General features: G+C 37.0%; 1 protein-coding gene across 1 annotated transcript; it reads left to right on the forward strand.

The window, feature by feature from the left end:
• Nucleotides 1-4,708: 4,708 nt before the first annotated feature.
• GABRA1 (gamma-aminobutyric acid type A receptor subunit alpha1) lies at nt 4,709-44,680 on the forward strand (the record flags this gene model as incomplete). The annotated part of the gene is made up of 10 exons (XM_084268923.1): nt 4,709-4,766; nt 7,273-7,360; nt 11,129-11,241; nt 20,997-21,064; nt 26,698-26,918; nt 28,571-28,653; nt 33,220-33,363; nt 38,046-38,198; nt 40,728-40,930; nt 44,372-44,680. 10 exons carry the CDS (start codon nt 4,709-4,711, stop codon nt 44,678-44,680), a joined length of 1,440 nt encoding a protein of 479 aa, XP_084125049.1.
• Nucleotides 44,681-65,200: the final 20,520 nt, after the last annotated feature.

The raw sequence follows: 65,200 nt of genomic DNA on the forward strand, positions 1-65,200 counted from the left end.
TGCCATCAGGCAAGAAATCCCATTATTATCTCAGAGAGAATCCTCCATTTCTGCTTGGCTTTATGGATTGAATTTCATGGTGATGTATGGCAACAGTATGGCCAGGCATACTAAATTATTGTCTCCGTGGATTAGAAAGTCCAAGAAAGTTGTAACTAATTTGGGTTTCTGTTAGAAATATTGTATTTGGAGACTTTAAAATTCAAGAGACAATCATCATCTTTCAGTTTCTAGGCATCAGCTATTTTACATCTTTATTCCATTTTTAATAGACAATGGGTTCAAAGAAGTGCCACTTCCAGTTTTCAACACAGGTCTAGGAAGAGCATTCTGTGTCTTCAGTGGGCAGATTGATTCTTTGTAAACAGTGAAACTTGTTTTCATGAAGATTCTCATTTGCATTTCCCTGGCAGTTTTCTTTCTACTGTTTTTTTGACGAGGAAGGATGCAATGGATAGAACTTTACAGTAAAATAAAAGAGGCACAATAAGAGTGAACTTTTTACCTATACTATCCCTTGCCTTTTATAAAAACACTAGCTGACAATTATATGTCCTGTTTTCTGAATTTGGCTTTACATTGAAGGGGCGGGGGGAAGTTAAGCCACTGGGTTTTGTTATGTCTGCCAAAGTGTCAATAGCTATTCTTCAATATACTTTTGAAACACATCAAATTAAAAATCAAATTCGTATCATATATTTAACAAAATATTTCCATTTAATCACACAAGCAGGACTTGTAAATAACAGAATTCAAAGCTTTCGAGCAGATGGTCTTTCTGCTTTAATTCTTTATCTGATCTGCTGTATGCCAGTAAATCGCTGAGTTTCATTTGCTTTATTCAAATCCCTTGGCTATTCAGGACACATTGTGTCAAAGCATTCTGCTGTGGAATTTCAGTTGGTTTATATATATGCTCCTAAACTAAAAGAAAACATTTGTATGTTTTGTACACACAAAACCCAACAGGAAAACCACAACACTGGGAAAAAAAAGCAATCTTCCTGGTGACTTCTGTAAGTACTCTGCATATGTGTAAGGTATGTGTATACAGAGAGGATCCAGGCACTTTAGGGTAGATTTCAAAAAGTGTTTACTACAAATTAAAATGCAAAAATAGTTCTAACCACTTTAAATACCTTTATGTCATTTTTAATCCATCCTTTAATAAATTTATTTTACCAAAATAGGATTTAATTGGTTTAACTTCACTGCTACTAATCACTTGCACTAGCAGGAAGGTTCAAAGCATTGCACATAGTAGCTGTGCCAAGTTTGTTTTGGCTGACTGTTTAGATTTAATAATATTCTTTTTAAAGGATTTAGCTCTCCACTACCTTGTAACACGAATGACATAACCTCTTTTTGGAAACTTTATGGAGACATAAAGCTGGCTGGAAAAAAAACTTAGGTCTTCTTGACATCTTCATTTTGCAGTGAGATGCACGTCACCTAATGTCAAGTTACTTGGAGTCATTAAGTTCAAATGCAGCTTCCTTTTCTCATTGAAACCATTCATTTAAGAATGAAATCATATGACCCTAAGACTCTCTGGTGATATACGCATTCCTATATATAGCTTGAGATTTTCAAAGATATCCTCTTAAGTGAGGTGCCTGAAACCCACAGATGGATTTATTTGATAAATGCATTACCCTTAGTGGTATTTGGATTAGGGCAGTGAAATTTCCATGGGGAAGGGAAAAAGTAAGAATCACAGGACACGTGTCCGCCCCTTGTCACTTGTACTTTGAAAGAACCTTCCTGTTGGTAACAAGAAATTATATTTGTCTTTAAAGGACTGGGTGTTTTATAGTTTTGTGTGTGTTTGGTTTTTTCATTAAAAGAGTTATTTTGCTACCACAACCCATCACAAAACAGCCTATTTGTTTGGTTACATCCAAATATTTTTAGTGTTTACTATGGAATGACATGATACCAGTACTAGCAGCCCTTGAAAAGAAAAGGGAAAAATCTGGGTTACGTGTGAGCCCTGATGGACAGGAATCTCAGCCATGGAGGAAAAATAGTTTTGTCCTACTTTCCGAGCAGATGAGAATTAGAGAGAGAATGAGCAACTTCCAATTTTAGGTCAATATTTTCACCCAGGGAGAACTCAGAAAAATGTATCATCTGTTGGCACACGACAATTGTGTCCATGGAGGCAAAGACCATCCTGTGTAACCCTTGACACTTCACTAAAATAGGAATAGTTACCACTGTTTATATACTGATTAAAATAAGCGAAGAAGAAAAATAGGATGTAACGTTAAGCTGGCTCTGAAGCCACTTCAGCTGCCCACTTGCTCAGTTTTTAGTGCACAGAGGAACATGAACTTCTAGCCATTCAATAATTCACTTTTCAGCCCATCTGTCTGTCTAGCTACCTATCACACACACACAGAGCAAATGTAATTTCTTTGTTCATGAGAAATAAGGGAAGAAAATACTGGAACTATGGTGAACATGGATTTATTCTTGCAAACTTATCTTACTCATCTAGAAAGAATAGTTTAAGGCCATTATAGATAACAATTAAATCCCTAGTGATAGGGCAAGGAATCTCAGTGGGTTTACAGCCACAAAATGTCCACAGTCTTTAATAAAAATCCCTTGTGCTCTTTTTGTAAACTCAGCTGAGGACTTCAACTTGTTGCTTAAGCAAAACTCCCTCATTCTTCAGTGCAAGAATAAAAACATTGCAAATTACCTTCACTGAGAGCACATGAAGGTGGAAACATTGCGTATTTGGAAAAATACCTCTAGCCACTAAGAGTGCATCTGTGTGCTAGTGATGTGAAAAGTCACTACTTATAATTCCCTTGGGAAGTCAGTAGGTTTTTCTGTTCCCTTCTGCACTTTTCTGTGCACTTCTAACAACCTTGGATCAAAATGAGATGAACTACATTGGAAATGTCAGGAAACTAAGCAAAAACTCCACTGTAAGTCTTTAAAATAACATGTGGCTATTTAATGCCCATCATAATGACTGTGTGAACTGGGGGACTTTGATAAATACAGTTTCTATTTTCCTTGTGCTTAGGGAAATCATTTCAGCTTTAAGAGTCTTGCAAGTCAGGCACTTCTCCAAAATGACTGCCACCTTGGAAGATATTGCCAGCCTTAGCTATGAATGTCATTGGCTTGTTGGGTCACATCAAATCCTTCTCACGCTGTTACAAAGACAAGCAAATCATGTATATCATGAGAGTGTGTAGAATGTATAATATTTGATTTTAAAAATCTGGATAAAGCTTTCAAAGTATAGTTTCCCAGTAACATACTATACCAGGTCAGGTTATCTTTCACAACATAGGTGGATTTTGACCTCCTTTGAAAGAGCATCATAGGAAGGAACAGAAATTGGATCGGCGATGGCATTGAGAGGAGAAAAAGGGAAGTTGACAGCATTTGAAATCCAGTAGGTTTGTGTAATATAGGGATTTTTTCCACCCCACGGATGCTGGTAGCGCTCTGTAAGTAACAGATACTGGTGGCTGAGGAGTTTGGTTTATCTTTGCACTAAACAGAGCTAAGACAGATGACCATGCTGTGCCTGTGGCAGCTCGCAGTGTCTGACATTTCTGCAGCAGGCTTAAGGCTGATGAAAGGTGCCTTGAGCTGAAGCCGCGATAACCTGTGGCGGGCAGGTGAGTGGCTGCGTGTCGCTCTCCCGGCATACCCGGCACCTCTCCCGACCTGATGCATCAACTTTCGCCTTGTTTCTCCGCAGAAGTATCAGCGCCCGCCGAGCTCGCCCACTTTGCTCACACCTGAGGAGAGGACGGTCGCTGGGGGTGGCTTTAACTTGACGTTAACCTCAAGCAGAACTGTGCCCCTCGGTGACCACAGGTGGGCCAGGGCCGGGCCACCACGCACGTCCCGGGGGGGGGGGGGCCGCCGGCAGCGCTTCGCCCGCCGCGGGCATCGAGCCGGGCGCGGCCGCCGCGGACTCCGGCCGGGCGCGGGGGCTGTCCCTGCTTTAAGTCCGCTGGGGGCTCCGAGGGGGGCAGGGGGGCCGGGGGACAGTACCAGGGCTAGGTGTCCGCTGGCCCGGTGGGAGTGCGGGGCAGGGGGGCTGGGAGCCCCCGAGCGCAGCGCTCGGCTGAGCCCTGCGGCCGCGCCGGGCAAACGTGGCACCTACCGACAAAAAGCGCGTGAAAGTGTGTGTGTGGGGGGGGAGCCGCCGGGTCCCGGAGCCGCTTTCCTACGGGTCTCGCCCAAAACGCATGTTACCTGCGTTTAATTAGGATTTCATCGCATTTCTGTCTCCGTCTGGCTACATCCATAGGCTACCGCCTGGTCTCTATAGGTGTGTTCCTATAGGCACACACGCGTGTCATGCTGCATCCTCTACATTTCTAGCTAGCCTTCATTCATATTTACGCCACGGTTAAATATTTGCTCAAAAAGGTTGAACGTTAATGCAGATCGGTTGTATTTTTTTCTGTACGACCCTTAAAATAGCCCGTTTTGTAAACTGCAAGTGTCTAAAGATCCCCAGCGCAGCCTCCCCCAGCCGTGCAGCCTCCCCCCCAGATAATAATAATGCTGCAGATTGTAGAAGGATTTGAGTCTGCAGCCAGAGAGAAAGGGATTAGGGCGAGAGCACTGGAAGTTAAATTGTGCTGCATATAAAAAATGGGCGGATTGGTCTCTAGATGAGAGCTTGGTACCACCTTCCTTTCTAAAATAAAATCTCTCTGGCATGAAGTCACAGCCTATTTCACATCCGGTTTACCCTGGGACGTATTACTACTGTCTTGGTAAAGAGAAAGCTTTTGTTGTATAGCGGCGATCGGAATATTGGGAAGAGAAATTTGGGTGCTAAAGCCGGAGGAGCGGAGCAGCGGCGGCGCCGGCGATGGCCGAGGCGGAGTGAGCGGCGGAGCCCGAGCCGCGCAGCCTCCGCGCCGCGCGGGCGGGAGGGCATCCCCGGCAGAGCCGGTCAGCGGCGCCGCGGACCCGCGCCCGAGGGGCTCCCGGTAAGGGCGGCTGTTCGCTCGCACACCCGCACACACCCGCGCACACACACACACACACATACACACAAACACACCCGCACCCCTCCGGGCGCTCCCGGCTGCGGGCACCGCGTCCAGGCGCGCAGGCGGCTCCTCTCCCCTCTCCGCAGGTACCGCCGGGTCGGGGTGATTTTTTCCCTATCCCTTCGACTTGAAAATCCGCAGCGCTCGATGGGCATTTTAATTGATCTTATGTATTTCTTTTTCAGCGGGGACTGATTTCCACCGGTCGCTCGGAAAAGGGGTTTTTGTTTTGGGGCTTTTTTTCCCCCCCTCCGAGGGAGGCGGTGGGAGGGGTGGCTTTCTCCGGGTGAGGGGGAAATACAAAGTTGAAATGCCGGGAGGAAAACAAGTCGCGATTTGCTCCTCAGAGATGGGCAAATCTCTCACCGGGGGACAAAATTGCATCAAAATGCCCTCTTCCCCCCACCCCCCTTTTTTTTTTTTGTTAATTTATTTATTTTTATCCCTCTCCTTCCAGCGGGAGCTGCTGAAATTCTCCCAGGAGCGTGGCTTTTTCTCCCATTTTGAATGGGAAACCAGAGCTGGTTTCCCAGGCGGTGAGGGCTGGGGGAGGCCAGGGGCTGGGGGCTGCTGGTGTTTAACGCTCCCTCAAAGTCTTTGTTAACATTTGCTTTTTCCAGCTGCGAGAAACTTTCCTTCTCCTGGATTTGCGGTGCCTGTACGGGTTTATTGAAGCCGGGAGGGGGGTGGGGGGAGGTGGGGGGTGGCGGGGGGGTTGGGGGGGGGAGGCGGGCGTGGAGCTCAACAGATCAAGATAGTTCAGAATAATTCACTTTCCCTTCTTTATCCCGAGGAACCTTTTGCAAAGGCAGAAGTTGGCAGGACCGGGAGAAGGCGATTTTTTGAAGCCACAGATGTTGCCTTTTCCTTTGTAAGGGGGCTGATCACAGGGCAAGTTAAGATGCAGTCTCGTCCCTGAAGATCTTTATCCACGCTCTCACCCCAGCTCCAGCTCCCTCCTGTCCAGTTAGATTAGCTCAGCCCCACGCAATGCTTATCTGCCGATCATTTGCCTATAAACGTATTAATTATATCTCATTGCTTACATACCGCTTTGTAATGGTATTTTATTGATTTAAATTGTCCCTGAGAGCGTGCACTGAATTGGGGTAGCTTTATTTAAAGGCACAACAACATTTCCGTGTGCAATGCTTAATTTTCTCAGGTATTTAAAACAACTCCAATTAACTACTGGGGGAAAATATTGGCTTCATGTTTTGTCCTTATTTAATGTAATGAATGCTAAAAATCGACTGGATTCCAGCACACAGTATATAGATATGTACAGGGACCTGCAGCATCTCTTGGGCAATTCTGGTATCTGGAACACCGATTACACAAATATCAGCTAACTTTGTATCTTATGATTTATTAGAAAGCCAAATCAACCTTCTGAGTTGTGTTACGTTTTTACTCAAAGGGCAACTAAGAGTAACTCGGTGCAGTCTTGAGACAGGAGAGGAGACATTTGGAGAGGAGGGGAAGGCTGCTAATGTAAAAACATTTCCTAGCAGCATTCAGGCTGGTAGAGATTTAGGAGATGATAGTGTGTAGGTTGTCAGCACATGGTTTGATTCTGAATTGTGCCCTTTAGCCCAACAAAAATATTGGTGTGCATATGTAGCAGCAGATCACTGAGCTGGAACCTGATCATTTCACTCCTTTTCTGATGCTAGTGTTTCCGGGGAGAGAGGAATAGCCATATTTGTAGAAAAAAGTTGTTTCCATCACATGGAAGCAAAGCAGTGGCTGTGGGGGAAGCACCCCTCTCCTCAGACTCACTACTGCACGCTGACACCTTCCAAAAGGTTTTGAAGGACTCAGGCTGGTTCAAGTCTAACAGAAAACAGTTACACTTGCTTAACTGGAAATGTAATGGAGGAGACTTGTCATGTTTTCAGTGCCAGAGGAAACTGTGTAAGAGTTGCTACAGAGTTTGGGGACAGCAGCTTTCACTCAAAACTGATTTTCTTATAGTTCAAGAGTAATGCAAACAAAAATACACCTTGACCAAAAACCCAATCCCACTCTAAGTCTCCATGATTAAAACCAGAAGGCAAACAGGAGAACAGCCAAGGCCAGGCTACCTTGTTGAGAATGGCATGCGCTGTAGTATTGTGAGGTCACTGCCTGAAATAACGTTATTCTGCAAAAGTTTCCAACATCAGACATGTTTTTGCACAGTACCTGTGTAGGGGACGGTGTTGATTATTTTTCCTTCTAGTTTCAGAGCCCACCATGAAGAGACTTCTGGTGCTTTGTGACTGCCTCTGGGCCTGGAGCCTGCTTCTGAACACGCTGACTGAAAGAAGGTGGGGAGATATTTTATAATGAACCAACATATTTTAGAATCCTTCAATTTAATACAGCAGCAAAAGACAAATACTGCATGGGCTGCACTACTACTAAGTGTATTGGGGGAAGTTAATCCGTGTTCAAATCCCAGCTAAATCTATCTAAGGGAAGACTGAAAGAAAACTACAATTTGTTTGCATAACAGCTTTTTTTTTTTTTTAATACTGTGAAGAAAAAAATCCCAAAAGCTTTGTGAAACAAATTGAAACCAAACTACCTCTTCAACACCTGTGTAATCCTTTCTACTCCTATATAATGATTTTTCAGAAATACAAGTTTCTTTAGAAGAAAAAAAGGTGTAATTAAGTTTTTTTAAAATCTCATTTAAGTACTATTTAGTAATTTTACTGTCTCTGCAAGCAGAGGCAAAACTTTCAGGATTGTGCCCTAACTAACTTAGTAGCTGGTTTTGTAAATCGGAAGAAGACTTTCCTGAAGGGAGACTGCTTGGATGAAGGAAAATTTGTAAGCTCATACCCTGTAAGAGTTTATGTTTGAAAGACCATGCTACGCTGAATGCTTATGGAATATATTTTGAAATCATAATCTAAAAGTGGTATTAGTATTAAGAAGAGTTTATAATTATACAACACCTGGTCTAACAACTACTAGGTTAACTAAAGACCGTAAAGCAGTTTGGAGTATACTTGAAGTACCCTCTGCAATTCAAATTTCAGTAAAGGTGTTCAAGAAGACTCAGAAATAGTTCTGTGTTTTAAAACTATGAATGCCTTGCCAGCAATGCTACCTAATGCCCCAAAAGCAGTAGAAATTTTGTATTGTCAATAGGGATCCTTAAAAGATCTATTTGTGCCTTGACCTCCAGAGTGTCTCCTTATGCATTCGCAGCTCTAGATAAACTTATCTTCTGGCTGCCTTGAAGATTTTATAGAATGAAGTGAGCAAAGGGGCAAAGGTTCATCCACACAAGTGTTTTCTCTGATTAAAAAACCAGCAGGTGAATCATGTAGCAATTGTTGTATTGAATAAATGTGCCATTTTAGAAGAAATACCTTAATTTTGATAATATATTAAGAAAGGTGAGATTTGAAGTGTTCATGAAGTACTTCATCTAGCCTAACTAGAGCATTTTATGAAAACATGTTTCTTATATAGATATGTGTACATATATATGTGCCCATATTTATTATATCTATAATGTATGCATGTGCACTCTTAAAGTGATAATTAAGATACATTGGAGTAGTGTTTAAAATTATATGGTGTGTCACTATTATAATGACCTGTAGATGGAGTTAGTGCACAGTTTTTTATTATGCTGTGGTTTAATGTGAAAACACAATTGCATACAGCCACTTTTTCCTCAAAATGTACACACCTTACATGAAATATATCTGTTTCTAAAGTCATTTTGTCATAGTGACTTTGTTTGCCTTTTCTGGAGGGCTATTAATTCTTGATAAAAATTGATGAATTGGGTAAAGTGTCAGTGATGTAGCAAGGCACAGTCTTGCCATATCATTCTTCTTGTCGTAAAAACCCCAGCATTAGGGCTACTTTAATACGTGTATTGTGAATGAAAAATCACAATCCCTCTGGAGTTACAGGATACTTCATATGCGAACAAATGTTTGCATTCCTCTTGCTGTGACCGTATGTCAGTTACAACCAGCCCTAATGGTGCTTTTTACCTCTGATAAAATGGTGGGAAGAACAGGTAAGGGTACTGACAAATGCGACACCCAGACTGGAAGCGGTGCACTGTATCGCACCCTTTCTGACTGCACTGCCCCTAGTCCATCTTCCTGACGTTTCTTCTGCAAACGTACTCATTTATTTACCACTAACATTTCTGAAGTGTTTTTATATCCTTCTGCCACCTTAATCCCAATGACCTTCTGCTATCCTTGAGATATGTATGTACAGCAGCTTGTTTACTGACAATGGCTGTTAATATAAAATTTAATCCAGAGAAAAATCCCGTGTTGGAATTCTACAAAAGGCGTGTGAGGAATGATCCTTTGAAAGATAACTGGAGACAGCAGGAGGACTTGTCATTTGGTAACATATAGGAAGCATAAAAGAAAAAAAATATTAACATCTGTGACTTAAAATGCAACTATAGGCTTGAAAAAGAAATATAAATCAAACTATTTTTTATTACGTGAAATTACATGATATGGATAGAGGAAATTCATAGTATTTTTAAAAACTGTTAGAGTTTTTCTGTTCTTCATTACAAAAAGCAATTTATATGCATTAAAAAGCCATGACAATTGTTCTCTACGAAGTCACATCCTGCCGAAATAAAACAAAAGTTTGTAAAACTGTTAGGAGTGTCAGTTCTGAAACTCATGTAAATGTGTAGCGTTGCTTATTCAAACCTGTACTGCAAAATAACTTAGAAGTATTTCCAGAGTACCTGTATTCAGGGTATCTGTCCTCCTTCTCTCTGTATTTGATTCAAGTGCAACATACATATGGGGTGCATAAAAGATGTTCCACTGATACAGCTTATAGAAAATAATTTCCCAGGTATTTGAATAGCAGCAGGTCATTCCATGTGACAGTATATTCCTCATAAGACAGTCTTTGCTTGTTAGAACAGGAGCACTGGCGGAGCACTGAGACCCGCATACTGCTGTAGCCGTTTGGGTAACAAGCTGCCCAATGGAAGAATCACTTCTGAGACTAGACCTGGTCCTAACAAAAATTTTTGGCCCTGCACTGTTTATCCAGTTCAGCAGCTTTGTGTGTGACAAAATGATGTTTTGGGAAGCTGTGTTTTTGCTTTTACTCATGATGACTACACGTGTTTATAGTGGAAGCCTTCCCAGCAACAAATGAAAAAATGATACGGAGTTTGGCTGTAAGACAACTGTAATCTATGATTAAGGGAATCATCTATGGCAGGGTATTGGGTAAAGGTTTCAGAGTTAAGAATAAGGTTGATTCTGATGTCAACTGCAGCAGACAGAACCCACTAAGCCCAAGGATTTCATTCTGATTTGTATCGATGGAAGTAAGGTTTTGGTAGCCGAGTTCAAAAGCTTAGTTTTACTCTTGCTCAAGCCAAATTTCAGGACTTTGGCTGAGTTGGAGATATACGTTAGGGATCTGTGAGTGAATATTTATAGACATGAGAGATTTCCATATCAACAGAAAGTTTAATCACACATTTGTAAGGAAAACTTGGAAGTATCCATCCAATTCTAATTGCTCAAGGAAAATAGGAAATAAAATGAAACAAAATTATATATTGACCTGTAAAGATGCACTCTCACTTGATTTACTTCTATATTCATAAAAAAAGACATCTATTTCTTGTTTTACCTTTGTTTTAACGTTTATTTTCGGTACTTAAGTGTCAGTACTCTAAATTATTGTATCTTTCTTTGCATGCAAACCCTTTATAACTAGTCCGAATTAAAAACATTATCTTTTGCTGACAAATGAGCTTTTTGCTGAGGAACAGAAATTAGAATATTATAACCTTTAATGAATAAAGAGATAAACATTAAGGAACTGACATTCTATTTGCTTATCATTTATAGAGAGGCACTGGTTTTCTATGATTTTACAAAAAATGTATAATTTAAGAAGTGTTGAAATGAAAGAATCCTATAAAGCACTACAATCTTGTTTTAGGGAGGAGGTTTTGTGACCATAAACCAGTGCAAGGAAAATTAAGATTTTTGGAGTTACTGTTTTCTAAGGTTATTGGTGGGTTGCTGTTTCTCAGTGTTGACTGTTCTGTATTTCAGCTACGGACAAACCTCATCACAGGATGAACTGAAAGACAACACCACAGTATTTACCAGAATACTGGATCGTCTGCTGGATGGTTATGATAACCGCCTGAGACCAGGACTGGGAGGTGTGTTGCATTATCATTTCCAAGGTTACATGTCAGATAAAAATCAGTTAAAACAATGTTATTTTTTCATTATATATTTGTTTTAGTTCTGTTCTTATATACATATAAAATAATGCTGATATGTAATACCCATTGTTTTCAGAAATGCCATGCCTTCTCTGTCTTTCATATACTCAGTTTTCTCACACTCTTAACCAAAAGAAGAAGAAACTGCTTCACAATTTAAGACGATCTCTGAATACATATTTAAACTTCAAATGTATGTAGACTAGAAGATAATAAAATATGACCTGTGACCTGAAAAATGACAAGTTTATGAATCAGGCCTAAACAGCACATCTGTCTATGACTATCTTCATAAGAGGCTGTGGTTTTAAAAGTGAAAGCATCAATCAACCTTAGTTGTAAAAGTCTCAGAGAAGTATACAAGATTCTTTTCTACTTAAGCATGTCAGGTTTTGTTTCTGTAACATTTTGTCTTCACAGCCTGGCAAAATGTCTTTTCTCTTTTGCTCTTGGTGCTGGATCCATGCAAAGGTAGAAAACCACACAGTGATTACATATTTATAAAAATATTGTTACATTGCCAACTTCTCTCAGCATTTCTGCATTCACCCTTTCATTTGTTCTACTGTGACACAACCTCAAAATTGCATCTTAGAAGTTCATTGTTCACAAATGTTAAAGTTCAAAACAGAGAAACACAAATCTGTTCTTTCCAGTGCACGGGAAGGTTGGGTTTGCTGGTTTGTTTTTGGTTTTTTGGGCTGGTTTTTTTTTCCCTTCTTTTGGACTCTTTAGGTAAAGTAAAGCAAAGCAACCTACCCCACAAACTATAGTTCAACTTGTTTTCAATATATAATAGCTCTCAGAGGGACTGTATTATAGGAAGAACAGGTTATTACATTAGGAATTCTTACACTGTTTCCTACACATGAAACGTAAGGTAATTAAGAGTAAGCTTATTCTGTGGTGTGAGGCTACCATGTTGCAGCAGTTCTTGAATTGTGAGCCAACTTCTTCAGTGGTGTAACTTCATTGACTTCAAGGAATGGCTAAAGATAAAATTATCTTATAAAGAATTGACACATTTAAAAATGGGTTTGTCTGTAAAGTTTTGTGATGCAATTTCAGATAATACACTACAAAACATGAATCCCATTTTACTTTTTTCTACCAGTATTTTTGCCTGCTTGCTTGTAAATCTTTGGACTAGTGTAGAAATAAATGCTGCTTAATCTGTGATTGATGTGACTATAAACTCAGTCAGCTACTATATCACAGTAAATAAACATAGAAGAGAAGGTAATAAATGAAACACTGTAAACTGTGTAGTCTGGTACATGTCTGCAAGAAAAATTTGAGTAGATCATGATTTCTTATATGAGTATTTTAGTTGTTCTTATTTGTTTAATGGTTACTAGAAAAGCAAACAAAGGGAAACACAGAGATGGGATTTTCTTTCATTCTCTGGATTGCAATTTAGAGAACTCAGCACATCAGCATCGAGTCTTATTGTGTGTGTATTTACAGAAGCGTTTCTGAAAGCAGACTTCAGGGGTGTACTGGGAAAAGAGGTCTGCATATCCAGTCCAGTTAAAATTTACTCCTGACAGAAGGATCATTTAATGTAACTGCTTATATAGAAGGAAATGACTCTCTTTACAAACCTTCATAGCAATTTGCATCACTATCAGTTAAAAGCAAAAATGAATGGAGAATGGGAAATATGGGGTTGAGAGAAAGCAAGATTGGAGTAGTTTCGCTAACCAAAGATTGGAGAAGTTTAAATAACTGTTGTATCCCTCTGCTTTTGAAATGTGTTGCATGCTCCTGCCTGTAGCTGAGAACCTCGAATATCACAATTTCCATGTTGCTCAGTATGTTACAGTTTCAAGGTGTCAGCTCAGCAGAGTCAATTTATCTGTTATATTTGTCAGGTTTGAATACTAGAATGAAGAGTACAGAGACTTCTAAAAAGACTCCACATCTAATGAAATTGTGTGCAGTAAATGAAAGTTTAGATTCAAATGTAGTTAGAAGCAGCTTTGGTCTACTGACCATTTAATAATGCTTCAAGTCATCAATAACAGATTTCAAAAAGCTAAGGACAAACATCTAGCCCAATGTTTTCAATTCCAGCACAAATTTATAACAAAGTGTTTGGTCAGGCTTGCTGAAACTCACCTCTGCACAACCTAATTGCTAAGATATCTATGCAGACACTAAGAACCTCAAGATGACTCAGTTTTGACACATTTGATGTAGACACTCTGTTTAATGGGAAAATGTGGTTTGAAATACATGAAAATATCCAACGAGAAATCTAAATCAATATATCAATCAATAGATTAGATATGGAGATGGAAGCTCAACAGCCTTCCATTATTGCATGATCTGTTGCTGGAAATTTTAAAAGGTACATAGAAAAGCAGTGGCTTAATTTTTCTTGCCAACATCAGTGATGGCTTCTTGTGAAATATATCAATCAGAACACGATTTTTATATGCTCTAAAGAAAACGTTAAGAAAGCTACCAATATAATAGCAGTTTCAGATATACAGAATTAGGTGTAAACCCCATTCATTCCATATTAGATGGGATGTACCTATCAGAGAACTTGAGGCAAAGGACCTTATATATTTATATATGTTATGCTGACAAATTTTACGCTGTTAGGCACAATGTAAATCTGTGTACCAGTGATTACACCATAGCACTCCTTCAGTTGACCACCTTGTTCTTTCTGTGCCTTCTGAGAAAGAGCAGATGAAGTAAAACATTGCGTGGTACACTTACTTTCTTCAACAGAAAGGGGCATATTTCAGAAAACTCTGCTTATCCCTGAACGACCTCTCCTTCTGTAGTGCAGTGTTTCAAATATGCACACCTACAGAAAATTCTGTGCGTGGATGGAAACAGAAAAGAGGTCCTTTTGCTCTCTTTCTCACCTATGGAAGAAAAGCTAGATGATAGAGTTTCTTCAGTTAGTATACTTGTTTATCTTTCTTTGTGGGTTTTTTTGTGTATGCATAAAGAATTCAGTGATAAACAGGTATGCTTACTGAAAAACTGGAATGAATTGTTAAATGGTTATGACTTTGATCTTGCTCTACTCACTTCAAGATGTAATTTCCTCCTTTTTGAAATAAACACCATAATATTTCTCTATCCCAATTTTGCAAACTTCCAAACAGTTGTATTGTTTGGTAGAAATATCCTGGTGAGGCAGGTGAGGTATCTTGAAACCAGGAACAAGTTTCTGGAGAGATCTCAGCACAAAGACACATTTTTGGAGCTATGTTCCTAATTAATTGGAATGCCAGGTTAAAAGTTGGAACATTGGAATAATGAAAAATTTTGAATCACTTTTTCAGCACGTGTGGAGCTAGTGCTAGATTAATGTTAAGTCCTCCTTTTCCTTTTCTAGATCTTCTTTTGAGGTATCACTTCAAAAAGAAAACTAAATGCTCCATAAAGAGCATGGGAATGAAAAATACTATTCATCAGAAAACCCAATAAGACCATATCTGAAATTAAGCGAGCAGCTTGGAGTATTTTGTCATTAAACAAAAGAAAAAATAGAATAGGTGACCCACAGGGAAACATTAGTGTGATTGAGTATGTTCAGTATTCAAAAAATGGTATTGTGGCTAAAATTAATCTGATTTTTCTGTAAAAGAAACATGCAGCACTATGTTATACATTGGCACATTTGCACCTCTTATCAATAATTATTGATATAAATTATGTTATTTAGATGTTTGCCGCCTTCATATGTGGGCATAGTCACTTAGTCAGAAATTGCTAGGAAATAGCATCTGCTGTATCCATCCATAAACATGGACAAATAACTACATTTACAGTTATTTATGCCTGGAAAATAGAACTTTGAAAATGAATGTAAAAATGTTCTGAATCATACTAGAGAACACCTATTAACTCTATGAGAGGATAATGATTTACAAAAAGCCAGGAGGAGAAATTGCAGAGACTAATATATTGAAGCAGAAAAAGAGGAAATGATGTTACACATTGAAGGAAAAAAATAAACAGTGAAGTAATTTAGGTAATAGAATTCTATTCTCTGTGGGAACTATCTGGATCCTAGAACTATAGGTGATCAAAAATAAGCAAAATACTAAAGATGTTATTCTCTCCTCAAATACACAATCCTGAACAAAATAAAGGATCAGATAGTGGTGGAAAGGAGTTAAATAAAGAGTAAAACTCACATTACTGTTTGGTGACCTCTCACAGTAAATCACTATATCTAGAGCAGGAATTTAAAAGAATTGAAATGCAATGAAAACATATGGAAAGAAACGTGTTCCCTAGTGAAATGGATGTGCCATTGCCTCTTGGTCTGGGTTGTCTTGATGCAGTGGATAGAGATGAGCTCTGGAATGCCACCGTAGTAGATCTGGCATGTCAGAGTGGAGAGTGGGGAGGCTTGCACAGAGCAGGTTGGTTGTACCTGGTGCTGAGATTCATTAACATGAAATGAGGTGCAGCTATAAATTTTTAAGACTATCACCTTTGCAATGCACACATCTCCTCTCTAAAACCAATGGACATCATGGGGTCAGTGACCTTTTAACTTAAAGTAAATGTAAATGTTGTTTATCTATTTGGAAGGGATTTTGTAGTAGGAAGGTTGTTTAATAGAGAACTAAGGACAAGAGGAGTGAGTTTGATTAGGCAGACCAGAATCTTCTGAAATGAAATTTGCTTTTCCAGTTGGGTTGAATGCCCATTAGATCATCCCAAGTAAATTATGAACATTACTTCAGTATTGAACAGAATTATACTGATTTTATGCTATCAGTAAAAGCTATTTGTTGATCTCTCCTGTGTGATGTTTATCAAAATTGAGTGTGACTGTCCTTAAGTGGGATGTCGGCCCATCTCAGGCAATTCATTACTTCCACAGAGTGCTTATATTTAAAGTGATGGAAAATAAACCTGACAGTATTATGTTAATTAGGTTTTAAAATTCAGTTTTATGAGAACATTATCTATAAATATATGATAAACGGACCTCTTGGTGATTGAGGTCCCAGTGGAAATTGTTGGATTTGAACTCGTATCTGAGCTAACTTAAAGTTTAGCAAAAATATGCTTTTGGTCTGTATGTGTAATAAAAAATCAGTTAAACCTAAATGTTTCTACGCTAAACAAAAGAAGAGTCTTATACTGAACCCCTACACATAATTCTGTTAAGTGAAGAAGGACTAGACGCTACATTTAATGCTGTACAAACTGAAATGGCTGACTTTGGTCTTTTTTTCCACACTGTAGACATCCCATTGATGCAAAAACAACTTAAAAAGCCATAGAAGACCCTATGAAATTGATTTAATACAACAGTAGAGAAGTAGGGAGAATATGAGCAGCTTTGAGCTATTAATTGGCATAGGCAGAGCTGCCATGACACCGCACAGTTCTTTCTGAACCCTTCGTTGTAGCACAGACTATAGCTGGGTAATCACAGGACAGCTCACTCACTGTTGTCTCTTTTGGTCTCTACTTTTACTAAAGCAGCAGCATCACAAAGTTCTTAGGAGTGTATTTGTTGTGGTTCTTCAATCAAAATACTCCATAGGATGCAGCCAGGGTGATTAGTCTACATGAGTTTTTAAAGTAATAATGTATGCTGTAGAGGCATCTAAATTCCTTTCAGTCAAAACCATAGGAAGTCTTCTCTATTTTAATAATTATAATACACACACAAGACACGCAAGAGGAACAGATGCATTACCAAAAAAGAAGGAATCATCTTAAACCATCAAAATATGCAATTCAAATAAGCCTTGTGCTCAAATATCAGCAGGTCAGAAAGGGAAATAGGTAATGTATAGTTTCCTATGATAAATAGGCTTATTTCCTGCTGTTTAAATAAATCTGTATTTTCTTATTTTGTTCTCAATTTGTAATCCAATCACAATTCCAGCAATAACGAGTTCCCTAGGACTTTAAATCAAAATATTTATTGTTATTAATTTTGAGAGTATATGCTAGTCTGTCATCATTAGGAAAACACAGTAGTTGTAAACAGTAAAATTAGGTTGTTCACATTGAGTGCTGCTTTCACAGCTGTATGTGGATCAGTCGCCTGTGGCTCTGCTCCAGTGTCTTGCTATTTTGGTGATCAGTAACAACTTAGACCCTATGGTTGCCTTACAGTAAAACTAGTAAGTAATTAATGATTTTTTTGCTGGAGTGGGTACATATTTCTCAGATATCCCTATATTGCTTAGTCTTTGTTGATGAGATAAATGTTACAGTCAAGAGACAGAGTTAACATGTCTTCCAACCGATGGATTTATCTTCAGCAGCCTGATCAGCTCATTTTGCCAAATTACTTCGCATTTTCCCTAGTTCTTAGGGGCACTGTGAAAGTTTTGCATTCTGAACAATGCATTCTGAAAATCTGAAGCACAGTTTAAGCCTTCCCATGGTAATCAAGCTGCAAACTGAACATGGATAACCTTGATTCTAAATATATATCCCAACTGTATGAGTAAACACATGCCCTGTGCAGGAGTGACTCACAACTTCTGAAGCTCTTAACAAAGCACAGTTGAATCATCTAATTAGTAAAACAGTAAACAAAAATTTCAAAACTTCCATATGGCTTTGGAAGTCACACAGTCTTTTCCTGTGTGTTCGTACACACTTTTTCATTGCTCTTGAAAATGAGGTACATATCAAAGAAAGCAGATGTCATTTCATGGTGTGTACAGTGGCTTTGCCTGGATTTGAAGAGACCTGAGATTAGATGCTCTGCAAATGTGTAATCAGTATGAAGATAACACAATCTCTTGTCAGTTCACAATCTGAATTTTCCTACTTATGACTTACATGACACTTAAATGATCTTCAGCATAAGACAGAAACGAAAGGCATCACTCATTTTTCCACTCCCTCAGACTTCCTTACTGCCAAAGACTTTAGTTTCCATTTTGTGTCCTCAAAGTCACTTTCTTAAGCCTCAAGCTCTCTACTATGACCGTACATCTCTCAAAACTAGAATTCAGGATACCACTACACGATATGTCGCTGATTCAAAGAGCATATTCTGTGTTTGTGCCAGGTAAATCAGTTAGTTGTATTATATTAAATAGAGGCTCACTCAGAGATGGAACTCTGACTTTACACCATTAAGGGATAAATGCATTGTGCCTGAAAAGCTTCTAGCATCGTCAGTCTCCTAATGACAGCAGTAGAAGTGCTTCAGTGGAAAGGAGATGGAGATGTGGAGTCAGGCTGAAAGATCTTTAAGAGTCATTTGAGATTCACTTTTCAATATGTAAAAGGTTGATAGGTTTCATGATAATATTAGTTTTTTAGTCTTAAGGTGATTCAGTGGCTGGAACTTAAAAGAATCCATTCACCCATGTTTTAGTGCACCTTGTAAAATGTACAGCATGTTTTCCTGCCAGCTGTTTCCTACAAGACCACAGACTCTTGAACTTTTGTGAAAGTGGTGAGGGAAGAATACTTTTTTTTTTTTTTTGCAGGTCAGGTGATTTCTGGACAATGCTATGCTTCTTCTATGCTTCTTCCAGTAACAGGATGTTAAATTCTCACTGTGAACTTCTTTAAGTACAGAGCTGATTAGATGTCAAGGGAACACTTACATTTCCTTAAGTCAGCTGAAAGGCTTGCAAACAATGAAAAGGTCACACATTAATTTCACCAGACAGCAAAGGAGGAAATTTCACCTATCCAAGGCTTTTGCCAGTAGCACCGTAGTTTTTGTGCATCTCAGTCACAGATGTAAAGAATGAAAAGAATATTATTAGGCAATTCAGCCCCATCATAATATTTTACTTTCTGTGATTATGAATAATACATCGGAAATTTCATCCCTTAACTTTTTTAATGAGTCCTGGAGATTACTTTTGCTACCACCTAATTTTTGCTTTAGTAGAATGACAGTGTAATCAGATCTAATATTACATCTGGATTATTGCTCTCTCACAAAAGGAGTTATTTTATTGTATATATACATTAAATATTTATATTAAAATGCTTACTTTTATATATATTTAGAAGTTGTAGACTTTTTTTTGAGTGAAGATGAAAAGCCTGTGTGTGCATAGCAGAACACTAATTCTCATTAGAAGTTCTGCATCATATACAGAAACATATATTGTTACCGGATGCTTAAACTTCATTTTTCATTTCACTTCTCTTCTGTCAGCACACTCTCGACAGATGGAACAAGTCATATTTAAACAGTTCAAAGTCTTTTGAAATCAGAGGATTGTATTAAATTAGGTTAATTGATTTTTTTTTTTACAATAGTTAAATAACATACAGATAACTACGTACATGCATTTCTTAATATTGTGAAGTTTTTTGTAAGACTTCTGCTTACATGCACTTTTCTGTTAACCTCTTTTCTTTAGGATTACTTTTAATATTCCAAATTTCTCAGTTTATTTATTTTCTGAAAGTTTTATCACTCCTTCCACATTTGAAACTTCTACCAAAAACCCCACGTTGGCTTGTATAGCACTATAGCAAATGTATACAAACTTACAGCACTGTAAATTCAGAAGCTGAAGGGATCAGCTCTAGTAAACACTGTTTGGATGTGTGCCTCCAGGTGGTGTTACTCCCTGCAGCTATATTTAAATCTATGGAGTTATTTTGATATATGCCATCCTGGGTGAATATTTTGTGATGTGTGGCCTAGAAAATACCACTATGTTCAGAAGCGACTGAAACTGGTGGGGTGTGTGTAAAGGGGGAAGAGGGGAAGAGGGGAGGTTAAGCTTGTGACTTCTAGCAGTAGGTCTACAGAAGCCAGATGTTTGGCTCTTTCTGGAGACCGGCACCATTTTAGACTCAGCAATCATGACCACTAAAATGATAGATTCTTCTGAAGTGTTCAAAGGCAACTATGCCACAGAGAAAACACAGTTCCTTGAAAACACATATAGCACACACATATAATGTGTGTTAAGCACATAGATGTTAACACTGTGTTAAGCTAAAGATTTCCAAATTTTTATACTTACTAAATTACTATTTACACTATTGTTGAGGCATATAAATATAATTTGGTAGTTTATCTACTGAAATCTAAAACCTAAAATTGGTGTCTGTATCAATTTGAAATCTAAAATATTTACAAACTATAATGCTTATACATAAGTCAAAAATTGTAATAGAGAAATTTAGTTGATTTTTTTTAACTCCTTTTTGTTTAGTGTAGTTAAGGGTGATGCAGTCATTTCTAACTGCCAATAAAATAGCTTTATGATGTTATTCACTGTAATGTATTTCTCTGTATTTTTCTTCTATGTTCCTGAGTCTCAATCAAAATACATAATTCAAAAGCTCAGGGTTAATTATTAGAGAGCTTCACTCAGCTTGCCCAGCAACACTTACTACCCAATGAGACTTCTGAGTACTATGTAAAATATTTAGCACTGTTTATATAGTCAGACAAGAAGACTCATTAGCCAGAGTGGTAAGATTTACACAACGGCGAGAGTATGGCTGTCGTATGGGGTATCACAAGCCATGGCTCAAAAAGTTCGGTGGAAACACTGTTGCTGACAATATTGACTGTGAAATTAGATCTAGAAGCAATAAATTATCAGGACCGTATTGTAGACCAATTTTAGAATGGCTAATCAAGGCCAATAATTTTTCTATTTATCGTGAGAACCGGTCATGGTTAGACCTAATGAAGACTGTTGATAGACACTCACTGTCCTAATTTCCTGCTTCATCAGAGCGTGTAACCGAAGTGAAGACTGACATCTTCGTCACCAGTTTTGGGCCTGTTTCAGACCATGATATGGTAAGTGATGGCCTATATTTTCACAGCATTTGTTTTCTCTTGTCTTTTTAATTTGGGAGATGAAAGATCTATGCAATAACTTATTTAGTCCTTTTAAAGCTGGGCTTTGTAAAAACCCTTGATTCCAAATTGCCGACAGCTTTAACGTGCAACCATTCCTTCTAGCTGTGACTGCATTTAAGTGCCCTGAAATTAGCAGCCTCAATGACTTTAATAATGTGTTTTAACAGATCTTATATTTGCTACATAATATATAATGAAATGCATTAGGGGTTGGATCTGTATTCCTCTGAGAATGACTGCTCAGGTCCTTGCTGGTACATCACTGATCCAAATTGCTGAGAAAGATCATCATCTCAAAATGCAATTAACACTTTTGCCTACAATTTAACCTGTATTTTTATATTAAAAGCTACTGGTCAATGGGAAGTGACTTTCCTAGATCTTGGCTGCTGAAAGAAAAGAGAAGATTAATGGGGGAATTAGTGTCACTTTCTTATGGAATGAAAATTAAGATCAAACTGTTAGATAACCACAGAAAACTGAATGGAGATGTTGTGAGTCCTGGTCTTAAAAGATATTAAAAATTGGGCAAAACTGTCCATAAGGTACTTTTATTTTGCATATAAATGAGGTTTTCACAAGTAGGTTTACACCTTCACTAGCAGGTCTGCAGCTAGTAGTATATGCTGGATCTTGGGTTAGTATGAATACTGGAAGCATCCTCATTAATTTAAATGAAGAAAAGAAAGCAGTTCAACCTTGTAGCTGGCTACATTTAGCTAGAGACATTCACCAAAAGCATAATGAGAAAAAGAGAAACATTGATCTCAGGAAACGAAACAAGTTCAATTTCTTACCAAAAAACATTGTCAGTTGTGTAATTTGAACTAAAATTGTAGACATACCTTAAATGAGACAACTCAAAAAAGTGTTAAAGGATGGACTTAACAGAGAAAGGAACTTTCAGAAGATATTTTATTTTCCTAAATGAACTTTATGCAGGGACACCATTTCCTTGATTGCTTGGTAAACAGCATTTCTAAAACTGCAGTCAAATATATAATTGCATCTGATATCATGATATTTAAATGTGAAAGGATTGTTTGAGTAGCACAGACTTTTTGATCAGTCATTCCACTGAGAAGACCTACAACGGAAGGGTAATCCAAAGAAATAACTAGACTGGTGACTTGTCTTCTCAGCACGTATGTACAATATATGTGCAGATATATATTGTGAAGAAAAAATTTAACAAATAATTAAATGACTTCTGGCTTTGTTTTATTCTGTGATAATCTTGTGAAATTACATTGTCTACTTATTACTCTAAATTACACATTAAGAGAGGGAAAAATTCCTTGTATTAAAGATTAGTAGAAACCACTGACATCTGCTATTTGTGGTCTGGTAATTTCTCCAAGAAAACATTTCATCTTTCTTTCTCATTTCTTTCTCAAAATAGGTAACCAATCACTGCTGGACAAACTGAAAACTTTGAACTCAGTCATGTGACTATATATGTATTTTAAAATGAAATAGTCTTTGAATTAAAACTGTAGTAACTGTAGTTTGTAATTGATCTAAGGTTGCTCCATTTTTGCAGACACCTGCCTTCTTGGGACAGGTCTCTTGTACTTTTCCTAAAAATTAATATAATTTAAAATATTGGACATAGATGCTTGTGGGAGCTGAATAAAAAAGTGATAGATTTATGCAAGTGAATGTATGCTTCATATTAATATTAGAGCTGTTTTCTGTAAGTCAGCTAGCTAAGTTATTGATTTCTCTGTCATCAGATTTAGTAGAAAACTCCAATAGTTAATAGCAACCTTAAAAACAAATGGACATGGATGCTTTCCTACATGTAGATGGAAGTTTAGAGGAACTCTGATAGGCCTGCTGAATTACTTAGGACTACATAATATTTGGACCTCAGCACCTACTTACACTTTGCAGTTTAGGTGACTTAATTGTTAAGTAGAAGGTAAAGCTAATTTGACAGTCCTAAGACAAATTGTTATTTATATGAGATTTGGGTTTTAAGGGACGAGAAAATACAGAAGCCCCAAAATAATCTACTTTCATATTGAGCAATAGGTATATATGAAAACAGTATTGATTTCAGCTATAATTCAGTACAGCTGAGTGACTACAGCATAAGCAATCAGTATCTACAGAAAATCTTAAAAATAATTAAAAATACATACCACATTGGCTCCTGATTTTCACTTAAATAGGAGAAAGAATTCATCAGTCTCTATTACCTGTGTGACCAAGAAACACACAGGCAGGGGTTCATATGTTTAGAAAAATAAGGACTTACAGAAAAGTATTTAGTGGAAAACTCCTACTCATCTCCCCTGAAAAGTTATGTGTGTGCAGCCTACTCATGCTAACTCTTCTACTTAAAGAAGTACGTGTGAAATCAGAGACAGAAAGAGAAAGACAAAATGAAGAGTTTACCAGAATATAAAATTTATGCTAAGTGCAATGTACATGTAGTGTAAAGTCCTCTATGCATACTGCAGGTTGCTTGTAGACACTGTCGTTTGAGGGCTACACCAGAATTGCTCCAGTGAGCAGATTTACAGTAACTGTAGACTGGATTGTAGGATTTGGTCACAGGGAGGCCTCACAAGCAGCTGTATTGACACACTGAGGGAATGATGCGCTGATGTCTGAGCCCAGGACTGACGGCTGGGAACTGGCAATGAGCTATTCCAGCTGACGCCATATGTTATGAAACTACAGCCACAGTGAGACATCAGCATACATAGACCATCTGTTAGCAGGAATCCAATGAGGCAGTTATATAGATAGTAGGCTGATATATCAGGGAGTACATGGTGTTCCTACCCACTCTCAATACACTCTTTTAAGAGCAGCATAGACATAACCTGTTATTCTATAAAGAGAATGTCTTGGTTTGTTCTTAAACTTGTGAATAAAGTTAAACAGGAGAAAAGCACTTTTTAAAACAAAATATCTTTTCTTGGAAAAACTTTTCAGGTTTTTGGGCATGCTTTCTCAGAGAGAGGACTGAACTTGTTGACACAACTGGCTATTCTCACATGATTTATTTTTGAGGCATATTATCTGCAATGAGAAGTATTTTTAAATCTACTTTTTTGTCATAAAGGCAGATCTATTTATTTTTTTCCTAGTAAACATGCATTCCCACTGCTTCTGTACTGCAAGCTCTTCAGGAATTAATTTCTTTCTTACCACCTTCTTGTACAGCACCTCATCTGATCTAGACCTCAGTGTGGTCTACCCAGTGAATAAACAGTCTCCAGGGAGAGAGATCAGATGAGTAAATTAGAAAACCTTTCAGTCAAAATGTCATAAATATTCAATACCATACAACTTCTTGCCAAGGTGCAGAGAGGAATATTCTTTCTTTACCTGCACACTAAGTAATGAAGTCTCCACGGTGGAGAATTTATTCTGAATTTCATCTCTAATGCATGGTTTGGAGAAAATAATTCTGTTCCCTTGTTCTGTACAGCACCCTCCTGTAGAAGAAAGCCCTAATCAGAGTATCTGATGACTTGATCTTAAAGATCATCTGTCTGTCAAGGTTCATTTGAGAAGAATTATTGTACATGTTACAGTGGGTAGAGAAAGATAAGGGGCTGAGAAATCTCAGCCAGAATGAATTCATCCTGCATGGTGCAACGGCTTAAGTCTGGGCCAGGCATGACTTTTTAATTGAGTTTTGTCTTATGCTGTCAGGTTCCTTATCAAATCTCTCAGACTCCTTTTTCCAACATAAGAACCTTGTGTTCGTATAAAATGAAGAACCAGACTCCCTTCTTTCAACCTGTACCACCTCCTACTCACCTCCTTCTTCGCAGTTGAAAAAGATAAAAAAGGGAATGGCTTACATGCACACTGAAATGATGTCACCTTCTGGGCACGTCTTTTACCTTTCCCATATGTGTAGGAGGAAATTTTCTTTGGAGCTAGTAAAACATGAAGGAAATCCAGTATTTTAATGCCATCAACTACTTTTTAAACCTTCATCTCTCCTACATTGCTGCACACCTGGGACAAGTCTTTTGCACACTGTTCAACCTAAGGCCCTAACCTAGCAATATTCTGAAGCAAGAAGTTGTCTGTAATGCACAACTGCTGTCACTGGGGCTGTACAAATCCTGGCTTCAGCACCTCACTGAGCACATGATTAAAAAAATAGGAATACAATTATGTGTCAAAATGAGTCACAGGTTGGGAATGTAAATAAATAAATAAACACAAAACAAAAACCAGAAACAAACCACAGACCAAACCAAATCCAAAGACCACCCCAAGGAACTACAACGGTTCCATGTCCACAATAAATTTATTTAGACATTTCATGCCCTAAAATCAAAGAAAAATATGCCCCTAATAAGACTCACCATTCTTACTTGCTGATAGTTGCACAAGGAATAAACAGCTCACAATTGCTTATGCTGTACAGTTTTTCCATTTGCGAAAAGAAAAATCCCAAGTCTAAGTGAATCTGCCAAAGGGAGAGTTTGCATGCTCACTCCAGAGTGGGCCAAGTTCCTTTGGGTAGCTGTTTTCCCTATTGCTGTAGGTGCCTCAACACAGTGGAGTTTCCTTTATTTCAGGATTTACTCTCTCTGTTAGCAAAAGATCTCAGCAAAAGCTGTTTCTCAGCCAAAAGATTATCAACAGATAATCAAAGATTATCAAAATAGCTACTTTTGATGTTTATCGCAACATTGGAGTCATGAATGATGGAAGGGGCAGGAGAATCCCGTACTGGACTGTCATGTCATGTCAGTGGAAATTTTCCCTGGGAAAGTATACTATACTGCATCCACAGGAGTTTTTCCACATTTCCACCTCACAGACATCTATATTTTATATGTAATACTTCAATATATTTTTTCCTGATTTCACCCTCTCCCTCAACTTTGTTCCTATTGCTTTGTAACAAACAGCTCTCATTTTCTAGTGAGCGTTGCCCTTGTGATTCTCCCCATATACATTGAGTTAGGCACTGCATCACTTCCTCATCGGCCCAGTCACTGCATAACTGAACTCTAATTCTTGGGCCAAAGCTCTCCGTGGGTTGTGCCCTTGGTAGTCTAATCCTTTGGCCCACTGAGCCACTCCAGTGGTCTCATAAATCAGACCACATAATCTCAGTGAACTTTTTGCAGATTGACTATGTTTACTAATGAGACACTTAGAGCTAAAGGCTCTAGTAAGACCCTGTCTCACCAGGCTTGTTTTCTTCTAAGAGACATATTTTCCCTGTGCTATGCATATTGGCTACATATATACAGCTTCAAATTACAGTTTTATGGAAGATGAAGGAAAAGTGAGAAAAGAGTGAATTATTTTGTTTCTACCATATAACTCAAATTGTTTTCTAACTCTTGATATACTACTCCCCTTAACATTTATTCTGTTGAACACAGTAATGATATTGTAACTGTTTGATAAATGGCTTTAGGTACTTTGTAAGTAATATAGAGAATAAATGTTCTGTTAATTACCGGTTTTGTTAATAGTCATCTTTCTTCCAGGGAGTGGTAAGAATATATTTTTCTAGTTCTCCCACTGCAACATATAACCTCATAAATGTTTCCCTTTTCCCTGAACTGATGTAGGAATACACTATTGATGTATTTTTCCGTCAAAGCTGGAAAGATGAGAGATTAAAATTCAAAGGACCTATGACTGTTCTCCGGCTAAATAATTTAATGGCAAGCAAAATTTGGACACCTGATACCTTTTTCCACAATGGAAAGAAGTCAGTGGCTCATAACATGACGATGCCAAATAAACTATTAAGAATTACAGAGGATGGGACATTGCTATACACAATGAGGTGAGCCCTAAAATATTATATCCTTCATTGAGTTTGACCATTTAAATTGTTAAAGCATCATATGTTTCCAAACAGGAAACAGGTTCCTTTTTGAGAATAATTTGATAATGTATAGTAACTATTTCCACAATAGGCCATGCAATGATTGACAAACAGGGGTATTTGCAGTTACCCCCACCCCCCAAGCTACTTTTACACTCCCTGGATGTGTCTTAATGGTTGATTTTAAAAAGGTATCTGTACTATTAGAAATCCATTAGTTTGCAGAGGACCTTAATTCGGAGTTGCTTTCAAGGATTCCATCAGCAAAGTACAATGAAGCCTGAAATTTTAATATAATCTAGAGTGCTAGATCCTGTGCAAGGGTCTTTAATCACTGGATCCTAGAGAAAGCAGAGTCTAAGAACTAGCAGAGGCACAAAAAATTTATTGCCTGTTCTTCCTATTTTTTTATGCTTAGGAATAGAGAGTGTGACAGTCTAAAAATAGACATTTCCTGCTCCATTTATAACAAGAAAAACTGTTCACTAAAGGATTAGGAACGTTAGGAGAAAAAATATTTTTGTTCTTGTACCACTCTTACTGCAAATACATTATTCTCCACATGGATAACTGAACTTCAGCTATCCAGTTGTCAGCAGAGGAGTTAAATCCTTTTGAAATAATGATGACACTCAGTCTTGGAAACACTCTGGATTAAAAGACTCAGAATTAAGCAATGGGAAAAAAAAAAAAAAGAAAAGGTATGTTTTCTCTGCAGAGCTACCCACCCCCATTTATGTCTCCTGTGGAGTGAAACAGGGTATGAAGTGATTCTGTTGACTCAAAGTCAAGATGGATAGTTTAGTATGTAGGTGAACACTGAGTCTTCATTTAAAAATTTTAAAGATGCTTTTAAAATTAGTGCAATTATTTGGAGAAAACAAAGTCTCCAGGCTTTTGGGATCCTGTCAAATATGTTCAATTTATACTGAAACATCTTTCAAGACTGCCTAGGCTGGGGTAGAATCTGCTTGGCTGGTAATTACACAAGTTGAGGTCAATTTCTCTTGCCTTCCTAAATGCTTGGCTGTTAGGGATGTAATACACAAAAACACTATCTTGGCAGCACATTGTTCATACATGTCTCTTTTTTTGACCATAACCATTTCTATTTGCTCACCTTAGCAAGTGCCTTAATGCAGTCTTCTGCCTGGTATTCAAGTATTACTGTTCATTCCTTGTTGGTGTGTGGTACATGACCATTTCTAGTCTATTTAATGCCTTTTATTGAGAAACAAGTTTGCACCCAAGCTTATAGCAATGAAATGATTTCAGCAAATGTCTAAGCATCCAGAGTGGGCTAATTTAACGAGGACAGCAAGAAAACGATTTCAGTTTCTAATAGATTTTAACCCTCACACCAAGTGGAAAGCCTGAACATGTCTCTGCTGTACAGTGAAACATGGCAGAAGGGGCAGAGCCAGTTGCACTGCTGTGTCTACACATGCCTGTCAGCATCCCAGCCAGGCAAGTCAGGTCCTGATCTAGCTGCTAATTAATCACATAAAAGATATTATGGTATACTTATGCTATGTGTCTTAATAGAATTCTATTTGCTGTTTCTATGAAACTAGAATAAATGTGTCCTTTTGCTCGTTAATCCGTTATAGATTGACTGTGAGAGCAGAATGTCCAATGCATTTAGAAGACTTTCCTATGGATGCACATGCTTGCCCCTTGAAATTTGGAAGCTGTAAGTTTATTTTAAATTGAGGTTTCTCCCTTTTTTGGACACTTTACAAAAATATTTTGCAACTGAGAAAACCTCAAGGTTTTATTCTTGTGTATTATTATCATGTTTTTTCTTATATATATATTGATATTTAATATAACAAAGCTACTCCATGCATCTTATACACCCTCGGTGTCATGCCTGGACATTCACAAAAAAGAAAAGTGACAGCGCTCTAACCATCTAGAGCAAGTAGTTTGTCATAGAAAATGTTGTTACTATTATAGTTACTTTATTTTAAGACCCAAAATCAATGTTAGAGAAAAGTAATATAGACCATGAATAACTGGTTTAGCTGAAAACAATGTTCCTACCAGAGTCTTGTCATAATTAGAATAAAATTTTTCCTAAGATGACAAAATATTCATGTTACAATCATGCAACATTTCTGGAAGTGAAAAATCTCACAAATGTCCAAAATCTCACAAATCTCAAACACTAGTAGCATTTGTAACCTTAGATTAGAGAACATACTGGACAAAATGTAATGTAATTGAAAGCAATGTAGTAACAGACAAAGCTTTCTGTTAATTGAGAATTTATGCTAAATTTTAATTTGAATAACAGCTGACCTGACCCTGATACTTTCAAACTTAGCTAAACATAATTTCTTTTTAAAAAGATAAATATAGTCCCCTTGAACTCTAAGTAAATATAATAATAAAAACTTGAAGATTTGTTTTACTCTGGTTGGTTCAACTCTAACATGGAAGGCAAGATGTGTGGCAGATGTAATAGTGTACAAATCGTTTCCTCAGTGGCTATTTTTTTCTAGTAGAAATGGGTCATTTCACTGATAATGGGTACTTAGTGGTTTGATCTATTTTAGAAGTCAACAAACAGACCACCCAAATCATTCTTCACATGTTGCTAGACAGTGTGATAATTTACTTTGGGCTGAATAGGTCTATGTTAACCATGAGATAACTGATATTTTGTCTTTAAAGCACTATTAGCCTCCTAGATAAGATTTAGAGAAAAAAAAGCTCATACAAACTTGGAGTATAACTGAAAAGAATAGTTTACTCCTTGAAGGTTAAGTTTTCCTGCAGCACTTCCAATAAATCTTTCCAAATCTGTGAAGAGTGGGGTGGAGGTTGGGGGAAGAGGGGGGAGTAGGAAGCTTTATTCCAGCTAGTACTAGGGCAAATAGTTGCAGTGGGTCCTTGATTCATAACAGGAGATCTGTGCACCTGTGATCCCAGTTAGAGCAGGAGTGGTTGTAGAACTGAATTTCTTTGGAAATGCACATTCAAGAGTTTACACAGACTGCATGCTGAACCTGGGTGGAGGGAAGGTTGTGTGTGAAACCTACTAATGCAAAGTTAAACCATCAACAGTTTGTGAGCAAGTGTGAAATACTGGAGTGAATTTTTATCAACTTGGTAAGACACCTCTCGTGCCACATCTGTTCACCACTGAGCCACAGCCTAAAGACCAGATTCTCCTAGCTTGAACAACAGTTCACATTTTTTCTGGCCACTGCATCCCAGACTAGTGTACTCAGTTCACAAAGGTCACAGTTTTCCAGATTACTACGGATCTTGCCTCCATTAAGTGATTAAGAAATGCAAAACTGTGACTGAAAGGGGATAGATAGTATGGTTTGAATACAACTCCAGAACCACACCATAAGGTAAAAACATGATAGTAAAGACATGCAAGTGTCTCTGCATATCTATGGGTCTATGTTCTCCTTTGTAACCTACCAAGAAAAAATTATAATACACAGAATTTTCTTAAATGAAAAAAACCCAAAACCAAACCAGTGACATTTCTGATTGAAAGACTGTTTCTTTTGTTAAAGTCAGAGGTAGTAACTGGCATTCCAAGCTCAGAGTGCAGGCATGGTCTGTCATATTTTACAGACTACTTTCATTATTTTTTTGTTTGACCATTAACTGACTATCATACCAGCTGTCTCAAACAGGACCTAGCAAAAGAAGTAACTCCAAATGGTGGGGATTCCCATGGGGGAAAAAACCAATCAAGGGATTTTCAGGGAAGGTTTGCATTCCCCTACTGAATTTAGGTCTGTGATGCTCATGGGGAGGAGCTCCTTCTGCAACATGGTTTTATTACAAACGCAGCATGGGAATTCACTTTCCAGAACAGGGTCTTAAAGCTGTGGCTCTCCCCTCCTTGTCATTAGATTATATGTTATAATTTTCAGATTACAGAATATCTGTCTCAATCTTTAGTTATTGATATAAATAGAAATATCTCCCACAGGAAAAATGGCTGGACCCAAATGGTATGAAATGATTCACCATTAAACAAAAAAAGAAGGCTTCCTATATTTAATTACCATTTTTTCAGTGGGAATCATATTTAAGCACATTTGGGACATTTCTATAAAACAACTAAGACAATTCATTAAAATCATCTTAATGAACTGAAATATTTACTGAAAAAGACTTCTAATTGTCATGAAAGCCATGATTTAAGTGCAGACTAGAATATTCCATTTAGTAGCTCCCCAAGGTAGTGTTTACCCAACTGTGTTTTGAATTAAATTGGATAAGAGTTTTTCCATGTCCTCCACTGTTACTCATCACTTGTTGGATCTGGATATTGAAGGAGTTGTACATCTCCTACAGACTCTGCCCCTACTGTAGAGGCTGATAAATGTTTGACCCAGCTCCAAAGCTGAAGTGATTTGCCAAAACAGCAGCTTAAGCTAGAGGTTATTCCAATGTAAATTCAATGTGACAAATGCTAAAGAGATTCTGGAACAACAGAAAGCCATATGTTAGGAAAACAAAAATGAGAAGGCAGATGCGCCCCTCAACTCTTACCATAAAAATCTGACTGTCAGTTTAAAACTACGGCCACACTGGAAAGCAGCAGTGACAGAAGCAAAAGGCTGGACTGTTGCTTATACAATATCTGAATTAGAAGCTGAAGATGGAAGCTAACCAGAACACCGAATCTGGCAGTTAGAGGGAAGGTCAAGCCCATTTCCAGCACTGATGGGTGTCCTTCCTTCCCTCTAACCCAACCCAGTGGTTCTCAGCGGCTTGGGAAATCAGTCCTCCCTCTTCCAAACTACTCTCACGCTCCAGAACAAGTAAAATGCTTGAAAATTAATCTTATTATTGCTATACTTTCTTTATGTGCCTGGGTTAGCAAACCAATTCTTGTACTTACTGTGGCCATTATTTTTAAGGTCAGAATTATTAAGATGAAGATTTGTTTTTACTGTTGATTCCAAAAATCTACGTATATATTCCAATGTTTGGGGAATATGAAGTCTGAGGGTAAAAGGACCATTCCATTTCAATAATGCTGGATCAAATCCCATGCAATTGATTTACCAGCAGACTACATCCAACACCACCTCTTCAATTACTGTTATCTCTTACACTGATAAAACAAAAATCACTAACTCACAAATGAGGTCAAGTGAATAAGATTCCTCCTTTTCCTTTCCTGCTTGCCAGTCCTGAAAAAAAGGGAAAAATCTCATCCTTTAGATAGGAGTCTAATATCATTTTAGATGATCTATCATGTCCCATGTGGCTTCCAGCTGCCTTTGGTGGGTGTAAGCTTTATGTAGGTTCTGATCACACATTCAGTCCCATACGTGTCTTGGATACTCTCAGGTGTGAAGAATGACACTAGATGCCTCTATGTAGACAACTAACTCCCACCCTAAGTGCTCAGAGCAAGAGCTGTCAGACTCCAGACTGTGTGAAATGACAGAAGAATTTTACAATATACTATATTTCTATATAATTTCATTCCTAAAATTACATGGATAACATATTAATAAAAGCACAGAACACCTGGCTAGCATATGTAGTACACTGCTGAATTATCTGTCGTGCTAGATCACTCAGGTTTGCAGATACAATAGTGTCTTTTGCTTTGTTCGAAATGCAAACTTCAGTGTGAGCATTTCCCCAAATAAATAAAGCAAAAAACCCCCAGATTATTAGTGACTTGAATTCACTCAAGCCTAGGCAGCCTCAGAAATGCCTGCTAGGCCTGTTTACAGCAAGGACAGTCATCCACATGGTGTACGGGAGATAAGCAGAAGGAAAGCTCTAGCCAGGCTGATGATAAGATCACTGAAGCCACTCTGAGGAGGACCTGTGTTTTTTAGTGGCCCAGACAACACCACATTATGAGTAACTGAAAATACCAGGGCTCATCTTTCTTGAAATTAGTTAAAGTTAGAAAAAGAGTTGAAGTTCTCACATCCCATGAAATTCCACTCTTGTGTCTGGTTACCCAGATTTTACATAGGTAGGGACGGTGTAAGGGAGAGAAAGAGTTTCATGCCATTCATGACCAACCTTAATCTAGCCTTACAGCAGACATTTAGCTAATCATCACACAGATAGACCTGTAAAATCAGTTTATATTTATCACAGGTAAAAATTTGCAGTAAGCCAGTTGTGGGTTTCTACAGATAAAGATAATTTAATATTCAAACTACTGCTTAAAACATTGCTCTTACAAAGCCATATGGCAGCAATAGAAGGTGTGAAGCTGAAATGCAATGTATTTCTTTTAAATTAGATGCTTATACCAGAGCAGAGGTTGTGTATGAATGGACACGGGAACCAGCAAGGTCAGTGGTTGTGGCTGAAGACGGCTCTCGATTGAACCAGTATGATCTGCTTGGACAAACTGTGGACTCTGGAATTGTTCAGTCCAGTACAGGTCTGTGAAAAAGGTGTTTTGGGAAGGGTCATATGCCAAAACATAACAGAGTGGGAGAAAAAACACAAAGACCACAGAGTGAGAGAGGTAAATAGCAATCTATGAGCTTCAGATTAGGAAAACATGACTCTGAAAAGACAACCTATCCTGTGATTGTTTTCCTACTTCAACTGGTGGTTAAAATATTTGAACAATTAAAAAGCTTCCTATAGTGACAGATCTAGCTAGAAAAAGCAGTCATTTACATTATAGAGAAGCACTCCTCATATCCTTATCCTATTATCTGCTTAATATAGAAGCTTAAAAAATCTTTTATAATAATATGAATCCTCAAAGATCAGATTCCTGGAGGCAGTGATGTAAGCTGCTAAAAGCAAGAATACAGTTTCTCAAGAAAGTATGTAGAAGAAAATATGCCATCAAATTAAAAACCATCTAGAACATCCAAACAGGATTTAGGTTCCTTAATGTTAGTACCAGCTTTAACTCCAAAACTTTTAATGAGATACAGAAATTCAGCTGACATGTATAGTATTATATACCTGTAAGTGTTGAAACTGGCTAAAAAGCTTTGCTTTTTCACTTTACAGTGTTTGTCTCAAGAGGGTGGGTTTTTTTCATTAATAATTCGGAAGAGGCACAAAGACTTAACTATAGAAATAACCTGAGCACTGGACATGAACAAGGGCTCAGTGTTGGCTAGATTGACTGTTCAATGGACCAAAAGCAGCACTGCATTAGGAGTAGTTACACTGCTTTGAATGTTCCCAGCATTGTGACTGAACTAGAGAAGGACACTTAAATCACGTAAACCAAACTTTCTAATGTGTCATTCATGAAGCCAATGAACATGTAAGGCAAAAGCAGTCAATTAAAGTTGAACCCTTTAGCTTACAAAACTATATTCATTTGTTCTACTAAGCCAATACAATTTCTCACAGTCAAAAGTTTCTAGTGGAAAAATATTCAGATTACTGCTTGGAAGCTTCTGTTTAGTTGATGTAATCTTAAAAGAAATGGAATGGCAGTAATAAGGACTTTGAATAAGAACAGGATCAACACAAGTGCCTCCATAAATTCACCACTTCCATTATTGAGTGTAGAGTCATGCGTCGCACAAGTGAAAAGGAGAAAACTCTTGGCCTGGCCACAGCTGGAAATGTTGCCATTGACTTTTGTAGAGCCAGTAATTCCAGCTGCCTTTTGCTAAAAAATCTATAGGATTTTTGAGGAACTGCAAGGATTTTGAGCCCTTTGCTCTTTCCGTTCTGAAGCTACTCACTCGGAGACACCTCGGCAACCTGTGTGCCTGCCCTTTGGCACTCATTGCCAGTTCTCCTCTTGCCCAATGCATTACAAGGGCAGCAGGATAATCAGAAGAGATTCATAAGCTTGGGAAAATAGCTAAACCAAATAGATAATACCAGATATAGTTCAGGATAATTAGATAGCAATGTACAAAGGACCCTATCAATTATTAAGGCAGGCAGATAATTTTTTTAACAGAACTAAAGCCAAACATAAAAAGTATAAAAATCCTTTATACATTTCCATAAAGAAAACAAACAAAAAAGTTTTTCTCATGAATTTCATAGTTTTGAATTCTGCCTCTTTGAAGAAACTCTTTACCATGCCTATCTATAAAGTTAAGTACAGCATAACTGATATTTGCTAAAATAAAGATCTTATTGTCTAGATGCAGAAAAAACATTACAAAGAATTAAACACAATGGTTATCCAAAGTAAAGAAAATTTTCAGTACCAAACTTGCTATCCTGTTTATGTGATAATAATATATGGTGGTGGAAGAAATAAAACTATTTCTTTCAAATTCAATGTCTCAAAGAAAAACTCCTGATTTGCTTTGGAAAGAACATTGCTTTGCCTTCCCCAAAATAATGTTGGGGATCAGAAGTGGTTAATAATCACTTTTCTCCCAGTCAGATACGTGGGCAGCTAGTCTCAACAGAATCCTTCAGCACATCTTCGTCCTCTGATAATCTCTGGTTTAAGATACGACATATATAAACATATCATTAAACCCCTCCCTGCTTTAAGAGTTGTGAGCAATGACTCATTTGACAAAAAGACAAAAGGAATTGAGGACAATCTTCACTGAAGATGCCTCAGCACCTTTATTACACTAGAAAATGAAGCTCTCATGCAGCTGATTCCATGGATTATTAGAAGAGTCTATAACATCTTGAGAAATTTTAAATGATATATATAGGTGTCTGTCTGGAATTTCAGACATGGATTTTCCAGGAATCTGAGTGTAATTGGGTTGCTCTACACATTCTCAAAAACTTCATTTTTTCTTTAATTTCTTTCTTTGCTAGTAGGCCATCTGCTATCCTTATTTCTGGATCTAGAACAAGATAACTATGAATACTGATTCTTTTATGACAAGAGAATCTTGAAAGACTAAAACTTTTTATAGCATAGTTATTCACGCTGGCAATGGAATGTGCAGGTACTACAGGCTTAAAAATAACATTCAGTGATCAAAATAGTAATTATTTTCCTTGCTGTTTTGCTTAAGTAGAGTCTCATACATTTTTTTATTTGTATGCAAAATTCCTGCCACTCTCCAACTACTGACTCATATCGACTCAGAGTTTAAAATTATCTTTTTTAAACCATCTTTTAGTACTTAAAGGTTTTGAGCAAGTTTCTATTAACATAGAATTGCTTTTCTAACTGAAAAACGTTGCTTTGCACCAAGAATCATCAGGCTTTATACTTACAATGGTATGTTTTTTCCTGATATTCTGTAAATCTACTGAGAGTATGCTGCTCTTAAGATTTTCTGCTGGGTTACATGGCATCAATAGTAAATGAGAAATACTTTGTATTAAATTAATGGCAAGGATAGCTTTACTTCCTAACCACAGTGATATAAAAAGTATTATTATAGCTAAAACTCAGTCCCCACCTCAAACCTCACATCTGATGTGATGCACAATGGTTTTTGGTGCTTACTTGATAAACTGGGTTTATTACAAATAGTAACTGTAGGCATTCTAGACCTGTGCTTTGCCTGATTCACTCCTCGAGGCATTACCTTTAGCTGACTTCTAGCTCAGACCTGCTGCAGTGCTTAAGAGATGAGAGTAATCCCTGTCTTGTTAATTGCCTTTATGCTTTGAATCTTGTTCTCATTTTCCAGAGGTTAAAAATACTTTGATAATTTAAGCAGCTAAATAAAGCTTCAGAGTACAGCGGTGTGTTCACTCTGTATTCTTAGCTTGCCATCTACAATCACTGAATTAATTCTGACATACCATTGTGAGCAATCTATATCTGATTGCATTAAAATAGCTTCCCACGTCATATTTTAGCAGATGAAATTAAATTATTGGCTCTTCTAGTCAGGGCTGGCACCCTTCATAAGATCATAATCTCTGATACAGAGGAAAAGAAGGTTGTTTCAGTGGAAGTTAACAAAAAGTGGGCAAAAGTCAGTCAGTGCCCACTATACTACTTCTGCCAGTCCTATTTCTGAAAGAAAGTTTCCCTTTCTTTACCTCCCAATTTATAACTGATTCTCTTCTCCCCTTTTGCTACTGGCTTTTGTACTGAAACATACCAGGAATATTGTCACATCTTATTTATAAGCTTTCCTGTTATACATTGAGCAAGATTGTTCGAATGAATGTTCTTCTAGACTCTGAATTAAAGAAAAGGGCATTTGACATGCTTGGTGCATAAGCAGTCAATGTCTAGACATAGTTTTTCAATCCAATTTAAGATTTTCCTCTACAAGAGCAACTTTATTTTCCAAATGCCTACATTTTAAAATAGAATAACAGTAATTTCACATGTCACCTCTAATCTAGACAAAGGTTTCCATTCAGTTACATGTCTACCTGTGTCTTTCCTAAGATAATGTTTATTGCATAAGAAGAATATATCTACTCGAAAAAAGGTCACAACAATAGGTTTTCCAATCTGTTCAGGATATACTGTTTTTCAAAATCTGTTTTCAATTATGTAAATAATGATTTGAAAATAAGGCATTATTTGGTGTGCTCTGGCAGACAAGGTTTATGGACAAATAAATACTTAAGATTCCTTTCAATTGCAATTAGAAAACCTGGCTCATACATTTTTGTTGCACTGAAAACGTTAGTGCTAATGAAAATATTCTGTTGTTCTTGCATTGTCCATTTACTTCAGTAGAGAATAATCATTTAGTAAAGTACTGAATTAACATAACAGGAACACTCAATATTCAGAGTACATAAAGCACAAACAGTGGTAATGCAGACACAATCACATCAACAGTTAAATCTTAAGCCTGGATTGACTAAAACACTTCTGAATGCCTGTCTTGATTTAGCCTTTATATGATATTTACATGTTTCCCAACTTCTAATGGAATAAGACCTTTCACAAAAGGCCTGAACAGTCACCAGTTAATGTAGACTTTCATTCACTGCTCAGCAGAGATTAAAAGATGCAAATTTAATTAGCATTTCCTAGAACTATGTAGTTTTGTATTATTAGTGGAACTTCAGAACCTGCTTTATGAAATGTTTTCTTCAAAGCTGACTCAATTTGATCTAAGGACTTTTTATTTTTTTTTAAATAGGGGTGAATATAATGAAAAATGTTTCCTATAAAGCTCTCTGATTTGTGTATTTATAAAGCTTTAATGTTCATGTTTTTCTTGCTTTTAGGAGAATATGTTGTTATGACTACACATTTTCATTTGAAGAGAAAGATTGGTTACTTTGTCATCCAGACTTACTTGCCATGCATCATGACAGTGATACTGTCACAGGTGTCCTTCTGGCTTAACAGAGAATCTGTTCCAGCCAGAACTGTATTTGGTAAGCAAGACCTATAAACTACTTGGAAATCATAAGCCAAATAGGCTTAAGAAATTTTATGGTAAAGCTAGCTGCATGATATTGGAGAACAGCATGAGGTGGGACAGAGCACAGCACACAAGAGTTGCTACTTTTCATTGCGAAGTTGTAGCAGAAGCTGATTTAAGATCCAAAGCTTTTAAACTGGTAGTAAAAATAGCCCTGAGAATATCTTAAGCAATATATTACAGCTCTGCTTTCCCAAAACAATAAGTATATGAATAAAACATTTCTGACAATGGCAATGACATTCAGGGTGAAGACTGTCAAAAAAGCTTTAATCAAGGAGTGTTGGTCATTTGACATCCTTAGGCCCCTTGAAAATTCTCATGGTAAAGATCCTTTCCATCGAGCCCTTTTGCAGGCTGCTGCTGAGGGTGTCCTGTTGCAATCTGTGGCAATTAACTGTACTCACAATGGTGGACAGATGCACTCACTGAATGCAGTAGAAAGACAATCTAGAGGACTAAGTTTATAGAGCTGTTCCCCTGTGTTTTAACTACTGCTTGCAAATGGCTATCTTAAAATGAGAAAAAAGCAAAAAGTAACAAAGAAAAATACAACTGAGGTTTCTGCTGTGGGGCCTACTCTTTTTTGTGACATTCAGGTGGGACACCTGAACACCTTTGGCAGAAGAACACACACTTGAGTCTGCTTTTACACTAGTTAACCTACACTGGGGCACTGCTGGAGCAGGATGCTGTGAGCCCTCCTGCTTTGCCAAAGAAAGTTCATCCATTTACACTGGACATATCAAAGCCAGAGAGTCACAAAGCCCAATGTTGAGAAGCAGACTCTGAAACTCTTTCTGAACAAGAGCTATTTTTGTTGACCTTTCCTGGCACTCTTCACAGCGGTGCTTCAGTTTCCCAGTGTCTCTGGAAATCAATCCCAACTTGCATTGCCTTAGACCTCATTAATCGAGCAGCAGCTTTCTGATGACATTCAGATGTGCATTTACAGAGGAATGGTTTAGACTACAGGATGATTACATTTGATTTACATAATATTGTTTAGATTATCATCTAAAATTAGTACTCAATTTTTATCAACTCCACTGAGAATTAACTTAGGACTTTTATGGGCCTCTATAGTCAAAACTACTGAACTTGTAAATATTTTACCACTTTTTGCACATGCCATTTAAAAAGAAATGTCAGATGATAAGTGTGGAATGCTATACTACATCATCCCCAGATGGAGAGCAAAATTTCTAGTGTCACAATTAATAATATAGAATATTGCTAAATGTTCAAGCTGCTGTCTTCAGAGGCTCAAGAACCAAAACATTTTTGAATGTTTTCCTTTTAGAAGACAGTTATTTAGTAAATAGTCCTGTATTTACTCCATCATTATGTATCAAATTGATTTTTTAATTTCTTAATGGCAGCAGAATATTTCTTACTGGCAGTGAATAATTTGCAGGAATGTATATAGAGACATGAACACAACACACATCTTTTAGTCCACTTACTACCACAGATAATAAGAATTACAAATCCTGTCTTGCTACTACAGAAGAGAAACAAGCTCACTAGTAATGAGACAAAGACAAGATAACTAGGTTGCCTTTCAGAGAAGAGAAATTGCTTCCTCATTAAGCACTAATAATTCAAGCTCTTTACACCAGCACATAAATACATTGTTCATTATTTGGCCTATTTTAGAGCACTGCACATTTTCACTAGCACTCGATACAGTGAAGATGAACTCGCAAGACACATTCAATACATGACATTGCAGTTGTCAAGGTAACTTGTGGACATGTGATTTGATGTAAATGTCTAGCCTGCACTTGCAGATTTTTTTTCAAGCAGCTGCAAGCAGAGCAAGTTCAATACAGTCCTGCTGGCTCTCCATGGTCAGTTAAAGGAAAAGGTTCACCAGCAGTGAGAAGCTCTGATATCAGAAATGCAACTTACATCATCATTGTTCTTAATAAATCCTTAACTATTTTTGGGACAACCTGTGAATCCATCAATTAAATGTAACGTCACATAAAGGTTAGTGATTTGAGTATACCTTTGAAGGAACACATACCAAATAAGCTGAAAACCCCATATTTTTTTTAGTTTTCTATGTAAATATCTTAGAACTGCTACAAGAATCAGAAAAAAATGCTAAATTGTTACATCTGTAGGACAGGTCACCGGGCATGAATAGGAACAACGATGATTCTCAAATACCAGGAAGCATAAAGTAATATCCAGCCCACACCTAATATTGTTTCCATTCCATCTTAAAAAAAATAAATTACTACAACAATGTTGAACAGCAAAGGCATTTTCAAGCTCAGTTGTTTTTAAGATCCCCCAAATTCCACAGAACTTGAAATCTGATACCCTGAAGTAGCAACTGAACTTGAGTGGGGACATTTCTAAGAATTAGGGGTGAAGACAAGGAAGACTTTCCTATCTGTTGTAAAAGTTGAGAAATTAAATACAAAATACGGCCCCTGGTCTAAAGACATTAAAACTGTTTGCTTTGCAGGAGTAACAACTGTCCTGACTATGACTACTCTGAGCATCAGTGCAAGGAATTCGCTCCCCAAGGTGGCCTATGCCACGGCAATGGATTGGTTCATCGCGGTGTGCTATGCCTTTGTGTTTTCTGCACTCATCGAGTTTGCAACAGTGAATTACTTCACCAAGAGAGGCTATGCATGGGATGGCAAAAGCGTTGTCCCTGAAAAGGTAACACCTCTTAATATCTATGCCAATACATCATACTGTGTCATACTTGGTCACTGTATGGGGTTTTTTTTTTTTAGCCCATTAGGAATTCCTATTGTTTAGAACAGGAAGTAAATATGCTAAAAGATTTCCTCATGTATTTGCACACAGCATTTCTATATCTAAACAATGATTACTTAGACATTGAGTACCTGAATACTACTTCTGCTGGATGATATTTGATACTATTAATAATTAAAAATTTTCCTGAGCTTTTGACTTGTACTGAGTTTAAGGAAGATAAATGTGTACTTTTTTTAAAGGAAAGCAATTAATTTTCTAGTGTTTAAGCAAGAGAAAATGTAGATGCCTTAGTATAAACATAGGGGGAAAAAATACCTTGTGGTTATTTTATTTGACAGTTTCTAAATTACATTGCTCTCCCACATGAACTTCAAGAGGACTGCACTGTCATCACAACCAAATAAGCCACCGCAGGACTTTTTCTTTCACTTTTTTGCCTTCTATCATTTCCCTATTTTAAAAAAAATAGAAAAATATTTTTACACCTTAGTCTACAGTTGAAATTCACTTGTTTTAGATGAAGCATTGACAGTTGTATTGGGAGAGTGCAACCCTCATGCATATCTCCCTAAATGCAACAGAGATGCATTACACTCCCTTTGTTCTGAGATCAGACCCCATCTGTGCATCACAGGTGCATCAAGAAATTGTTGAGGACGTTTATGGGATGAAAGAGAAAATTCCCCATTTCCTATGAGTTATGATGTCAGCTGCTTCTGTAAGGAAGCTCATTTGGTTGGGGTTTTTTTTGAGAAATCTTGAAAGAGAGTTTTAACTTGTCTAATTGGTTATTATGAACATTCACAGACTAGAGAGTCAGCAAAATATAATAAATATTTGGAGGAACAGATGGTACTCATTGGTACGTGAATATATGTGTTTAATTCAGGAGTGTATGCCTATATATAATTTGTATTTTTTTGCTATTTTAGTTGCATAAGTGACAAAACAGAAATAAAATTAGGACACTTACACAATGACAACTAATACAGAATTATTGTAGAACAAATGAGTGAAGTAAAACATACTTACAGTAATGAGCTGCACAACTGCCAATGAATATTGAATTTTCAGTCACTGATGATACTTAAATTGAAAATCATTTGAATCTTTGTTGTGCTCCTATCTTCTTCGTATCTGTTGTAAAAAATGGGCTTTATTAATGAAACAAAATCCTTAAATGTTAATTATTGCCTTGTTAATATATCTTACCTTGTAACATAGTTATTATAATCAGTTATTTAATTTGTTTCCAAAAAAATTACATTTTCAGAAAACCCCACACTGATATAAACACAATAGTCAAACAGTATTTAAAATGTGGGAGGATTTATGGCTTTGCATTCCTCAACAGGTGAGGATCTTTCTGTATCATTTGATAAAAGTCAACAAAGGCATACCAGTAGAGTGCATTATCAGCAGACGTAAGGAAAGAAAAGCAATGCAAACTAACAGTGAACAGAGCATCACAGCTTAATAAAATTTAGAGCTCTAATCAGCTGTCATCCTACTTTTTCATGAAGTTGAATTTGACATGAAGTATTGAGACACTGACTGCTGTCAGGACTTTCTGTGGGTCAGATTTCTCATGACTTTTAAATCTATAAAATGGGTCTCCTCTGAGATTTCTGTGAAGTGGTTCTTTGTCTTCTGGATTTATTCCTGCTCGCTAGACTATCTGGCTGAGAAGGAAACAGGACTGGCTTCGTACTCGGCAAGCACGTGAGAAGCCTTCCTGCTGAGGAGGAAAAGAATGGGCAGACAACTAAAAAAACACTGACATCTTTTTTTTCCTCCCAGTGTTGTTTTCTAACCTGTTTGCTCCTCCTATTCAGCAGAAATATTTAGAATATTTAGAACAATTTGAAGTGTTTCTTAGCCTCAAGCTAAGCTGACTACTATTGTCCTGAACTAAAGACCATCTACATCAGAGTCACGATGTGAATCCCTTTTCCTACTTAAGTAGCAGTGCTATAACCTTTCAGCCTTTGTTTCCTTGCTGCATGAGGTACCAAGCCTTGCTTTGACAAGCACCTCAGCACTTGCTCTGATGCTTTTGCAGCTCCCCTTACATTCCCAAGTGCCTGTCTGCTCCCCGTAATGTTCACCTACCTACCCGGTGGTCTACCCAGCTATTAATCTATATCTGCCTTGCCAAAAAGTATTGCAACTACTTTTAAAAGTATTACCTCTGTGGGACAGCTGCTTCATGAAAACAGAATTAAATTTGCTGTCTTGTGAAATGATATAATAGATCACATTCTGATGATACTGTCCCTTTAGTCATATCATTGTTTCTCTCTCCACACCCCCCCACCCCCGCCCTAGAAGATGAACCTGCTAATATTTGCTATTCTTTAGTGGCAAATACTGCCTAAAGAGTTTCCAAGCTCTTGGGAGTCTTTAGTTACCCTTTCCCCCCCCCATAATCAGAAGAACTTGGAGAAAAAATTTGCTTTTCTTTACCCCTCCCTTAACAACTCAGTACATCTCCTATGTTTATCCTTATACAGTGGCTGGATGAAGGACTGTCTATAACAGGAAGAGTTGAATTCCAACTGGTAACCCCAGAAGTCAAAAATTAACTTTTTCTTACAAGTAGATGGCAAAAGTAGAGTACTAGAAAAAAAAAAGGACCAAGGGAAAAAATCCTAGATATTGTTTCTGATCAATAAGTTCTCCTCCACTGAAAGATTTTCAATACATTCTTTCTTTAGAAATATAGGCAGGTGGATGCAAAAATCATACAGCTATTTAAGCCCCTGTGTGTGGAATGACATTTAGCCATTATGATCCAACTGCATTCAAACAAACAAACAAAAAATAATTCCATAATGCAAGTGCTCTTGGTGTGAACGGTCAACTTGGCATTTTATTAATTAATCCACTCTTAGTGCATGGTCACATTATATTTTTACTGTATACTTTTATGTATGAACTGTATTACAATGCATCCTATGACATTATTTGTCTTAATACCAAAAAGCTATGTTAAGAAATTCAGTGTCCTGTAAAGGTTTTGTCCCGGTCAAGGAGCACAGTTGATTAAGACAATATTGAATTATGAGTGTTTTGTCACCCTTGGTTTCCATGAAAGGTAATGGTGGTCAGCGAGCCTCACTACCTGTGTAAGTCCTCACTGTAGTTTATCCATCATTGAATTTGGTTTAGCTAATACAGGCAACACAGATGGATGATTTTGTCTTTGCCTTCACCGAAATATTCTGCATGAGTCATGTATCCAGCCACTAACTTCTTTCTTACAGCTTTTTACTATTTGTGATATAAATGAAATGAATTGAAAAATGTTATTGTGCTTTTTCATAATCTAATCTATTGAGAACATAGTGAGAGTAAAACATCTTCTTCTTTCTTCAGCCAAAGAAAGTGAAGGATCCTCTCATTAAGAAAAATAACACGTACACAGCTGCAGCCACGAGCTACACCCCTAATATTGCAAGGGACCCTGGGCTGGCAACCATTGCTAAAAGTGCAACGATTGAGCCCAAAGAAGTTAAGCCAGAAACAAAACCTGCAGAACCCAAGAAAACTTTTAACAGCGTCAGTAAAATTGATCGACTATCAAGAATAGCCTTCCCTTTGCTTTTTGGAATCTTTAATTTAGTCTATTGGGCTACATATTTAAACCGGGAGCCCCAGTTAAAAGCTCCAACTCCACATCAATAACCTCATTTATTCATATAGTTCTGTTTTGTCTTTTGCTCTGGGAATCGCTTCCCATTTTCACATACAGTAATTCCCATTTGCTTCATTGCCTCTGTCTTAAAGAAAATAAAGGTTTCTTTATTTAACAAAAGATAAACTATATCTGTATATTTAAAAAAAAAACTGTGCACAAGGGAGAGAACAATGTAAGCGATTCTGAAAATGGGAAAGAAAGAATTGTAGAGTAATAAAAAGGAAACCATTTATAGATAGCTTATACTGAACATCCCCAAAAGGTATTGTATATGTACACAAAAAAAAAGATATTTTTATTCAAAGGATTTTGGGGAGTGGGAAAATATTCTTTATGATGTTCCTGAAACACTTTACCGTACCATTTAGTGAACCACTGTTTATAATCTTTTCCGAATATAAAGCTTTCCATTTGCTGAATCCCACAAGATGTTATTTTCCTAATCCCTTTTCTATAGTCCAAACTACCTGAATTATGATATTAAATGGTCTTTAAAGAGAAATCTACTCTCTCTAGGTACAGTTTGTCACTGTATAGCACACAAGATCTAACGGTAACAAATGCTTTAACCTGCTGTCTTACTGCAGTCTTACTCTAAGCATTAAGTTGTCACTAGACTAGATTTAAAACAAACTGCACAATCAAGTGCAGATCCCCAGGCCCCCTGTCTCACCTGTGTAATCCAAACAATTCCTGGATGCTTTTACAGATAGCTTTTATTCATCACTATGTTTTAGAGAGTTTAAAAATATTAACAAAAATCCAACAATTTTTGCAAGTCTAGATACGTTGAATGTATTCTTTTATAAAATGATACATTAAAAAGAAGCTTTAGACTGGGATTTATGGATAGCAGAAAGACAAAATATAGTATTTAAATAATATATGTAAATATGCAGCATGAGATTGTACATTTTTTTACTTTTTTAAAGTTGTGTTCTTAAAACGTTGTGTAGGATTCACCTCTTAGCTCTTAATATGTTGTTAAATGCTCAATAAAACATATTTAGAGCCTGAATAAAAACTAACAAAAGAGAGTGGTACTGGAAAGCCTAAAAAAATTAGTACACAGAAAGTGCTTGGAATTAATTCCATTTGTAAAGTGGTTAAGTGTACAGTAGCTTGCAATTTGACAATGTCATCCAATGTATACTATTAGATTAATGACTGGTCTGCTCAGGTCATGCATAAATACTAAAGTATGGGATTATATTTGGTAGATAAAAATGGTGAAATATTTGTTAAGACAGAAGTTCATCTGTATATTACTGCTATATTTGCTGATACATAACTGTTACAATAAGTGATGTAATATATGTAGCATTAAATAAAAAATCATACATAAAAGAATGTACAGGAAAATAGATTTTATTGAGTAAACTTACTACATTTCATTTTTACTGTAGCAATATATTTGTAGGAACAATATGTAAGGGCTTTAAATACAAGATGTCCATTTTGCAGGTATTGTGTGCTCCCTTTAAAAAAATTCTAGTATCATTACTGCTGATTCTCAGAAATAAAATTCCAGATAAAGATTTTTCAGAGAGATGGGAAGAATGGTGGATATTTGCAAGCATCAATTCAAAAACCCATAACACACAGTATTGAATGAATTTGCTAAACAAACCTTCAGAGAAACAGATACTGAGAGCAAAATTTCATAGGGAATGTTTTCTAAACTCTTAATAAATAAAAAGATGACATTATCTACAAAAGGAAATAGTTAATGTCTTATTTAGCAAAGTTTTTATTTATTTTATTTTTTAAAATAATGCTTCATTGTCTAACGTTTAGTCCTGTCTGAACTTGATAAGTTATCTGATTGGAGCTTATTAAAAAGGGGATGTCTCATCTTCTGGTATCATGTGTAGATATATGTATAGAAAAAAATAAACTATGGCTCTTTAACTTCTGTGTACTTGTTTATCTTGTTATTTTTGGCGTTAATCTAGTGTGTTCATTTAGGGCATTTTATCTTTCTAGCAACTCATAGCTACCTTTTGGTCTGCATTTTGCACATTAGATGTGAATATTACTTAACTAGTCTGCTTTTCGCTATGCAATGATTGCATTATATCACCTCTTAGTTAGTCTATGCCAATAGTATTATACTGTATAAACTCGATTGCACAGTTTATCAAAGACAAGGTATTCTCTATGTAGCTTTTTTACAATGCTTTGCTAAACCATGTAATAATAGTAAGTCTTCCTTGAAAATAACGATACACTCTTATAGAGGACAGTTTCTGTTTACTCCTGGGATAATTTTAAAAAGATGACTTTGAATGTTTATTGCACCTCAGTGCAGTGATGTGGCAATAAAACCTAAATCTAATAGAGGTTGTTTATGGCAGAAGCATGTATTGCTTTACAGAGTTTAGCAAAAGCTCTTTATTTTATGTCAGACTGTAATTCTATTATAATAATAAAGATAAAAATGTTCAATAATGAAAGTGAATGTTTTACTTTGGTTTTTTTTAGTTACTGCCTTTTATGACACATTGCTTGATAAACTGCTATTCATTCAAAACCTTCATTTCTGTGGCTATAGTAATGAACGCAGTTTTAATAGATGTAATTTTCTGCTCAGTGTTTTCCCAAGACAAATAAAACAACAGAAGTGTTTCTGAAATCTGATTTGACATTCAGTAAAGCAATTAAATGAATCAGATGAACAATCGTTAAGATTTAGCACCACAACAATGAATATGATCTAGGGTAAGAGCAGAGTAGAATTCCCAGGTAAAATGGCAGAGAAACCAGGGAGTGAGAGTAAATATATGGGTTATTTATGTTCTAGATTTCACTGTTTAAACTAATGCACAGACCTAAGAAATACTGTTAGAAGAGAACTTTAGGTTGTGTAAAATAATATTGCTTATTTAATGAGTTGTAGGGATAGCATTCAACCAACCATATGCACAGCTTGAAAATTTTAATTCTCAACTCTTCATTCTTTCCTGCACAGAAAAATACAGACACAAAAAGTCATCATGTGCAGCCCTCAAATCTTCCTGGAAAAGATCCTGGAAAGCAAGTCTCGTGCCCTTATCTAGGAAGGGATAACCAATTGCTGGCATACAATTTTAGAGGATCCAAAGCAGGAAAGGCTGATTGAGATAAACATATACACACATACAACTATATTCATAGTGTTCTTAAGCATGAGTCCTATCCAAGGATTCATCAAAATGGAAGGAAAGATTTTGTTAATACAGGCTCGGATTCTATTAACTCATCATGCTTTCCCCTATTTGGAATGAGTAATGTTGTCTGAATCCTATTCCTCACCTTCTACTACTTGCTCCACAGAAATGAATCCCTGTGAAACCCACACAGGGTTTTCTGGAGGAGTGTTGTAAAGAAAGTGGCAAGTGACAGTGTTTGAACACCCACCTTGTGTGTTCACATGCCAGATGCAGAGCATACATGGGGATTCTCACATCTCCTTTGTCACTGCTCAGACTTTTACACAGAATTTTACTTGAGTCAAATGACTGAAAATGTCTAGATGCAACAGGATTTGACTCAGAGAAAAACATATAGCACTATTTAGCCTAACAGAGTGGAAGAACAGCCTCATCAGATAACAGATTCACAGTCACCAGACAGTCCAGCATGACACCCTGGGATGGCATTGCTGTGTCTGCTCTGATATTACATCTAGGGAGGAAAATCCTCCAGCTGTTCTTGAATTGTCCCTAGAAGCTAGTGCAGGACTTTCTTAATGGCCCAGAACTTCTTTTACAACACTGATGACTTTCTTAATGATATTCTTTTTCTGGACTATGTGAGAAATTAAAAAAATTATTTCCTTTTTCTCTCTAACTCCTCCTATTTTTCACCAATATGATAAACAATAAAAGCTTATGAAACACCCTAATGGCTGGAAAATGGGGCACACATGCTTCAGGAAGCAAACGATAACAGAACCTCTTTCAGCCTGTGCTTTGTATCTGAATGACTGTCCAAATAAATTAGTGTGACTGGAGAAAGTCGAACTTTTTCTTAGAGGCTGTAGAAATATCAGTCATACTTTGGAAGATAAAAAGTCAAAGTCTCTTCAGACTTTCTATAGCAGATCCACAGAAGAAAAAAAACCCCTCCTGCTCTGCATAAACATGACATAGCTTAAATAAAAATGTGTTTGCAGTCTTAGCACATGAATTTTTCAAGTGAAGTGTATTATCAGCTTGTCAAGCTGTTGCTGTCATGTTACATCTGATTACAAACTACGTCAAATACAACAAGAGAGGTAAAAGCCTTGAAACAACAAGTTTCTACAGGCTTGTTCACTCTGGCTATAGGCTCATCCAAAGCCGCAGGATGAGTTCAGAGCCGCTGATAAACTTATTGCATTCAACTGCTTTAGGGCTTCTGAAGATGTTCTGAGTAGATTTTGCATTTGCAGAACAGTTGTTACACACATCTCAGCCAAAGACCAGAGACACTTCCCTGTAGAAAGATAAACTGACCAACAAAGGGCATTGTTTTTCTGAATATTCTGTCAAGGGATGAAATACCTATTTCCTGAGCTCTTTCTCCAAAGAAGAACATTTGAATGCAAACAGATATGGTGAATTTCTTTCCAAATGCCCTTGTTTAGGAAATATTCGTCTCGGGTTGTACAAGCCTAAGGATCTGAACCAGGTCTAAGATGCTAAAATTTGCTTGGAAGTGGCTGCCCAGGATGTATTTTTTGCTACATAATTTCATATTCATACACAATCTGCTTAATACTAGATCACTGAAGTACCTCAGAAGAAAAAAAATAATGTAGCTATGGCATTAATGCAAATTTCTTTATAGAATCCCACATATTTAGAGGACCTATTCCATTACTGCCCATGGCAGCAGAACCACACTTCTAAACAAATGGTTTGTAAGCTTCTAGGTTTGCTCTCAATTGTAATGACATTTGTTAATGAAACAAATTTACCACATGGATATGAGAATTTCCAGAAAAAAAAAAGAGCAGAAAATCTTGTATGGTCATCTAAAGCAAACAAACAAAAGAACCCAACTAGAGAAGCTACTATAAAAAGGTCTTTCTCAAAGTAAATTACTTTTTAATGAAACAGCTTACAAGATCAGAAAACTGGATTTCAGCCAGTCATCTTCTAAATGAATACACCTTTTGGGTAAGACAAAAAGCCAGTAGATGTCACAGTAAAATTTCTGCCAATTGTTAGCACCCACTGAAGGGATATAAATTTAAAAAAGAAAAATAGCATTTTTCAATTAAATATAATCAACTAAATGAAGAGACTGTCTCCTATTTGGACAAAATTGTTAATTTCAATAGCTTCAGAAGGTGTTTTAGACAGGGCTTTTGCTTTGATGTTGTTTTTCTACAAAAGCCCATGAAATTCAACTTTAGTTTTCATCTTTTTGTGGTTACAGCAGGTATGAAGAGGTGAGGGACACAGTTCTCAAAGGTAATGATGCATGTATCAGGAAATAACAGCGTACAGGTCTTAGAAAAAAATGTAGTTTTAATATGGGAATGTAGAATGTTTTTCTAACTACACTTGATGACCAGCTAAGCCTCATGGACAAGATAAATAATACCAGATTTGTGTAAAACTTCGTGGACTTGATAGGATTTTATTTCTTCATTTATGAGATAGATCAATAAAACTTCAAAGAAAATTACTACATACAGCTATCCAGAAAACAATACCTACTGTCAATCAATCTGCTGATTTTTGCACATTTCTATCATCTCTTCCCTATCTTGCCTCACCACAGTGCTTTATTCATAAAGAACTGGGCTAATTTAGACTGAGGAAAATAAGGCCTTGGGTCATTAGGGCCTTTACAAGCCTTTGACTACACTCTCTGCTATCATCTGTGGGAAGACCAAGAACTTATAAATGAAGTAACTAGACCAACACATCCCATTACTGTTTAAAAGGACAGGGGAGCATTAACAGCATAATATATGTACTGATGTCATGTGTAGTTGGCTGCAGAAATGGAATTTTCACACCTGTGTGCACTTCTCTTACATCCACATGTCATCTCCTTCCACAAAAGATAGCCCAGAGAAGCTGAATCCTTTTGCATTTCCATGTGATACTTCCAGAGGGTCCCAACCATGAGCACCCTAGCAGCTTTGTAAGAAGGCATAGAAGTTGTGCTTTGGTCATTGAGTTACTGATTCTCAATGGTTATGTTCACTTGAAAGTGACTCAGACCTAGGCCTTCTTTTCCAACAAAGATGGCAGGGCTGAAAATATCTGCTTCCATCAGTTTTTGAATGGAAAGAGATGGATAAACACAGATTCACATCTCTGAAAAAGAAGCCCTGCTTATATTCACACGGCTGCAAAAGCTTTTCTTCATTATAAAACAGACCTTGACATTTATATTGAGGGTTGTCATAGATCTGCATGGGGCCATTGATCAGACAAATGAGAGACACAAATTAATTATTATCTTCCTGTATTAAGCCTTATTAGTGGCTGTAGATACAACAGTTCAAGTAACTCAATTCTGTGAAGTATTTGTCATATTATTCTAGAACTGACATAATTTATCTTTCAATACAACTTTTTTTCCTAAATATCTTCCTTGGTTAATTGCAAAGTAAAAGATGTAAAGAGCCATAATATTAATTCTGTTACAGCATTTGGTTCAAAGGGAGTAAGCTAGTTTCAAGAAATATGACCATATACCTAAAGAAAAGTGGTTTAATCTGGCTACTGCAAGAGCTGAATGGAAAGAAGTCTATAAATAAACATGATTCATTTATTTATAAATGTCTAGAGATAAGAAATAATAATTCTCCAGTGTAGCACAAGCTGACGTATTTATTACTAAACATAGTGTACTTAACAACAAGAGTTGTAAGACAACAGGCTGTTTTACTACTGCCTCTTAATGGGAATTACATGAATAATGAGTCTCGGGAGGCACTTACCAGTGATAAAGGTAAATATTGGCTCTAAAATATGTCAGACAAGCTATTATACCTCTGTATTGCAAGCAAACTACACAGATTATTAGCTATTATTTTGTTTTATTATATCTAGTATTTAATAGCTGTGAATGCATGTTTTAAAGATAAAAAGACTGATGATATTGGAAGGTATGGTCAGTGCAAATGGCAAATCATCATCCATTTCTCTTCACATCATAGCTGTGGCTGGATGGCATGCATCACTAAAGTAAAGCAAACTGGCTTCAAGGTCAGCACAGTGAAGAACCTTCAACAGAAACCAACACAGTAGAAACTGAACTGTAATGCATCATGCACCCAGTCCTAGATCAAAAATATATCTTGTTTCTACTATCACTAGTTTCTGTATAGTAACAGAGGAGAACTTGCCTGAGATTTCAGCTATGCTACTTAAGGCAATAGGCAGAGTGCCAGAACTTTGTATGGTTAGAATGGACATGCTGTCCTCATCAGAATGCACGGAGAAAGATAAGGACACAAACTTTGCCTATACAACACCAGAAGGAAATGAAAGCAAAAAGGCTGTACAGTCAGAGGTGAATTTTCTAATTAAATGTGCTCTGTGTTAATTTGACAATTTCCACAGTTAAACTCATGTGTTTCAGAAAGGCCAAGAAACCTTAACATTGAAGGTACACTGAGATCACCTTTCTTTCGAAGAAATTTTCAGGGGTGAAAGAAAGGGCAGACCAGTCCACAACTTGTTGGTAACTGTAAGTAAAGACTCAATGCCTGTAATTTAGGAAGCTGGTCATCTAAATATAACCTTCTACTTCTGCTCAAAAGAAAAATATTTACCATAGCCATATTATCATAACTTGGGTGATATAATCCAATGGTTTAGCTATGATAAAACTCTCCAAGTACCTAAACTACTGGGTCTTTTTCTGAGTGAATGTGGAGAGGTTGCTTTTGCTATGATTACATGGTGATACTGATCTGCTTACAAATGCTCTGAACTCATGTTTCCCTCTTTAAATGAATGAAGGCTAAGAGGAAGAATTATCTTGCAGTTCACTGGGTTTGAGGAAGTCAGACAGGGGTCCTCTTTGTTCTCCCAGACATCTTGTGTGACCCTTAGATCCTGGTGAGAAAAAGAAGTCACATATCAGCTAGGTAATGCTAATAACAGCAATTAGAATCTATAGTGAGCGACTGGGACTTCTCAGCAATGACTGTGGTACAAGAGGTAAGAGGCAAATAGAAAAAATGAGGAAAAGATGGAACTCTCACTGTAGTGATGGTTATGTTCATGTATATTAGAAGTCTCAACAAGGGAATGTGCTTTTGATAGCCAAAGGTCTAGCCAGTATTAGACAAAAGAGTACATGGGTATTATGGCTAAAGCAGTTTTAAGAGAATTTTAACTAAAACTAGAGTATGTTTTATGATTTTTTTCATCCCAGCATGTTTCTAAAAAATAAAAATCTAAGTTTTCTGAGATAAACAGTTCTCACAACTTACGAAATTCTTAGCAGAAGTCTAAAAGATGTTAAAACCTACTGTGGGTTGTGCATTTACAGATACACTCCCTCTGTTGCAGGAGATTTTTTTTCATAAAGAAAGATTCCTAAGTTTCAATATCCTGCGGTGACTGATTCTAAAGAACTGTCTCAACTCCTTTTACTCATGAAGTTGTCACTTCTGATGTCCCAGAAATCACCAGGCTGACTTACATTTCTTCTGCCACTCATACCACTGCTGGCCAGCACAGTGCACTAGGTCAAGACCCACAGTTGTAAAGATACACCAAGATGAAGAAAATCAATTTTGGAGCCCAAAAGGCAAAACTACTGATGCAGAAGATTACTAAATACAACCAGTTGCCTTGTGGCATTTGAATCTTCCATGGAGGATACCATAAGGCTGCTGTTCAGCAAGTATCAAGATCTTACAGCAAGTTAGAGAGAAAAAGTTGTGGGTTTTTTTTCCACATTGCTCCTAATTACTATTTTCTTGGGGGGAAAATAGTAGAGTGCATATATATATATATATATAAAATACTTCAAAAATATTTCTGTCTAGGATTATAGAAAGAGTGCAAAGCCTACTGCCCCTTAGACAAATCTGCATCAGCTCCGGGACTCTGCCAAGGGTAGAATGTCCTTGAAAAATAAGTGTCTCAAACGTATTTAGAGCTTAAATTGTGGGACAATGAAGGGTATTCTCTCAACTCTAATGAAACAGTCCTAAACCTCCAATAAAAACATGAGACTACATTAGAAAAAAAAAATAGAATATATTAAAAAAGTTAGAATTTTTTAAATGTAGCTATATTTATACACACATTTAAATGATTTTTTCCCCAGCACTGAGTGATTCTTCTTTCTGCTGTACCTGCAGTGTTAATTTGCCTTTAAACTTTGTTGTCTAGTCACCTCACACAACAGGATTCATGTAAAGGCTAACATTACATAATTTCCTGAGAAGTGAGAGCATTGCCACAGTTCTTTGAGTAAATCAAGGGAAGTTTTTGCATCTGGCACACACTTCAAATTTACTTTCCTTTTTTCTCAAAGCAGTAGAGTGTATTATAAGCTTAGGTACAACATCCCACAACTCAATGGCTGCACCATCTGCTAAGATGGTGAGTTTTGATTTATTAAATTTAACTTCAGACTATTTATTAACTTCTTTTCATAGATTTCAATGGTGACCCAGATCACAATCTGAAAGCTTCTTTTATTTGCCTTACTGTAATTATTAGCATTTAGATAACAAAGTACAAGATCCTCCAGAAGAGATTTTTCTGACATGGCATTTATTTTTGTCTAGCACATTTAAATATCTTCAGTACCTGAAAATAGCATGCTTGAGTATGACTGCTCAGTGCTACTGAGACACAGGCAAGAAAACCAGTCACCAACGTGCCTTCCAACCCCATTTCATCTACCCAGCTGGAGTACACCTCTGATTCTGTGTGAATGCATTTGGCTGAGAGTAAGCTGCAAGCACAGCCGGCTGAATCAATCTCTGTATCTGTGGCCTGAGCTGTTACCACAATTTTAAATGAGCCAGAGTGTGCACCCTATGAGTGATGCACATCTTAGTAACCTCAAAAAACTTTTTTCCAATTTCCCATGGAGAAAAATGGTGAGCTATTCTAATGTATGAGTTTCATGAGCATGGATTATGTACCTAACCTGGAAGACTGATTCTAAATAGGTATTTGAACTTGTGATAGATGCAGAGCTCTGCATTCTGCTTTGCTACACTCATTTGACATCTTTTCTCCCTCCTTTTTCCACAAAGTAACTATCTTCTTATATGGGTATAATTGGTTTGATGGTCTTGAGGTTTTCTACAAACCTGTTTTTTTAAATTGTGTTTACTTAGAGTTATCACTTGAACTAGGAAAATTAACGTGGCCAAATATCATTACTGGGCACATGATGGCCAGATATCTCTTCCTTAACTGTGGTTAACCACTGAAACCTAGGTGCCTGAACAAGTTCGGGTCTTGCACCATGTAAACAGAAATATATTGATTTTTACACTCTTGACATACCTTGTTAAAATAAGAAACCATGGAAATACATTTCCATGGGATATTAATAGAACATTTGAGCTAGAATTTCCTTGCATATTCCTTCTATTTTAACATTTGAGCTAGAATTTCCTCACATACTTCTTTTATTTTGCTAAATCTTCAATTACCTGCTTTTGTTTCACTCTTGCTTTTGCAAAGACTTGTTAGGGCTAGATATAGTGAACAAACTTGGGACAAAAGTGAGATGACAGAATGTTTTGTGCCACAAGGGACTGTAGAATAGAGAACCAGAAATATCTCATGGAAAGACTTAGTGGCTGCAGGCAACCTATGTCAGGATTAGAGAGCAATAGTCCTGGGACAGCTGTGCCCCAGAGCTGTGACTTCTAACTCTATATGGCCTAAATACCAACACCCACCCCCCCTCAATTTAGTCATCTCTGATCTAGTCAAAGGAGACAGTAAAACACAGGAAAGAATAACCAAGTAGCAGCTGCCCTCCTGCTCGTTCTTAGTTCCTTATTCAGAACTAACACTGACTTTGGATTTGACAAAAAATAAGATTTTAGATGTTTTGTTACTCTCTGTAAGATGTTACATCACCAAATTGCATCTTCAGCATGAATACCAAGAGTACTATTCCCCCCATCCCCCCTTTTTTTTAAATGTAGTTTTCCTCCAGGTGGTAAATTTTACTTGGACTCAAGAAATGGAAAAGAAAGGAGGAAAAAATCATGGCTTTTGCTTTGATTACACTGGGAAAGTACCCCAGGTTTAACAGTTGAATCACCCCTGTATCAGTCCTCCTACAAGCATCCATCAATGGAACCAGTAAGTCACAAAGATGAGTGGGGAAGGAGATAAGGGTGGTTTCAGTTTCACTGAGTGAAGTATCTCAGAACAGTGATGTCCATTGGCATCTCATTTGAGACCTAGCAATGCTAACACCCCTCTGTGTACAGAAAGCACTAATTGGATCTCTCTCATGATTTACAGTTGGTGCTGTTTAGTGTTTTGAAATGGCAAGCTATTCAGTTTTACAGCAAAGGATAAGAAAACAAATATTTCTGACTAGACCATTTAGAATGGTTTTTCTTCTCCCCAGTGCATGAAATGACTTTGGCCTTTATAAGCGTTGAACAAATACTGTAATTTACCTTTATTAGACCACACTTAATGAACAGGCACTTGGAACATCAAGCTTCTTGAAGTGAAAGTTTTTATGAGTCAATAATGTATATATAGTTTGAGAAACCTGAATTAGGAATATCACTGTCCCACTGCTCTAGTCTAAATCAAGTACAATATAACTTGGAGCTATCAGTAAAAATATAGTCTGTTAAATACTGAAATATAAAATTTCACGGGCTATGCTCATAAGGTTTCTGCCTGAACTTTTTAACAGGTACAGATGTATTTTATTTTGAGCAACAGATTCTCACTCTATCAGATTTGTGATGAGATTCTGGAGGAATTTTATTTCAAAGTGAATAAAAGATATAAGATGCTATGAAAAGAAGTGCAGAAGTCTAAATATGACGACTAAAAAGCAAGGTTGATAATGAAACAATATTATTGTGGTGTCAAGTGAGCCACAGGAAATAGCTGATTGAAAAAATCCTGCTCAACTCCCACAAATCAATAAAATCGATTATAAATGTTAGGCACATTCTGCTCTATAAAACAAATTCTCTGCAGCCTGTCTGGTGTTTTATACCAAATAGTACAAAACCTGTACTATGTACAAAAGACAAAGATAAGCAGTGAGGCCTGCCAGAGGGAAAAAACCCAAACAAACCACAAACCAAAAAACCCAGAGTACAGGATTTCAGAGATCTGTCTTAAAAGCAAAGTGCTAAGTGAAAAGAGCCCCTTCCCACTGCCCCATGAGCAAGAAAAGGGAGACTCAAAGAGGCTGCAGCAGAAAGAGTCAGAGGGAACAAAACCCCATTCTCCAACAAAGATATTTGAGGGTGTTCATGGGATATTCCAGGACTTGGCCATTTAGCTGTTATTTCTATGATGTCTTTTTAGATTATGTTGAGAAACAAGCTGCATCACAAAACTTTTGTTACTGTAGCAATTAAACCCACACACATATAATTCATTATTTAATTCCTGATTAATTTGGAGGAAAGAAATGTGGAAAAAAGACAAACATTCCTGCACCTTAATCAAGGTAATTGCCACTATCACCTCCTACCTGGCCAAAAGATCTGATGAGAAATTGCAGTCCTCATTAGGAAAAATCAGTTTGAACCATCCAACTGTAGACCTGCATTCAGAGTTGGAAATTATGTGGGTTATAGCTGTGGGCTTCTTGCTCCTCAGCATAAAACAGAGATTTGAATAATTTAATACCGTTCGCAGGTTGCAAGTGTGATGCTGAGTCATGTGTGAAAAAAGTACATGCTGCAAGCAGGCTGGAATACAAGTGCAGGGCTTTTAGTGAAATAACATTTTCAGCTGTAGAAAAACAGGATTTCAGGGAGATTCAGTAGCCCTATTCATATCTTGGGTGGCAGTTTTCAGGCAAAAATCTATCTTCATAATCATTTGAGGTGATTAAAGACAAAGCCTCAATTAATGAGGATTGTTATAATATGATTTGGAGTGGATTATACTATCATTTTACTTCCTGGGCTTAGATGATGTAAATAGCAGATGAATGCAGACACTAGTAGGATCCTTTTATTTAGGAATAAAAGGAAAACCTACAAGCCCAAACCGGGAAGATAAAACAGAAAAGCAAGAAAATTACTGACATGAGGTCTAGGGTTACACTGCTGCATACTGACCAGGGTAGGGATTTGGGACCTACCGCTGAAAACGTACAAACTTCATTCCAATGCACTGCTGTCATAAGGAAGAAAATGAAAATCAAAATCAAAACTCCAAAGTGTCACAAGTGGAAGGCAGAAGTGGAATATAAATTATAAAAAAAATTGGTGATGCCATCTATTCTCACCTACAGCACTAGGATGTAAATACAGAAATAATGTTCAGCACTGAGCGAGAAAATTAAGACAAGGTTACCCTGTAGTGAATTAGAGTAACAGAATGCACCAAATTAGTAAGTTAAAAAGTGAAAAAGTACCTCTGGCAGAAAAGGAAACATTCAAATGTGTGGCAAGATTGAGAAAACCTATGCAGCAATTCAGACAACTAAACATACGATGACAATGTACCTGTTTCATTATGAAGCAGTAACCAGGCACATGAACTACACCAATTAATATTGGTGTACTGGGGTACTTTCTGTAAAGGTAGAATTAGTATTTATCAGAAAAGCCACATTACTAAACCAAAGTGAAGGAAATTAATCTGCTCCATCACAAAATCCTGCTGATATGCAAAGTGTAAACCTCTAAGTGCTGTGTCTTGTTCTCTTGCAGACTGCTGAGAACTATACAAGCAAACCAGTCTGGAAATCCTTGCTGTATGCCATTTTGACCACTGACCAGTTAATTCCAGATAAAAGTGGTATATCTGTAAATGCTTATTTAGATATACATGCTTATTTAGCCTGCCTAGGGTGGAGCAAGAGTTTCAGTCAGCACAACAAATAGTCCAGAGTTCCTGACAATCCTGTGGCTTAGCTGAAACAGGCACTATATAAACAAGAGGTCTTCAGGAAACTAACATAGCAAGGCAAGACAAAGAAAGGCTGGAAAGATAACCAGACCCAGATAAGAGAGTAGATCAATATCAGAAAAAGACACATATCTTCTGGGTCTTGCCCGATGGGTCCTCTATCCAGTGCTCTATCTCCATCATACTCAGAATATAAAATTTGTATTTTAGGTCTCCCATTTTTTCTTTTCTCACTATGCCAGTCACGACTTTTTCCCTTGTCCTTTCAGACACTGGAAGATAGACAGCCTGGAGTCTCACTTTCCAGCTTTGCTGGAACAATAACCCAAATATTTGAAAAGGATTGCATATAACCTTGCTATAAAATTAATCTCCCTCCCCCCCAGTAGAGCCTCGCCACTCTGAAATACAAAATAAATCTCTCCTGAATCCCCATAATAATGTTGTTAGCTCTTGTTATAAATAGATTTAAGTGATCTCAGCTCACTTGTTCGTCACTCTACCAGATAATCTTGCTATCACAAAGGGATTATCATAAATGGCCCGGAAAATTATGTTAACCCACAATGGCTCCAGCACTGTTATAGAGCAAGACACCTTAAATTAGTTTTTTTTCTATTCTTAAAACTTACTCATGAAAAGAAAATATGTACTTGGGGGACTTCCTTTTTCTGTCTTTCTTTCTCTAGATCTTCTATATCTTACAGAACAGGGACATTCCTGATAATAGATACTCTCTAAAAAAATATTAAAAAACATTATGCACTTCTTTCCTAATTTTGACTTTAAGATACCAGAAGTCAAGGTTAGTTCTAAGGCATGTTCTTTAACATCTAAGAGAATCCAAGTTCTTTGCACAGTCACACTCCAGTTAGCTTGTGATTGACAGCTGTCAGACTGGTTCATGGTCAGGATTCTGTATAACATATATTTAAAGAGACTAAAGAAGAAAAAAGCCATAAAAATGAATTTTGCTAAGTAATCAGGTTATCAGTAGTCCATTGAGACTTTCTTGTTGTGGCATATGTTTATTGATTTTTAAGACAGACATGCAAAGTATTCAGCTTTTCCATACCAGAGACATCTAATGAAGATTTTAGATAGATTACATCATCCAGGAATTAAAAATTAAATGAGTTCACTCAATGAGTTCACTCAACAAAATAACATAATTCAGAAAGAAACTGAAATACCTTACAGTGCTGAACACAACATATGCAAAGAAAGCAAATGGAAGCAAATATGTAAGAGACATGCAGTATAACACAGGTAGTTTTACAAACAATAGAAGAGGATCTTAATACTGGCAACAAACATTTCTAAAATTGAGTGCCTTGCTCTGCCAGACTTCTGACAATATATTGTCTATCCAAACACAGGGGAGTTCACAGGAGCTGCCACCTGTTCTTCCTAAATGACTCCTAATTAATCCCTGAGATTATTCATTCTTCTTGCCATTATTATTGTTTATATGACAATCATGGCCCATACTATATTGTGCCAATATAGGCTGTACAAGCATAGGCTGCAGAAACGATTATGGTCCTACTGAGCTTTCAAGCCAAAGCTCAAAACTAGTACCCAATGTTTTGACACCAAAAAACCCCAAACCAATATACTCTTAATGATCAGTGTAGTTGAAAATCACTAAATGCATTTTCACACCTCTAATCCCCTACCTGCAACAACTGATTCACTAGAATCCACAGTAGTGTTTAAACCGGTGTACTGCAGAAACTGTGCTCTGAATTTGGCCACCCAGGATGAGTCCAGAAGAACCAGCTCCATCCTCACAGGAACCAGAAAAGCTGTCACGGAGTAACAGTCAAGATCATTTCACTCTGGGCTGGGAAAAATGGCCCTAACTATCACTTCCTCTGCTTAAAAATTACCTCTGAATTTGCATCCCTCTTTCCATGTGCTCATGTGGAGCATGAGAAAAAATAAGCTTTCTGGAAGACGACAACTAGATACAGTTTGGGAATAGCTTTGTCTTACTGTGCTGATTTCACTGTGCTCCTAATTGTAGCATCAATAGTCATAATTAAAGTGTCACCAAGAAATTAAAAATGTTCCTACTCAGTGACACAAATAAAACTCTGTTTATTCAACCAGGAGAAGGTTTTTTGACACAAAATACCCTTCTCACACATATTTAATGAGGCCCTTTTCTAGGGAGGATTAACTGATAGGATGCTTGGATGGAACTTAATTATTCTTAGTGAGATAAAGTAACAAATTAGGATAGATTGTGGGAATTAGTAAATAAGTAATTTATTTTTCAATAATTAAGACTTAACCTGGAGCACCAAGTAAGATGGGTTGTGTTATCAAGTGACCGTAAGGTACATTCTTCCCAGAATTCATGAGCTCCAGCATGTTCATTTGTAATCCAGAATTCAAGGGCATTTAAGAGAAGATCCAGTTAGAAAATGAGTGGGTAAAAACTGCCCTACGTTTTCATGATAAATATTTACATATGAAGCAGGTTTTCTATTCATATTTCAGAAGTATTGGAGGCCAAACTACATTCAGAATTGAGACAGTACTCTTCCCATTGTTTATATTAGTTTCTTAAAGATAAAGACATAGGTATAAATTAGCTGTATCTATCTAATCATAGAAAGATAGCTAATATTGCTTGTGTAATTGTTCAGACAGATACTCCAATATTACTATACCATTCAGTATCTCATCACAAGGCTAGAATCTGTAAGTACAAATTGTAATATTTTTTGTTTTGCTTGCTGGAATTTTTAAGCCTGAAGTTGCATAAAATATTTCAGATCAACAGAAGCTACTGTTTTAGCTAGAATACCCATTTTAATGTGCTTTTAATCTACATATCTATGGCTGGCATACATAAAGCATACCATCATGGGACCAAAACCAAACCATGTTAATGAAAATTGAGAGTTTTTCAGTTCCATTTCATTTGAACTGAAACAGGCCCATAGTTTCAAGCCTACTCCATAACATCATTAGTAGTTACACACTTGGAGCTACCGATCAATAGGCCAGCCATACACCTTGGATCATTCAGGACTTGAACAGAAAAGTCATTAACATCCAAAGCTGCTACCATTTTGCTCCTGACCAGGGAGCTGGAGGGACCACGTGGAGCAGTCACACCTACAGCCAGTAACACAAGTTAATATCCTCCTAAAATGCACTTTGTGTTACTGCATTAGCACTTCAGTTTGCAATCAAGCTGTTAGCTGTCACCTCTGAAAACAAGTACATAACTAATGATTGATCATGCAAATTAGAACATCTCATAATTTGTACACACTCTAAATATATCCTATGTTTCAGTCTACCCACAGCAGAAAGGTAGGGAAGGTCATACTGTTCCTAGCGTCTTGTACAATTAGAATTTCAGAAGCTGCAATACTGCTCCCACCAGCTTTAATACCCAACAAGAACCACTGCAGAAAGGATGTACCTACTGTCTTCTGACATTCAGAAGACTACAATTTTATTCCAAGTGTTTTCTTTAATTCTCAGCTTTTTAACTTCAGATTCTTTCCCTTCTGGCATTTTCCTCAATAAACTCTACGTTGCTGACAACTAATCAGCCAACTGTGTGCAATGATTAACCTAGTGTGGCTCACAAATGGTCAAAGATCATTAGCCATAAATGGTACAAAACAGAAGATGTATTTGACTTTCACCTTTTCCACTGAAGCCTCAATACCTCAATGGCCACAGGACGTAGATGCTGCTTCTCTCTGATATTTTCACACCTTGCCTCTAATGCTTCTCTAGGCTTAATCATCCTTGTTTATTTTCATCCCTACAAGTGGATGTAATGTCCTGAAAACAATTACTCAAGTTTCCAGTCTGATTCTTTCAGGAGATGGCACAAAACTGGATGTCAGGCATGTCAGGTCTCCATTAGACAAACTACCAGATAATCAGTCGATAGCACAGTGGCAGAGAGGAGGAGGGAAATGACTGACTCCAACCTGTTTTCACATTGCTACATTCCTTTCCACAGGCAAACATAAACCAACCTTACATGTCATTAGCTATTCAGCTGAAATAAATTAGCATGTTCTAGGCATATTTGACAGTATCCGACTACAACAATATTTGTTCTATAAACTTATAGTTCCTCTTCTACAAAATAGGAATATTTATCTTATGGTGAATCAAGGCTCCCCTTCTACAAAATTTTATTTCAACAACCATTATTTTACAGTTGGCTACTGCCTCTTTGCCCTAAAGCTTCAATGCCCTTTTCTCAGAGCTAACTGCAGCCACTCAAAAAAAGCTCAATGTTTATACTCATATGCCTTGTCTTGTTATTAAGGCTTCATGCTTGCCAACACCAATCACAAATAAAAAGGTAGAGTACAATCTAGTCACCACAGGGAAGATACATGAAGGGCCCATATGGCTTTTTGGCTAGCTACCATGTTACCCTATTCAGTTCATAATGTGCCATGACCCTTAAGTCACCGTTTCTTAGAGACAGTACTCCATTCTTCTACTTACTGCTCTTTTGTAACCTTCATCTACAGAATTGAGATTATTCTTGGTGAACTTTCCTATCCTTTCTCTACTACCTTCCTTTTTTGTCTCATATGAAAACCCTGTTAGGTATTTACTATGTATTCTCTTACTGGATCACAGAATGAGGTAATTCTGTATGGAATTACTCTGGTAACTCATTAGGAGCACACACTTTCCATGATCTATGTTTTATTTCCTCCTCTTGCTTTGGAATTACTACTTTGCATTTTTTAAGAAATAGCTTTCATGTGTCCAATCTTGATTTTCTATTTTAAAAACTTGCAATTAAAAATACAGTAAGCTACCAGGCTTAACACTGTATAGAAGTCAAGGAACACATCAGAGTTCCCTGTGAATTTATTTATATTTTCTGTAGCTCTTTACAAAACTGTATTCTATTCTTTATCTCTTTGAAAGCCTTATTTTTATTCTGATGGAAATCTCCTTAAACTGGAATATATTCTGATATTTTTTTCCTTATGACATGTATATCTTCCTGGACATAATGACTATTTTTCCTCTTTTGATGCATAAAAACAACCAATCCAACTGATTTTAATTAACCCCCCCAATCAGTTAAATTATGCTACCTTGTTTCACAGAGAATCTTTGTCCACAAGACCTAGACTGAAGGTCTGTTTTTTCCCATGGTACGGTGCACCCTGTATACATAGCATATTCTTAGTCTTCCTTTGAACAACTTTTCCAGAAAAAAAACCCAAAGCTGTGTATTACTAGGTGCATAATGATGACTTGCTTGCATTATAGTTTCTTAGCAGGTACCCTGCAGAGAAGTGAAGCAGCAGTGGTAAGCTGCAATGCAGTTCTTTACACTATACAGGCCTATGAAACCATTTCTGATTGGTTATATTAATTCCTCATTATAGGTACAAAATACTGTTTTGAGCATAGAAAAGCAACATAAACAAATATCAAAGACATAGGGATAAATGACAGTTGATTGACTGTGGTCCTTTTGTTAACTCAAAATACTCTGAATATTGGGCATAGTTACAGGGTCAAACAGATGTTCCATCGTACAGTCAGTGACCTAAAACTTATTAATCAGATTTCTCTGACATTTTCAGTGTATATACAGGGGCATCTATTGGCTTAGCATAGAAATCATAATTTAGCAATTATTCCTTAAGTTGATCATGTGTTTGAATTTTTTTTTTCTTCCAACATTCATAACCAGAGTCTCTGCAAAACACACTCATTTCATGAGGTTCTAGGTTAATATAAAATATGTTAACCCCATGATATGAAAAGAGGTTGTTTGAGATTTGCAAACCTATCAACTCCTTTTCAGTTTCCTTGGATGTTTGATTGTAAACATCACATTCAGCATCCCATTCAACTTGTCTTTTTTCTGGTCAGTAAATTAATATCTGACTGATTAGAACAAACAAACATAAAAAAGCAGTTTACATTCTCCTTGTATAGAAGCTTTTTTTTAACTATTTTTGTCCCTGATTACCTTTTGCTTTTTAACTTGAGTACTACAATTTTGAAAAAAAATTGCTACTTTGGTTTACAGGAAGAAACAATATGCAAAATAATTTAATTAAAATTATTTAACCAGGACTCAGACTACTGTAATAGTGAGGGAAAAGACTTTCAGCATATTGCATATGCAGAAAGTAAAAAAATTGGACACTTAGCAATGCATTAAAGTGACTAATTTTTTTGTAGACATTGAGTCTGATTTATAGTTCCATTTCCCTCAAAAATCATCATTCACACCAATAAAATCTGAATGCAAAGTTATTGTAAAAGATTATCAAATCAAAATTGATATTGCTTTATGTTTACTTGTACCTGGTAAAAAGACTACAGAAAACACCAGCCAAGAATGAATCAGAGCATACATCTCCTCTACAGACAATTTCTGAACAGTGTAACTTATTTAAAATGCAGTTTTCCCCCTAGGTAAAA

Source organism: Gallinula chloropus (assembly GCF_964237585.1).
Source record: "Gallinula chloropus genome assembly, chromosome: 10".
NCBI classification, from domain to species: Eukaryota; Metazoa; Chordata; class Aves; order Gruiformes; family Rallidae; genus Gallinula; species Gallinula chloropus.